The 72,089-nt window shown below is 39.2% G+C and overlaps 2 protein-coding genes across 3 annotated transcripts; both read right to left on the bottom strand.

Annotated features, from left to right (window-relative positions):
* Positions 1-27,792: 27,792 nt before the first annotated feature.
* LOC110606651 (WD repeat-containing protein 36) lies at positions 27,793-42,681 on the bottom strand. 2 transcript variants are annotated; one of them, XM_021745560.2, is made up of 16 exons: positions 42,222-42,681; positions 41,938-42,141; positions 41,606-41,849; positions 40,839-41,014; positions 39,344-39,426; positions 38,955-39,027; positions 37,828-37,893; positions 37,424-37,466; positions 35,708-35,847; positions 35,166-35,378; positions 30,405-30,489; positions 29,936-30,230; positions 29,208-29,469; positions 28,829-29,051; positions 28,500-28,714; positions 27,793-28,188 (listed from the first exon to the last, which is right to left on the bottom strand). In XM_021745560.2, exons 1-16 carry the CDS (start codon positions 42,474-42,476, stop codon positions 28,039-28,041), a joined length of 2,727 nt encoding a protein of 908 aa, XP_021601252.1. In that variant the 5' UTR covers positions 42,477-42,681; the 3' UTR covers positions 27,793-28,038. The 2 variants fall into 2 exon arrangements, with proteins under 2 accessions (XP_021601252.1, XP_043809244.1); XM_043953309.1 differs by lacking the exons at positions 38,955-39,027; positions 39,344-39,426.
* Positions 42,682-46,720: 4,039 nt separating this feature from the next.
* On the bottom strand, positions 46,721-49,972 carry LOC110606249. The gene is made up of 8 exons (XM_043953102.1): positions 49,560-49,972; positions 49,288-49,435; positions 48,492-49,202; positions 48,094-48,243; positions 47,906-48,006; positions 47,121-47,735; positions 47,012-47,036; positions 46,721-46,963 (listed from the first exon to the last, which is right to left on the bottom strand). The coding sequence occupies exons 1-8, from the start codon at positions 49,970-49,972 to the stop codon at positions 46,721-46,723; spliced, it is 2,406 nt and encodes an 801-aa protein (XP_043809037.1).
* Between the last annotated feature and the right edge of the window lie 22,117 nt (positions 49,973-72,089).

Genomic DNA, 72,089 nt, shown 5'->3' with positions numbered 1-72,089 from the left:
CTGCCAAACCCAGAAAACTCTTGATCTCTGTCACTGTAGTGGGTGTAGGCCAGTTGGCTACTGCCTCTACCTTTTTGGGATCTACTGCTATACCGTCCTCTGATACAACATGTCCCAAAAAGGAAATGCTTCTTAGCCAGAACTCACACTTGGAGAACTTGGCATACAAGCCATGCTCTCTCAAGGTTTGCAGCACTATCCGCAGATGCTGGGCATGGTCCTCTGCATTCCTGGAGTACACCAAGATATCATCAATAAAGACGATCACAAAACGATCCAAGTACTCCCTGAAAACCCTGTTCATGAGATCCATGAATGCTGCAGGGGCGTTAGTCAACCCGAACGGCATCACAAGGAACTCATAATGCCCGTATCTGGTTCTGAAAGCAGTCTTGGATACATCTCCTTCCCTGATTTTCAACTGGTGGTATCCGGATCTCAAATCTATTTTAGAAAAACAACCTGCTCCTGCCAGCTGGTCGAAGAGATCATCGATCCTGGGTAACGGATACTTGTTTTTGATCGTGACTTTGTTCAACTGTCTGTAGTCGACACAAAGTCTAAGAGGTCCATCCTTCTTTCTGACAAATAATACTGGAGCACCCCAGGGTGAGGTACTCGGGCGGATGAAACCCTTAGCTACCAAATCCTGTAACTGCTCTTTCAACTCTCACAACTCTGCTGGTGCCATCCTGTAGGGAGGAATAGAGATCGGTCTGGCATTGGGCATCAACTCAATCTCGAACTCTATTTCCCTATCCGGTGGTAATCCTGGAAGCTCTTCAGGAAACAAATCTGGGAAGTCTCTAACAACTGGTACTGAGGATGGTTCCCTAACCTGACTGTCTAGCTCTCTCACATAAGCTAGGAACCCCTGACACCCCTTCCTTAACATTCTACGAGCCTGGAGGGCGGATATCAAACCCCTAGGTGTCCCTCTCCTGTCTCCTCTGAAGACACACTCTGACCCATCCTGGTCTCTGACATTGACTACCTTGTCTCTACAGTTCAGGGTAGCATCATACGTAGATAACCAGTCCATCCCTAGAATGACATCAAAATCTGTCAACTCTAGAACCACCAGGTCAGCTGGAAGGTATCTACCCTCTATGCACACTGGACTGAACCGACAGACTGACTCTGCCAAAGATGGATCACATTTGGGTCCACTGACCCATAGAGGACACTCTAACTCAGACACTATCAGACCCAACCTCTCTGCAGCTCTAGAAGAAATGAAAGAGTGAGAAGCACCGGGGTCCATTAAAGCATACACCTCTGAACACCCAATGATGAGATTACCTGACACCACCGTGTTCGACGTGTCTGCCTCCTGCTGAGTCAGGGTGAAAATCCGTGCTGGGGCTGACGGACCTGCACCTCGGGAACCCATCCCTGATGAAGAGGCTGCCCCTCTTCCTCTTCCTCTGCCACTGCTTGGTGGAATGACTGAAGCTACGGGCTGCACGACACTGCCCGCACTCATCTGCTGGGATGGTGCAACCAAAGTCGCCTGAGGACATTCCCGTGCATAATGTCCCTCCTGCCCACATCTATAGCAGGCTGTGGATCCCAACTGACAAGCTCCTCTATGCTGTTTGCCACACCTCTTGCACACTGGAAAATCTGCGCCAGAACTGGAGCCACTACTCATTCCCAGACCCAACTTAAGCCTGTTCCAGAACTTGCCTCTCTTTCCTCTGAATTTCTCCCATCTCTTCTTACTTGCACTTACTGTACCCTGTGAGGAGGAACCTGGTTTAACACCAGAAGACTGTGCCTTGACTATACCTTGACTTATAGCACTGGCCTCCATCTTTCTAGCAGCATCCACAATAGAGTGGAAACTTTCCTTCTCCGCATGAAGAATCAAAGAGAAATACCTGGGATGAAGCCTTGTGGCATATCTCTTTGCCTTCTTCTGATCTGTATCATATGCCTGACCGACATATGGCAACAATTCCAGGAACTTATCTGTATATGCATCAACGCTCATCTCCTCCGTCTGTCGCAACTGCTCAAACTCCACAACCTTTAGTTCCCTGGAACTGTCAGGAAAAGCCCATCCAGCAAATTCGTTGGCGAACTCTTCCCATGTCATACTCTCAAGTCTCGGGTCCACATAGTTCTTGAACCATTCTCTAGCTTTCTTACACTTTAACGTGAACCCTGCCATCTCAATGGCTCTACCATCATCTGCTCCCAACTCCCTTGTTATCATTCTGACTGCACTGAGATACTCAAAGGGATCATCTCCTGTAGTGAATTTAGGAGCATCCAACTTTAAGTACTCGGTCATCTTCACCTTACTTCCCCCTGAAGAACTGGGTTGCTGTGCTTCCACAACAGGGGCTACTGGTTCAGGAGGTGGTGGTGGAGGAACTGGTTCCCTCACTTCAGGCTGTACTGGACTTGGATGAACAGGTGGGGGTGGATACATGTGATATGGTGGATAAAAGGAAGGATAGGGCATATATGGCATGTAGGGTGGATATGGGGCAAAACTGGAGTAATCCGACGTGCCTCCCATCGGATACTCTGGGCCCTGTGGAAAGGGTGGATAGCCAAACCCCGAGGCCTGAACGCCTCCCTGGGACTCCCCCATACCTTCTTCTGACCTTCCTACACCCATGCTTACATCTCTACTCTGATCTTCTTCCATCACACCTCTTTCTTCTACTGACCTTCCCCCTCTGCTTACTCCTCTCCTGCTCTCGTCAGAAGATCTTCTAGGATCTCGTGACGTTCCTTCCCTGCTTGACCTGTGAGATCTTGCCCTTGGCAAGGCAGGTGGACGAGCAGCTGTACCCTCACTTACAGGTGGGACTCCAGTCAATCTCGCGGATCGACGAGTTCCTCGCATCTTCACTCTCTGGCAAACAACAAATCACATAACACATCAGCAACACATCAAAAACATGCACATGCATAACTCAGGGCATTGCACATCAGCATAACATCCTATCCTCGTGGACATGTTTTTCCTATGGTGCTTGACCTGATAAACCTCTCTATGAGCCCAACTCTCTCTCTATAGGTCCGACCATGTGAACCTAGGGCTCTGATACCAATCTGTAACAGCCCGGAAACCGAACTGCCACCGGCACTAGGATCCAGATCGACTTAAGGTCGCCGGGACCCGTAGTAAGCCTGCTATCCTGTCTGTATCCCTGTGAAATCCCATACATGATCATACATTGTTTGTAAAACACATAAAACTTTTCTTCATTCCAAGGCTTAACCTGTGCATGCACTCTCTCTGTTCTCTACTAATCCCTACTAGAGCTCCTCATGGCTCTAGGCGGATCAAACTCAGAATGTTAAGCCTGGTTTTGCTCATAAACATACAACAAAAAGAAACATACATAAACTGATCATGTGACTCCACAGAGGGATGACAATTCTTATAAGTCAAGCACTAGTCTATACACTGTACATATACATTATCTCTATACATGTTCATGTCCACACTAGCTATTACAATACTCTGTACTCTTCCTGTACCCTGCTGAGTTCTCTCTGACCTTTGAACCTGCACAACTGGAGTTAGGGGAGAGGGATGAGCTACGATAGCCCAGTGAGTAGAATAATAATAAAATAACAGGTGATAAAACATGCTCTCATGGAATGCATCACATAATCACATCACCTCGGCCGGACGGATCAAAACTCCCTCTATCTCATCTGGGATACCGGAGTACCATGTGCCTGGTCCCCGTAGGGCTGTTCCAGGTCTTTGTGCCTGGTCCTCGTAAGGCTGTTCCAGGTCTTTCCTCTGAGGGCTAATGAATCCTCACGAAGTCCGTGCCGTCTCACATAAGCAATGTACAAGGAGCCATGCCAAGTACAAGGATACATGCAATGCGTCATATTCGTGTACTCTAATGCACTCACCCTATTGCATAGTCATGATGCATGAAGCATGATAAAATATTCAGTTGTCATATTAAAACAAGTTAAGTTCCACTCACCTGTAGTTATCTCTGCACTGACTCTGCAGGTTCTCACTGCTGACCTCCCTGATTCCTCTGGTCCGTTCCTACACAGGTGAACTCAAATGAGGGACTAAACTCACTCAAGAACATCTCTACGAAACTCCCCAAAACCCCTCTAAACAATCCTAAAACCATCACATAAACCATGCAAAAGAAAGCTGGACAGGGCACTTTCGGCGGCAGATTCGGCGGCCGAAACCCCACTCCAGAGACGAAACTCATGCATGTTCAGCGGCACCTTCGGCGGCCGAAGGTCTCGTCCAGAGACGAAACTCACACACTTTCGGCGGCCGAACTCCCTCTTTCGGCGGCCGAAAGTCTCTTTCTAAACCGAAAGCCTAGCTTTCGGGGGCAACCTTTGGCAGCCGAACTGCCTCCACAAGGGGTTCGGCGGCTGAACCTTCCTTCGGCGGCCGAACCTGGTTTTGCCCGAAGGACAGAACCCTGCTCTGTTTCATGCAACCTTTGCCCAAAAACCTACAAACATGCATATCAACTACTCCCAACTAGCATATACACATATATATGCACAAAGGGGTCTAAAACTACCCTAAAACCCCAAACAAACATAGCACATAACACTTAAACATGCTGGAACACCACAAATCACCAAAAACCTCACCTAAACCTAAACATGCATACTACCCATACAAACTTCATAAAACCTTCAAAATCATCAAAGAAGCTCAGGATCTTCACTTACCTCTTACACAACTTGAGGATGAAGGATCCTAACGTAGAGATATGAAGAAAAGCTCTTCCAAAACTCCAAGCTTCAAAACTTGGTTCTTTTGCTCAAAACCTTCATAAGTCACCAAAACTCTTAAAACTCTTGAAAGATTTGATGAAAATCATGGAAAACATGAAAGTCAACGTGGGAGAGGCTGAAACTCACCTCTGGCTGCAAGTGGAGGAGAAATAACCTCCTTCCACCGACCCTTGGCCCTTTTATAGGTGGCTGGCCAGACCACCTTCGGCAGCCGAACGTGAAGCCGCAACCATGCAATGTTCGGCGGCCGAAAGTGACCTTCGGCGGCCGAACCTTTGCATTTCTCCCTTGTTGCTTTTCTTTCAAAACTCAATGCTTATCACACTTCAAAACATGAAAACAAGTGAAAATACCTTGGAAAACATATGTATTACCCTTCTCGAGGGTTCCGACACCCGAGATTCCACCGGACTACAGGAATGCCGATGCCGGACTCGAGCCGGGTATTACAATAACATTGTATGTGTTGGAGTAAGGGTCATACTTCTTTTGTTGTTGATACCCCTCAAAACCTCCTATGGCATTGACATGTTGTTGATCCTCTTAGAGTGTGGGATACATATCCATTGTATGACCATAAGTTGCACAAATCCCACGTGTTCTTGCTTGTTGCTTATTTTCTACAATAAAACTTTGCACCATAGATGTTAACGCATAAATTTTGGATTCAAGAGAAGATACAGTTACCTCACTAACCCTTCTTGGTTGCTCATTTCAGTCTCCATATTGTTTGGAAGCTGCGACCATAATAGAAATCAACTCTCTAATGGCTTGAGGTTTCCTATCCTCAATAGATCCTCCATATGCTACATCAATGAGCCTCCTTTCTGAGGGTAGAAGACCTCTATAGAAGTACTGGATAAGCGATTGGTCGGAGATACAAAGTGGTGCTTGATTACCAACGAGGGCTGCTAGTTCACGCAAGATCCTTTCTTGTGCCATGGGAGCTCTTTCTTGGATAATTTCAGCCTCTAATTCAAAAGTGCTTGCTGCTACATTTTCTACCTCTTTAGGTGCTGCTGCAACTGCTTCTATAGCAGCTAGTTCAGCTATTGTTCTAAGGCCTGTTTTTGAAGCTTTTTCTACAGTAATTTTTGGTTCTTAGGATGTTTCATCAAAGGTTGTAGAAGTGGATACTGATGAGGTTTGTTTCTTTAATTTGGCTTGTTTTCACAAGCTTTTGGCAATTCTTTCAATTTTTAAATCATAAAGCAGGTATTTGTAATACCCGGCTAGACTCCGATATCAGAATTCCTACCGTCCGGTGGAATCTCGGATGTCGGAAGCCCCTAGTAGGGTAGAAACATGTTTTCATAAAATGTTTTAATGTTTTTCATGGTTTTAAGTGAAAAGCAAATGAGTTTTTGCATGAAAACAACCTTGGAGGAAAACCCAAGTTCGGCCGCCGAACATGCAGGCATTTCGGGTGTGCCTTAGGCCCCCGAAGGCATAAGTGAGGGAAGTCCAGGTTCGGCCGCCGAATCTCAAGTTCGGCCGCCGAACATGGCATGCATGCGGAGGCACGTTCGGCCCCCGAACGTGGCCTAGCCAGCCACTATAAAAGGTCCCTTAGCCGAAAACGGGCAAGCTTTTCTCCCCATTGTCGGCCAAGGTGAGTTCTTCGCCGTCCCTCACCAATCTTGAGTCCTTTCCTTCAGATCTTTCAAGATTTTCACGAGTTTTTGCTTTGTTTTGAAGATTTTCAAGTTTTGAGCAAGTTTTGAGCTTGGAGACCCAAGGAAGTTGTAAATCTCCCATCTCCAAGTTTAGGTCGTCTCTCTCTCGATCTTCAAGAGGTAAGAGCCGATCTCAAGCTCAATGCATGTTTTAAGTAAGTTTTATGAAGATCTATGGGGTAGAATGCATGTTTAGCTTATGGTTAGGTTTATGAGTTTATGTTGTGTTTTTGAACAATGTGGCTTGCAAATGCATGTTTGATGTGTTGTAGATGGGGTTTTAGATAGTTTGAAGCCCCTAGGAGCTTGTATGCTTGTGTATGTGTGTTTTAGAATAGGTTTATGCATGTTTGAATGGAATGGGAGGCGTATATGCATAGAAGAGCTGAGTTTCTGCCACTAAGGGAGAAACCAGGTTCGGCAGCCGAAGGAACTTTCGGCCGCCGAACATGCTTGTGGAAGCAGCCTTCGGCTGCCGAAGCTTGCCCCAGAAAGGAGACTTTCGTCTTTGTCTGGGAGTTTCGGCCGCCGAAAGTGCCGCCGAACATGCATGAGTTTCGCCTCTGTCTGGGAGTTTCAGCCGCCGAAGGTGCCGCCGAACCTGCCTGACTTTCGGCTCTGGAGGGACTTTCGGCCATCGAACCTGCCGCCGAAAGTGCCCTGTCCAGCCTTCCTTTGCATGTTCTTGCATGGATGTTTTGAGGTGTTTTAGAGGGTTTTTGGGGGATGTTTTCAGAGTCATGTTATAGTATGTTGGTCCCTCATTTGAGTCCACCTGTGTAGGTTCGGACCCGAGGAACCGAGGACCTCAGCAGTGAGTCAACTGCTTCAGTCAGTGTCAGAGCTAGCCAGAGGTGAGTAGAACTAAATTAAACCTTTTATCTTACGAAATCAAATGCTTAAAGCATATTCATGCATCATGTTTATATGTAATAGGCTGATTGCATTAGTTACACGAATATGTTGCATTGCATAAAATGTTGTTGATGCGGATGAAAGTTGAATGATCCATTAGCCCTCATATATTATGACATGATGTTATGATATGGAAGTCCAGGTGTGGCCTGCACTATGCCCCTGGCACTAGGTAAGAGAAAGACCGGACGTGGCCTGCACTACGCCCCGGCACCATGGATTATGTATGTTATGTTATGTATAAGGGAAAGACCAGGTGTGGCCTGCACTACGCCCCTGGCATGATTGGAATATGTAGAGGGCTAAATGGTGACAAGTTCATCCTTGATATGATTAGTTGTGATGTGATGCATTTCATGATAGCATGTGTTTTAAATGCTTTATTATTCTGCTCACTGGGCTCTAGTAGCTCACCCCTCTCCCAAATTCCCCAGGTTTGCAGGTACAGGGTAGACCAGGAGGTCAGCAAGAGTATTGCAGTCATTTGTATGTAATAGATAGAATGTGGACATGATAAAATGTAAAGTTATGAATAGTTATGTAATGTAATGATATTGAGGATTAGAGGTTGTGCTTGACCTATGTGTAATGTATCCCTTTTAATGCATGATCCTAGATCTTTTATGATGTTTATGTAAACCAACTCAACACATGTTGTATTTGCCCATTGGGGCATTGATGAGATCCCACAGAGGGGTCGATGTTTATGATTATGTCTATGTTCAGTGCATGCACAGGTTGAGTTTGGTGTTTGAATGAAAGAAAAGTTTTAATTTTTATGTATGTTGTTGATCATGTATGGGATTAAAAAGATTTACAGGTTGCATGTCAGGCTTGCTACGGGTCCCGGCTGTCTTAAGCCGACCTGGATCCTAGCGCCGATAGCAGTCCGATTTTCGGGTCGTTACAGAATGGTATCAGAGCCCTAGGTTCATATGGTCAGACCTAGAGTGTCGGGCACATAGATGTTATAGAATGTCAAGCACAATAGGAAAGGTCATGTCCACTAGGATAGGATGTGGAGTCCTGTCTTGTATGATGATGTGAAATGCCATGATTATATACATGTGCATTAATGCTATGATATGAATGATATGTATGTGATGCGGGTTCATGTGTGCCCACATGAACCATATGATGCTAACGTTTATGTGATGTGTACTATTTTTCAGAAAACAGGATGAGAGGAACTCGTCGATCTGCACGATTGACTGGAGTGCCACCTGAGGATGAGGGCACGAGCGCCCGTCCTCCTACATTGCCTAGGGCAATGTCTAGTAGGTCTAACAGAGAAAGAGCAGTAAGAGACCCTAGAAGGTCTCTGGATCTGGGTAGGAGCAGATCAGTGAGGGGAACAGTTCAGGGAGGAATGTCAGAGGACATGGGGGATGATATGGATGTAGAGCAGAGGAGGGATGGCAGTCTGGGAGTTAGCATGTCAGAAGAGGGAATGGGAGAGTCCCAAGGAGGCACTCAGGCCTCGGGATTTGTTCAGCCACCCCACTACCCACACTTCTCACAAAATCCTGGGTATTCGATGGGAGGTACGTCGGATTACCCTAGCTTCACCCCTTATCCCACACAGATGCCATACCCACCCTACTACCCACCATATTCACAATACCCAATGTATCCACCCCCACCTTACTATCCAAATCCAGCAAACCCTACCTCAGAAAATGTTGCACCTCCTCCACCATCAGCAGAACCCACAGTTCCAGCAATCCATATGCCTAAGCCTAGCTCATCTGGTGGGAGCAAGGTCAAGATGACCGACTACATGAAGCTGGGTGCTCCCCAGTTTGAAACCGGTGATGACCCGTTTGTGTACCTTGAGAGGGTCAAAACAATTACAGATGAGATAGGGGCGGATGACAGTAGAGCCATTCAGATGGCTGGGTTCACACTTAAATGCAAAAAGGCCCGTGAGTGGTTTAAGAACTATGTGAGCCCGAGGTTGGACAGCCTATCGTGGGAGGAGTTTGCAAATGAATTTGCAGGATGGGCTTTTCCTGACAGTTCAAGAGAATTGAAGATGATTGAGTTTGAACAGTTAAGGCAGACAGAGGAAATGAGTGTAGAGGAGTACACCGACAGATTCTTGGAGCTGTTGCCGTTTGCAGGGCAAACTCTTGACACAGACCAGAAGAAGTCAAGGAGGTATATCATGAAACTTCACTTCAGGTATTCCTCCTTGATTCAGTCCGCAGATAGGGAGAGCTTCCATGCCATAGTGGATATGGTTAGGAGGATGGAGGCTAGTGCTATCATCGAGGGGAAAGTCAAGGAGTCAGTGGCACAGCCTTCTAGTTCTAAGACCCCAGGCTCTTCTTCTATGAGTGCAGCAGCTTCAGATAGTAAAAAGTGGGACAGAGGCCCTAGGAAGTCGAAGAAGAACAAGTTCTGGAACAAGGTTAAGTCCAGTCTGGGTTTTGGAGGTGGCTCAAGCTCTGGTGCGGATAATGCAGTTTGTGCAAGGTGTGGTAAGCCACACAGGGGAGTATGTCGGTTTGGGACGACAGCCTGTTACAGATGTGGTCAGGAGGGGCATATGTCTCGAGAGTGTCCAAGAGCAGCCCCGATGGCACAGTCCCAGCAGACAGCTTCAGGTAGTGTAGCGCAGCCAGCAGCTCCAGCCACGACTCAGGCCAGTGGCAGAGGTAGAGGGAGAGGGGCAGACTCTTCTTCAGCGGGTTTCAGAGGTGAAGGTCCAACAGCTCCAGCACGGATCTTCACAATGACACAGCAGGAGGCAGATGCATCTAACACCGTGGTGGCAGGTAACTTAGTCATTGGTTGTTCAGATGTGTATGCCTTGATGGACCCTGGTGCATCTCATTCTTTTATTGCTCCGAGAGCCGTCCAGAGGTTAGGGTTGATGATCTCTGAGTTAGAGTGTCCTCTCTGGGTCAGTGCACCCAAGTGTGATCCATCAGTGGCAGAGTCAGTCTGCCAGTGTAGTCCTGTGTTTGTTGATGGAAGATGCTTGTCCGCCGACCTTGTGGTTCTAGACTTGACAGATTTTGACGTCATTCTAGGGATGGACTGGTTATCTACCCATGGTGCTACCTTGGACTGCAGGGACAAGGTAGTCAGGTTCAGAGGTCAGGATGGGTCAGAGGTTGTCTTCAGGGGAGACAGGAGGGGTACACCTAGAGGTCTGATATCAGCTCTTCAGGCTCGTAGGTTGCTTAGAAAGGGATGTCAGGGGTATTTGGCTCATGTGAGAGAGCTTAGCAGTCAGGTTAGAGAGCCCGCCTCGATGCCAGTGGTCAGAGAGTTCTTAGATGTGTTCCCAGATGAGCTGACAGGTTTACCACCTGCTAGGGAGATAGAGTTCGAGATAGAACTGATGCCTGGAACTCGACCGATCTCTATCCCTCCCTACAGGATGGCTCCAGCGGAGTTGAAGGAATTGAAAGAACAGTTGCAAGAGCTGGTAGAAAAGGGCTTCATCCGACCGAGTACCTCACCTTGGGGTGCTCCAGTCTTGTTTGTCAGAAAGAAGGATGGATCCCTTAGACTTTGTATCGACTACAGGCAGTTGAACAAAGTCACTACCAAGAATAAGTACCCGTTGGCTAGGATCGATGATCTATTCGACCAGCTAGTAGGAGCGGGTTGTTTCTCCAAAATAGATCTGAGATCGGGGTACCATCAGCTGAGGATCAGAGAAGAAGATGTGCCAAAGACAGCTTTCAGGACCAGATATGGGCATTTTGAGTTCCTTGTAATGCCGTTCGGGTTAACCAACGCCCCTGCAGCATTCATGGATCTTATGAACAGAGTGTTTAACCAGTACCTGGATCACTTCGTTATTGTCTTCATAGATGATATCTTAGTGTATTCCAGGAATGCAGAGGAGCATGCCCATCATCTGAGGTTGGTTCTGCAGACCTTGAGGGAGCATGGCTTGTATGCCAAGTTCTCCAAGTGTGAGTTCTGGCTGAGGAGCATTTCATTATTGGGGCATGTTGTGACAGAAAATGGGATAGAGGTGGACCCCAAGAAGGTAGAAGCTGTGGCTAACTAGCCTAGACCCACTTCAGTGACAGAGATTAGAAGTTTCTTGGGTTTGGCAGGTTACTACAGGAGGTTCGTCCAGGACTTCTCAAAAATTGCAGCTCCTCTGACCAGGTTAACCAGGAAGAATCAAAAGTTTGTGTGGACCGACCAGTGCGAAGAGAGTTTTGAAGAGCTTAAGAAGAGGTTGACTTCAGCACCAGTGTTAGCTCTGCCATCTAGTGATGAAGACTTTACAGTCTTTTGTGATGCGTCCCGTGTGGGACTGGGTTGTGTACTAATGCAGAATGAAAGGGTGATTGCTTATGCTTCTAGACAGCTGAAGAAGCACGAGTTAAATTACCCCACGTATGACCTAGAGATGGCAGCAGTAATCTTTGCACTCAAGATGTGGAGGCACTACCTCTATAGGGTAAAATGTGAGATCTTTACAGATCATAAGAGCCTGCAGTACATCCTGAGTCAAAGAGATTTGAATTTGAGACAGAGGAGATGGGTAGAGCTGTTGAGTGACTATGATTGCAAGATTCAGTATCATCTGGGTACGGCGAATGTTGTGGCAGACGCCCTAAGCCGGAAGTCACTAGGCAGTCTATCCCACATCACGGCAGAGAGGAGACCAGTGGTGAAGGAGTTTTACAAGCTCATTGATGAAGGTCTACAGTTGGAGTTGTCTAATACAGGTGCTTTAGTGGCCCAGATGAGAGTGATACCTGTGTTTCTGGAGCAAGTGGCTCAGAAACAGCATGAGGACCTAGAGTTAGTGAAGATTACCAGGACTGTTCAGTCAGGCAAGGACAGTGAGTTCAGATTTGACAGTAAGGGGATCCTCCGCTATGGGAGCAGACTATGTGTACCAGAGACATAGGGCTAAAAGGAGACATTATGAGGGAGGCTCATAATGCAAGATACAGCATTCACCCCGGAGCCACCAAGATGTATCAAGATCTGAAGAAAGTTTATTGGTGGCCAGCTATGAAGAAAGAAGTGGCACAGTTTGTATCAGCCTGCGAAGTGTGTCAGAGGGTGAAGCTGGAACATCAGAAGCCGGCTGGAATGCTTAACCCGCTACCTATTCCAGAGTGAAAATGGGAGAATATAACTATGGACTTCGTAGTGGGGTTACCGGCGACGTCCAACAGATTGGACTCCATATGGGTGATTGTGGACAGACTCACCAAATCTGCTCACTTCATCCCTGTCAGGAATGGCTATTCTGTGGACAAGTTGGCGCAGGTATATGTTGATGAGATCTTCAGGCTGCATGGGGTTCCTGTTTCAATAGTGTCGGATAGAGGGCCCCAGTTCACCACCAGATTTTGGCGGAGTCTGCAGAACGCCATGGGTACCAGGTTGGATTTTAGCACTGCTTTCCATCCACAGACGGACGGACAATCAAAAAGGACCATCCAGACCATAGAGGATATGCTTAGAATGTGTGTGCTGGACTTTGGCGGTTCTTGGAGGCAGCATCTACCTTTGGTGGAGTTTGCCTACAATAACAGCCATCATGCTAGCATCGGGATGGCTCCATATGAAGCTTTGTATGGGAGGAAGTGCAGATCACTTGTTTGCTGGGAAGAAGTTGGAGAAAAGGCCTTGGCAGGGCCTGAGCTAGTAGAGATTACCAGCAGGGTAGTAACCATAATCAGAGAAAGAATCAAGACTGCTGCAAGCAGACAGAAGAGTTATGCAGACATCCGCAGAAGACAGGTAGAGTTTCAGGAGGGGGATCTGGTATTGCTCAAAGTGTCTCCTATGAAAGGAGTGGTTTGCTTCGGGAAGAAAGGTAAACTAGCCCCACGATACATCGGACCCTTTGAAATCTTGCAGAAGATTGGGAATGTGTCGTACAAGCTAGATTTGCCTGCTTCAATGGCAAGAATCCATCCGGTTTTCCATGTTTCAATGTTGAGGAAGTTAGTGTCAGATCCGAGCAAGGTTCTTAATGAGCCTGATGTGGAGATCCAAGAGGATCTCACCTATGTTGAATAGCCAGTACGAATCCTAGACACCCAGATCAGAAAGCTAAGAAATAAGGAAATCCCGATGGTGAAAGTCCTGTGGAACCACCACAATATAGAAGAATGCACTTGGGAGACACTGGAGTCCATGCTCCAGCAATACCCTTATCTTTTCTAAGGTTAGCCTCTTATGTGTTTTATGTGTATGTTATGTTGTATGCCATGCTATGTGCTAGTTGAGGAACATTCGGGGACGAATGTTCTTAAGGGGGGGAGAATGTAATACCCGGCTAGACTCCGGTATCGGAATTCCTACCGTCCGGTGGAATCTTGGATGTCGGAAGCCCCTAGTAGGGTAGAAACATGTTTTCATAAAATGTTTTAATGTTTTTCATGGTTTTAAGTGAAAAGGAAATGAGTTTTTGCATGAAAACAACCTTGGAGGAAAACCCAGGTTCGGCCGCCGAACATGCAGGCATTTCGGGTGTGCCTTAGGCCCCCAAAGGCATAAGTGAGGGAAGTCCAGGTTCGGCTGCCGAATCTCAAGTTCGGCCGCCGTACATGGCATGCATGCGGAGGCACGTTCGGCCCCCGAACGTGGCCTGACCAGCCACTATAAAAGGGTCCCTTAGCCGAAAACGGGCGAGCTTTTCTCCCCATTGTCGGCCAAGGTGAGTTCTTCGCCGTCCCTCACCAATCTTGAGTCCTTTCCTTCAGATCTTTCAAGATTTTCACGAGTTTTTGTTTTGTTTTGAAGATTTTCAAGTTTTGAGCAAGTTTTGAGCTTGGAGACCCAAGGAAGTTGTAAATCTCCCATCTCCAAGTTTAGGTCGTCTCTCTCTCGATCTTCAAGAGGTAAGAGCCGATCTCAAGCTCAATGCATATTTTAAGTAAGTTTTATGAAGATCTATGGGTAGAATGCATGTTTAGCTTATGGTTAGGTTTATGAGTTTATGTTGTGTTTTTGAACAATGTGGCTTGCAAATGCATGTTTGATGTGTTGTAGATGGGGTTTTAGATAGTTTGAAGCCCCTAGGAGCTTGTATGCTTGTGTATATGTGTTGTAGAATAGGTTTATGCATGTTTGGATGGACTGGGAGGCGTATATGCATAGAAGAGCTGAGTTTCTGCCACTAAGGGAGAAACCAGGTTCGGCAGCCGAAGGAACTTTCGGCCGCCGAACATGCTTGTGGAAGCAGCCTTCGGCTGCCGAAGCTTGCCCCCGAAAGGAGACTTTCGTCTCTGTCTGGGAGTTTCGGCCGTCGAAAGTGCCGCCGAACATGCATGAGTTTCACCTCTGTCTGGGAGTTTCGGCCGCCGAAGGTGCCGCCGAACCTGCCTGACTTTCGGCTCTGGAGGGACTTTCGGCCGCCGAACCTGCCGCCGAAAGTGCCCTGTCCAGCCTTCCTTTGCATGTTCTTGCATGGATGTTTTGAGGTGTTTTAGAGGGTTTTTGGGGGATGTTTTCAGAGTCATGTTATAGTATGTTGGTCCCTCATTTGAGTCCACCTGTATAGGTTCGGACCCGAGGAACCGAGGACCTCAGCAGTGAGTCAGCTGCTTCAGTCAGTGTCAGAGCTAGCCAGAGGTGAGTAGAACTAAATTAAACCTTTTATCTTACGAAATCAAATGCTTAAAGCATATTCATGCATCATGTTTATATGTAATAGGCTGATTGCATTAGTTACACGAATATGTTGCATTGCATAAAATGTTGTTGATGCGGATGAATGTTGAATGATCCATTAGCCCTCATATGTTATGACATGATGTTATGATATGGAAGTCCAGGTGTGGCCTGCACTACGCCCCTGGCACTAGGTAAGAGAAAGACCGGACGTGGCCTGCACTACGCCCCCGGCACCATGGATTATGTATGTTATGTTATGTATAAGGGAAAGACCAGGTGTGGCCTGCACTACGCCCCTGGCATGATTGGAATATGTAGAGGGCTAAATGGTGACAAGTTCATCCTTGATATGATTAGTTGTGATGTGATGCATTTCATGATAGCATGTGTTTTAAATGCTTTATTATTCTGCTCACTGGGCTCTAGCAGCTCACCCCTCTCCCAAATTCCCCAGGTTTGCAGGTACAGGGTAGACCAGGAGGTCAGCAAGAGTATTGAAGTCATTTGTATGTAATAGATAGAATGTGGACATGATAAAATGTAAAGTTATGAATAGTTATGTAATGTAATGATATTGAGGATTAGAGGTTGTGCTTGACCTATGTGTAATGTATCCCTTTTAATGCATGATCCTAGATCTTTTATGATGTTTGTGTAAACCAACTCAACACATGTTGTATTTGCCCATTGGGGCATTAATGAGATCCCATAGAGGGGTTGATGTTTATGATTATGTCTATGTTCAGTGCATGCACAGGTTGAGTTTTGTGTTTGAATGAAAGAAAAGTTTTAATTTTTATGTATGTTGTTGATCATGTATGGGATTAAACAGGTTTACAGGTTGCATGTCAGGCTTGCTACGGGTCCCGGCGGTCTTAAGCCGACCTGGATCCTAGCGCCGGTAGCAGTCCGATTTTCAGGTCGTTACAGAATGGTATCAGAGCCCTAGGTTCATATGGTCGGACCTAGAGTGTCGGGCTCATAGATATTATAGAAGGTCAAGCACAATAGGAAAGGTCATGTCTACTAGGATAGGATGTGGAGTCCTGTCTTGTATGATGATGTGAAATGCCATGATTATATACATGTGCATTAATGCTATGATATGAATGATATGTATGTGATGCGGGTTCATGTGTGCCCACATGAACCATATGATGCTAACGTTTATGTGATGTGTACTGTTTTTCAGAAAACAGGATGAGAGGAACTCGTCGATCTGCACGATTGACTGGAGTGCCACCTGAGGATGAGGGCACGAGCGCCCATCCTCCTACATTGCCTAGGGCAATGTCTAGTAGGTCTAACAGAGAAAGAGCAGTAAGAGACCCTAGAAGGTCTCTGGATCTGGGTAGGAGCAGATCAGTGAGGGGAACAGTTCAGGGAGGAATGTCAGAGGACATGGGGGATGATATGGATGTAGAGCAGAGGAGGGATGGCAGTCTGGGAGTTAGCATGTCAGAAGAGGGAATGGGAGAGTCCCAAGGAGGCACTCAGGCCTCGGGATTTGTTCAGCCACCCCACTACCCACACTTCTCACAAAATCCTGGGTATTCGATGGGAGGTACGTCGGATTACCCTAGCTTCACCCCTTATCCCACACAGATGCCATACCCACCCTACTACCCACCATATTCACAATACCCAATGTATCCACCCCCACCTTACTATCCAAATCCAGCAAACCCTACCTCAGAAAATGTTGCACCTCCTCCACCATCAGCAGAACCCACAGTTCCAGCAATCCATATGCCTAAGCCTAGCTCATCTGGTGGGAGCAAGGTCAAGATGACCGACTACATGAAGCTGGGTGCTCCCCAGTTTGAAACCGGTGATGACCCGTTTGTGTACCTTGAGAGGGTCAAAATAATTACAGATGAGATAGGGGCGGATGACAGTAGAGCCATTCAGATGGCTGGGTTCACACTTAAATGCAAAAAGGCCCGTGAGTGGTTTAAGAACTATGTGAGCCCGAGGTTGGACAGCCTATCGTGGGAGGAGTTTGCAAATGACTTTGCAGGATGGGCTTTTCCTGACAGTTCAAGAGAATTGAAGATGATTGAGTTTGAACAGTTAAGGCAGACAGAGGAAATGAGTGTATAGGAGTACACCGACAGATTCTTGGAGCTGTTGCCGTTTGCAGGGAAAACTCTTGACACAGACCAGAAGAAGTCAAGGAGGTATATCATGAAACTTCACTTCAGGTATTCCTCCTTGATTCAGTCCGCAGATAGGGAGAGCTTTCATGCCATAGTGGATATGGCTAGGAGGATGGAGGCTAGTGCTATCATCGAGGGGAAAGTCAAGGAGTCAGTGGCACAGCCTTCTGGTTCTAAGACCCCAGGCTCTTCTTCTATGAGTGCAGCAGCTTCAGATAGTAAAAAGTGGGACAGAGGCCCTAGGAAGTCGAAGAAGAACAAGTTCTGGAACAAGGTTAAGTCCAGTCTGGGTTTTGGAGGTGGCTCAAGCTCTGGTGCAGATAATGCAGTTTGTGCAAGGTGTGGTAAGCCACACAGGGGAGTATGTCGGTTTGGGATGACAGCCTGTTACAGATGTGGTCAGGAGGGGCATATGTCTCGAGAGTGTCCAAGAGCAGCCCCGATGGCACAGTCCCAGCAGACAGCTTCAGGTAGTGTAGCGCAGCCAGCAGCTCCAGCCACGACTCAGGCCAGTGGCAGAGGTAGAGGGAGAGGGGCAGCCTCTTCTTCAGCGGGTTTCAAAGGTGAAGGTCCATCAGCTCCAGCATGGATCTTCACAATGACACAGCAGGAGGCAGATGCATCTAACACCGTGGTGGCAGGTAAATTAGTCATTGGTTATTCAGATGTGTATGCCTTGATGGACCCTGGTGCATCTCATTCTTTTATTGCTCCGAGAGCCGTCCAGAGGTTAGGGTTGATGATCTTTGAGTTAGAGTGTCCTCTCTGGGTCAGTGGACCCAAGTGATCCATCAGTGGCAGAGTCAGTCTGCCAGTGTAGTCCTGTGTTTGTTGAGGGAAGATGCTTGTCCGCCGACCTTGTGGTTCTAGACTTGACAGATTTTGACGTCATTCTAGGGATGGACTGGTTATCTACCCATGGTGCTACCTTGGACTGCAGGGACAAGGTAGTCAGGTTCAGAGGTCAGGATGGGTCAGAGGTTGTCTTCAGGGGAGACAGGAGGGGTACACCTAGAGGTCTGATATCAGCTCTTCAGGCTCGTAGGTTGCTTAGGAAAGGATGTCAGGGGTATTTGGCTCATGTGAGAGAGCTTAGCAGTCAGGTTAGAGAGCCCGCCTCGATGCCAGTGGTCAGAGAGTTCTTAGATGTGTTCCCAGACGAGCTGCCAGGTTTACCACCTGCTAGGGAGATAGAGTTCGAGATAAAACTGATGCCTGGAACTCGACCGATCTCTATCCCTCCCTAAAGGATGGCTCCAGCGGAGTTGAAGGAATTGAAAGAATAGTTGCAAGAGCTGGTAGAAAAGGGCTTCATCCGACCGAGTACCTCACCTTGGGGTGCTCCAATCTTGTTTGTCAGAAAAAAGGATGGATCCCTTAGACTTTGTATCGACTACAGGCAGTTGAACAAAGTCACTACCAAGAATAAGTACCCATTGGCTAGGATCGACGATCTATTCGACCAGCTAGCAGGAGTGGGTTGTTTCTCCAAAATAGATCTGAGATTGGGGTACCATCAGCTGAGGATCAGAGAAGAAGATGTGCCAAAGACAGCTTTCAGGACCAGATATGGGCATTTTGAGTTCCTTGTAATGCCGTTCGGGTTAACCAACGCCCCTGCAGCATTCATGGATCTTATGAACATAGTGTTTAACCAGTACCTGGATCACTTCATTATTGTCTTAATAGATGATATCTTAGTGTATTCCAGGAATGCAGAGGAGCATGCCCATCATCTGAGGTTGGTTCTGCAGACCTTGAGGGAGCATGGCTTGTATGCCAAGTTCTCCTAGTGTGAGTTCTAGCTGAGGAGCATTTCATTCTTGGGGCATGTTGTGACAGAAAATGGGATAGAGGTGGACCCCAAGAAGGTAGAAGCTGTGGCTAACTAGCCTAGACCCACTTCAGTGACAGAGATTAGAAGTTTCTTGGGTTTGGCAGGTTACTACAGGAGGTTCGTCCAGGACTTCTCAAAAATTGCAGCTCCTCTGACCAGGTTAACCAGGAAGAATCAAAAGTTTGTGTGGACCGACCAGTGCGAAGAGAGTTTTGAAGAGCTTAAGAAGAGGTTGACTTCAGCACCAGTGTTAGCTCTGCCATCTAGTGATGAAGACTTTACAGTCTTTTGTGATGCGTCCCGTGTGGGACTGGGTTGTGTACTAATGCAGAATGAAAGGGTGATTGCTTATGCTTCTAGACAGCTGAAGAAGCACGAGTTAAATTACCCCACGCATGACCTAGAGATGGCAGCAGTAATCTTTGCACTCAAGATGTGGAGGCACTACCTTTATGGGGTAAATTGTGAGATCTTTACAGATCATAAGAGCCTGCAGTACATCCTGAGTCAAAGAGATTTGAATTTGAGACAGAGGAGATGGGTAGAGCTGTTGAGTGACTATGATTGCAAGATTCAGTATCATCCGGGTAAGGCGAATGTTGTGGCAGACGCCCTAAGCCGGAAGTCACTAGGCAGTCTATCCCACATCACGGCAGAGAGGAGACTAGTGGTGAAGGAGTTTTACAAGCTCATTGATGAAGGTCTACAGTTGGAGTTGTCTAATACAGGTGCTTTAGTGGCCCAGATGAGAGTGATACCTGTGTTTCTGGAGCAAGTGGCTCAGAAACAGCATGAGGACCCAGAGTTAGTGAAGATTGCCAGGACTGTTCAGTTAGGCAAGGACAGTGAGTTCAGATTTGACAGTAAGGGGATCCTCCGCAATAGGAGCAGACTATGTGTACCAGATGACATAAGGCTAAAAGGAGACATTATGAGGGAGGCTCATAATGCAAGATACAGCATTCACCCCGGAGCCACCAAGATGTATCAAGATCTGAAGAAAGTTTATTGGTGGCCAGCTATGAAGAAAGAAGTGGCACAGTTTGTATTAGCCTGCGAAGTGTGTCAGAGGGTGAAGCTGGAACATCAAAAGCCGGCTGGAATGCTTAACCCGCTACCTATTCCAGAGTGAAAATGGGAGAATATAGCTATGGACTTCGTAGTGGGGTTACCGGCGACGTCCAACAGATTGGACTCCATATGGGTGATTGTGGACAGACTCACCAAATCTGCTCACTTCATCCCTGTCAGGAGTGGCTATTCTGTGGACAAGTTGGCGCAGGTATATGTTGATGAGATCGTCAGGCTGCATGGGGTTCCTGTTTCAATAGTGTCGGATAGAGGGCCCCAGTTCACCTCCAGATTTTGGCGGAGTCTATAGAACGCCATGGGTACCAGGTTGGATTTTAGCACTGCTTTCCATCCACAGACGGACGGACAATCAGAAAGGACCATCCAGACCATAGAGGATACGCTTAGAATGTGTGTGCTGGACTTTGGCGGTTCTTGGAGGCAGCATCTACCTTTGGTGGAGTTTGTCTACAATAACAGCCATCATGCTAGCATCGGGATGGCTCCATATGAAGCATTGTATGGGAGGAAGTGCAGATCACCTGTTTGCTGGGAAGAAGTTGGAGAAAAGGCCTTGGCAGGGCCTGAGCTAGTAGAGATTACCAGCAGGGTAGTACCCATAATCAGAGAAAGAATCAAGACTGCTGCAAGCAGACAGAAGAGTTATGCAGACATCCGCAGAAGACAGGTAGAGTTTCAGGAGGGGGATCTGGTATTGCTCAAAGTGTCTCCTATGAAAGGAGTGGTTCGCTTCGGGAAGAAAGGTAAACTAGCCCCACGATACATCGGACCCTTTGAAATCTTGCAGAAGATTGGGAATGTGTCGTACAAGCTAGATTTGCCTGCTTCAATGGCAAGAATCCATCCGGTTTTCTATGTTTCAATGTTAAGGAAGTTCGTGTCAGATCCGAGCAAGGTTCTTAGTGAGCCTGATGTGGAGATCCAAGAGGATCTCACCTATGTTGAACAGCCAGTACAGATCCTAGACACCCAGATCAGAAATCTAAGAAACAAGAAAATCCCGATGGTGAAAGTCCTGTGGAACCACCACAATATAGAAAAATGCACTTGGGAGACACGGGAGTCCATGCTCCAGCAATACCCTTATCTTTTCTAAGGTTAGCCTCTTATGTGTTTTATGTGTATGTTATGTTGTATGCCATGCTATGTGCTAGTTGAGGAACATTCGGGGACGAATGTTCTTAAGGGGGGGAGAATGTAATACCCGGCTAGACTCCGGTATCGGAATTCCTACCGTCCGGTGGAATCTTGGATGTCGGAAGCCCCTAGTAGGGTAGAAACATGTTTTCATAAAATGTTTTAATGTTTTTCATGGTTTTAAGTGAAAAGGAAATGAGTTTTTGCATGAAAACAACCTTGGAGGAAAACCCAGGTTCGGCCGCCGAACATGCAGGCATTTCGGGTGTGCCTTAGGGCCCCGAAGGCATAAGTGAGGGAAGTCCAGGTTCGGCCGCCGAATCTCAAGTTCGGCCGCCGAACATGGCATGCATGCGGAGGCACGTTCGGCCCCCGAACGTGGCCTGGCCAGCCACTATAAAAGGGTCCCTTAGCCGAAAACGGGCGAGCTTTTCTCCCCATTGTCGGCCAAGGTGAGTTCTTCGCCGTCCCTCACCAATCTTGAGTCCTTTCCTTCAGATCTTTCAAGATTTTCACGAGTTTTTGCTTTGTTTTGAAGATTTTTAAGTTTTGAGCAAGTTTTGAGCTTGGAGACCTAAGGAAGTTGTAAATCTGCCATCTCCAAGTTTAGGTCGTCTCTCTCTCGATCTTCAAGAGGTAAGAGCCGATCTCAAGCTCAATGCTTGTTTTAAGTAAGTTTTATGAAGATCTATGGGGTAGAATGCATGTTTAGCTTATGGTTAGGTTTATGAGTTTATGTTGTGTTTTTGAACAATGTGGCTTGCAAATGCATGTTTGATGTGTTGTAGATGGGGTTTTAGATAGTTTGAAGCCCCTAGGAGCTTGTATGCTTGTGTATGTGTGTTGTAGAATAGGTTTATGCATGTTTGGATGGAATGGGAGGCGTATATGCATAGAAGAGCTGAGTTTCTGCCACTAAGGGAGAAACCAGGTTCGGCAGCCGAAGGAACTTTCGGCCGCCGAACATGCTTGTGGAAGTAGCCTTCGGCTGCCGAAGCTTGCCCTCAAAAGGAGACTTTTGTCTCTGTCTGGGAGTTTCGGCCGCCGAAAGTGCCGCCGAACATGCATGAGTTTCGCCTCTGTCTGGGAGTTTCGGCCGCCGAACCTGCCTGACTTTCGGCTCTGGAGGGACTTTCGGCCGCCGAAAGTGCCCTGTCCAACCTTCCTTTGCATGTTCTTGCATGGATGTTTTGAGGTGTTTTAGAGGGTTTTTGGGGGATGTTTTCAGAGTCATGTTATAGTATATTGGTCCCTCATTTGAGTCCACTTGTATAGGTTCGGACCCGAGGAACCGAGGACCTCAGCAATGAGTCAGCTGCTTCAGTCAGTGTCAGAGCTAGCCAGAGGTGAGTAGAACTAAATTAAACCTTTTATCTTATGAAATCAAATGCTTAAAGCATATTCAAGCATCATGTTTATATGTAATAGGCTGATTGCATTAGTTACACGAATATGTTGCATTGCATAAAATGTTGTTGATGCGGATGAATGTTGAATGATCCATTAGCCCTCATATGTTATGACATGATGTTATGATATGGAAGTCCAGGTGTGGCCTGCACTACGCCCCTGGCACTAGGTAAGAGAAAGACCGGACATGGCCTGCACTACGCCCCCGGCACCATGGATTATGTATGTTATGTTATGTATAAGGGAAAGACCAAGTGTGGCCTGCACTACGCCCCCGGCACCATGGATTATGTATGTTATGTTATGTATAAGGGAAAGACCAAGTGTGGCCTGCACTACGCCCCTGGCATGATTGGAATATGTAGAGGGCTAAATGGTGACAAGTTCATCCTTGATATGATTAGTTGTGATGTGATGCATTTCATGATAGCATGTGTTTTAAATGCTTTATTATTCTGCTCACTGGGCTCTAGTAGCTCACCCCTCTCCCAAATTCCCCAGGTTTGCAGGTACAGGGTAGACCAGGAGGTCAGCAAGAGTATTGAAGTCATTTGTATGTAATAGATAGAATGTGGACATAATAAAATGTAAAGTTATGAATAGTTATGTAATGTAATGATATTGAGGATTAGAGGTTGTGCTTGACCTATGTGTAATGTATCCCTTTTAATGCATGATCCTAGATCTTTTATGATGTTTATGTAAACCAACTCAACACATGTTGTATTTGCCCATTGGGGCATTGATGAGATCCCACAGAGGGGTCGATGTTTATGATTATGTCTATGTTCAATGCATGCAAAGGTTGAGTTTGGTGTTTGATTGAAAGAAAAGTTTTAATTTTTATGTATGTTGTTGATCATGTATGGGATTAAACAAGTTTACAGGTTGCATGTCAGGCTTGCTACGGGTCCCGGCGGTCTTAAGCCGACCTGGATCCTAGCGCCGGTAGCGGTCCGATTTTCGGGTCGTTACAGTATTCTTCACGATCAAACCTAGTCATGAAAAGAAATAAGTTAATTTAAATCAATTCTCTGACAACAGCGTCAATTTTTTATGGGTGTTGAAGCCACTAAAAATAACCTATCCAAATCCAAAAAATATAAATTGCGTATAGGGTGAATAGGATCGAATCCATAAGAAATTGACACTAAAATCTCCAATCAATAATTAAGAAAAATAAACAAGTAAAAAAGGGGAGGTTTTGATGAACAATGAAACTAAAATAAAAATTAAAACAATTAAAGAAAGCAATAATCAATAGAAAATCAAACAAAGAGTTGAGAGAAAATTAATACAAACAAATTTCAGTTGAAAGTTAGGATCAGTTTAAGTTGTGAAAATTGATCATAGAAGCAAAAATATTTTTATTCATTCCATTAAATCAGTTATAGTTATAGGAGATGCTCCTCACAACCACTCTCTTCTTAGATATAAATTAATTAGAAAACGTTTGCTAATTAATTCTAGTTAACAAACAACTGAAAGAACATCTATTGAATTTAATTTATCAACCGCCTTAAGAATTAAAAAGACTCAATTTTAATCAACAGACTAAACCGTAGGGTAAATTTAAACTATATCATGCAATTCTTTAGTGGGTTACACTAATTATTATCTATTATTGAATAATTCAAGCAATTACAAACTAAAACATTCAATCTAACAATATATTATTTTGAAAATATGAATAACGAACTCTATTGATCAATAAAAAATATAATAATAATAAGTAAAATTACATAAATAGTAAAATAATAAAGAAAGAAATTTGGTTTGAAGAGTGGACGTACTGCTGCTGTAAAAAACAGGTGGTTAAATAGCAAAACTCTAGGAAATCCTCTTAAATTTTATTTTAATTTGAGTATTTTTAATAAAATAATACTTTTGATTTATTTTTTAGAGAGAACATATATTTTCTAATCTTTTAATAAGATTGATTTGAGTATTTTAAATGAAAGAATCCTGACTTTTTCACGTCAGATATGTTTTTACCGCCAACCGCACATAATTAACTTTTTTATTTTTTAATTTTTACTCATTTTTGCTATCATTTGTATTTTTATATGAAATTCATAAAGTTACCAAAATAAACAATATTCACAATTTATTTGACCAAACATTTAATTAAAATATATTTTAAATATATGATGCATCAGTTTAATTAGTTATTTTGAAAGTATAAAAAAGAATTATAATGATTTTAAAATTTTAAAATTTTTATTTAAAATTATATTATATTATATGGCATATACACGTGGCATGTGATGTTAATTTTTTGTTGGTTCATTAACAGCTAAATAGTAGATAGACTATAATTGTCAAAATATTTAGAATATAAAATTTAATTGATTATTTTTAAAGTTGGATAAAATTGTAAAAATTTACAAAAGATAGAGTTAAATTGATAATTTTTCTTTTTAAAAGTAACTTTAATATTCTTAATTTAGAGTTCATTAATGCCATTTATAAAAATAAAAAAATAAAAAAAAAAAATAATCGCTTACAACTATTAATCAATATAAGTTATTAACACCTTTCAATGAAGAAAATAAAATATAATTTTTCAAAAAGTATTATTATGTTATATAACTAATTATATTTTATGATAGTAATAATTAATATTTAATATTTCATTAATAACTAAAATACATGAATTGAAGGAAGGATTAGTCATGATTATAGAAGACTTGAAATTTCAAATATTGTAGGAATGCATTGAATGAGTCTGAGTCTTATCCCTAAGACTAAATAGTAGGTTTAGTCAAATCACCTTCAAAGACTAAGACAATCTCCAAATCATGAAATTGGAATATGACATGAATCTAATAATTATTTCTAGAATATGTGTCAAGGATCATGAATATTATTATTATATTAAAATTATTTTTTTAGTTTGATAGATTTACATTAAGATCTAATCTATCAAAAAATAATATATTAATTTATACTTTATTTTATATTTTATTTCACTTACCTTTTTACAAAAAGAATTCAATTCAATTTTTATAAAATTATATAAAATTATAAGAACTTGAACTGCAAATTGGATTAAATGAGAACGCTTAAAAATTAAATAATGCTGATAACAACTCCAATGCAGAAAACCATATCCGTTTATAAATAATTCAGTAAATATTATTAAACCAATAAAAATTATTTTGTGTAAACATTTTCCCTTGATGTGGTTTGATTAGTAGATCATTCCAACGTGTAATTTATTAATTTTTAATAATTCAAATGATTTGAATTTTCATCTCTCCTACTCTTTTGGTTTCCACATCTGAAAAATATAAAAATGGTAAAGGTGTTGGGTTTGAATAGGATTAGTCTTATTGAAGATTTGGGTAGGTGCTAGAACCTGATGCTAGGGCGATGGGACCTTAGACTAAATTCTCATCCTCATGAAGAGCATATGGAAAATTCTTTTCCTAGTATATTATTTTTGTCTTCTTGCGGATGTTGTTAAAGGATCATCTTCATGTAATGAGCTAGCTCATAAATCATATGTTACCTGTTTTCTATTTTGAGAAAATGTGGATTGATCATACAGCTTCTGAGGATGTTGTAAATGATTATTGGCAACATAGCTTTAGTATTCCTAACAATAAAGTAAATTTTTAATGAATAAAATATTAATTTTATATTTTAAATAATTCATACAAAAATCAAATAAATCATTTATAGATAATAAAAAATTCTTCAAAAACAATTTCACTAAAATCAAAATTAAAATCATGGAACATACCCATCAAAATGGACAATGGGGAGCTACAAATTTGCAAGCATTGGTGGTAAGAAGCTGGGTTTATTTCCACCATTATTGATATTACAGTGATATAGTAAAGGGAATCATCATGATGCAAACCTTTTTTTGAGAAAACAATGATGAGAAGATAAATAAAATTATCAAGAAATGAAAAAAAATAGCAAGTCTTTTTTGTTGCAAAACATATACAAGCTCAACTCTGATGTGAGTATTACACAGTATCTAAGACTTTTAAGGGTCAAATTATAGTTTCTGCAATCAAGAAGGTATCAATATGTTAGGATTCCTTTTTGGTAGAAGTTTATGAGATCAAGTCTGGTGCTCAATTGGCATTACAAATGGAATGCTTGAATCAGATAATGAACCAACTATTCATTTCCTACTTCTTCTCATCATGTTATGTGTGTTTGATTGTATGATGTTCCACCATCCTATTTATCTATAGCTTTATTGGATATTTATATGTTAAATAGCTTATCATTTTAATTTAAATATTTAATAAATTAATTTCAATTATTTAATAAATTAATCTCAATTAGGATAATAATGTAAGTCGAATAATATTTCATTATCATTGTAATGATCATACATATTTTAATTTATCATTTTATTTTTAAATAATTAATTAGTTGAATGCGGCACTTATGAATTCGATAATAAATTTAAATTTGCGCCTCCATTATTTGTGGGGATATTTTTTTAGTAATCATTATCGTTTTAAATGATTGTTATGTATACATCATTTTTACAAGTACATATAAGCATAATATATTTAGCAAAAAATTAGTTTCATGAAAAGTAAATTAAATGTCAAATTATTTTTAAGGAAATTATATCTACAAATATAATTTATTTTTCATAATTTGATAATAATATTAAAAAATTCTAACAAATGACTGAAAATGATTTAATTTTTTAAACCAATAAAAATATTTTTATCGATTGATTCTTTAAAATGTTATAAAAGCTAGAAAATATAAACATAATACACAAGCAAAAAATATTTTCAGCAAATAATCAGTGCTTAGTTGATTATTAATCCGACCTAACAGGAGAATTAAAACCTTCAACAACTATTCTAATTTTACAAATGATTTCTCATCAAGGTGCACTGTTTTGTAAGCAATTTCCAAAGTAAACAACTCAGGTAGTTAACTATTGAGGCCCTGTTTAATAATATTGAAATTGGCTCTAAGATTTTAAAATTTTAAATTTAAATCTCAATGACTCAATAAAGCAAACAACATCAACGTCAACAATAATAATGATATCAAAAATTATAGAACTCTCACCAAAGTAACCATTCCAACTTTTAGCATAGGGGAGCCATGATTTCAGCTTGGAAAAATCATATGCAAATCCAAAAGGCAAGCATGATGAATTCTCAGAATTTCTCAAAATCTCAAATAGAACATGTTCTTTGAAATGCTCAAATTCTATTTCTGCAAAAACAGTAAAGATAATATTCTACAATTACAAGTTGACTCTCCCCATCAAAAAATGGGGTGCCCTCCAGGGCCTCTACCATTCTATATTTCAAGGTGAACTAACAGAGCCTACATACAAAATTTTCTGAGAAAAATAATTTATAAAATAAATACCACTGCTGTGGAAAGAGCTATTTCATCTCAAATTACAAAAACAATTGATACCTCCGGAAAATTAGAACTGAGAATTGCTTAGGAAAGTGACCATGCATCTAGTGCTCTGAAATAAATTGTCCATTCTCTGCCAAACTTCACGTTGGGTTTCTAGCAGCTTTCCAGCCTTTTCGTGAAATTTTGGTTGGCAGCGTATGGTTTCCCCGTGTATCTAAACAGACAAACAAACAGGCAAAGGTGTCAGTAGATGAATAGCCTCTCAGACCAGTAAAAACCTCCAGGAGATAAGCACAAATTTCTATTTTCTTCAATTTCATGTATACAACATAAACACAACGACCAAATTCTAATATGGAAGTTGCAGGAATTTTCTTTGCATTTGCACTAAGCAACTTTTTGAATACTAAAAGGAGTTTGCTTCAGCATTGCTCTACGTTTTAACCAACAAATGAGAAAATACTCTCACGTAAGGAAGGGGAGAGGGGAAGAAAAGTTGCAGATATGATAGGGCGAAAGCCATACCTTCAAAAACAATCTAATAACAGCTTGCACAAACTCAAAATTGTTTCTGCTAGCTATCTCATGAATGAAATAATCAAGCAGCAGCTCAATTGATATAAACTCAGGTCTCTTTTCAAGCTCTTGCTGATCATCCTCATCTATTATCTGCAGCAGTCGGAGCTCCATGTCCAAAGTTGATGGAGACAAGGCTTTGATATAATCAGTAAACGTAGAAACTGCAAAATGTAGAATCGTTAGAATACCAGGATTTCCAATATAAAACAATAATAAAAGCATTTTATCTAACTCATAAATGAAAAATAGTATACAGCAAGGACTAAGATGCACACAATTTTTCATCTTGGCAGAGGACTGAAGGAGTTGTAAAAATTGGTATGTTGTCCTGTCTAGTTTTCTATCATTGTTCTGCACTTCATCAGTTTTTGTTTCTTTCTCCTCGTTCATCGGCTCACTAGGTTTAAATAATACTTCTCCAGAAAGGGATGGTAATGAAGGCAAGAAGAAAGGAGCATTCACAGGCTTCTTAGGAGGCTCAACTGGTTTGTTGCGCACCTGAAATTCATTGATTTAAGAATAATAACAAAAGCAAACACTGGATCTAAAAATTGTTTTTCACAAAAAAAACCAGAAATACAAACTATATTAAATACAAGGATATTCCACCGTAAACTGAAAGAATGAGATTGCTGGTTAAGGGAAGAGGAGCACCTTTATAATGTCCAAGTTGATCAAACCCTGCCATTGGCTTCTAGGCAACAATGAGAGAGTTACAAGTTCTGGGATTTGATGACTGAAAGTTGGCAAGACGGAAGCTTCATCATGTTGTGGGTGCTTCACAATAGGTCTATCAGAGTCCTGAACTTGAGAACCTTCCATTGAAGAGACAGATGGCAATTTGACACTCACAACTTCTTTCCCACTTGCGTATGAATCAACAACTGAGGTCCCAGAGAACATTGATTGATTAACCCTGAAAATTCCCAGTTACTATCATTGAGTTCTCTTTTTCCCCATGTTTCCTTGGTAACAAATAAAGAACATACGCAACATAATAAAATGTGATACCAAAATCTAACCAAAATAGATAAAGATTAGCAATAATTATAATAAAATGTGATAACAAAATCTAAATAATATAAATAAAGAACATCAGCAATATTTATAATAAGCATCATACCAAAAGGGCTGCATGTTATAAGGATCAGCATGACAGGTTAACAGCCACAAATGAAAGAAACATATCAAGGATTGAATGATTAAATTAGTCACTTTGATGTTAGATCATCATTTGAAAGTAAAAAATAAAGATTAATTTCATAACCTCTCCTAAGATATTCCATGCAGCCCTATAGAAAAGCTTTAACAGAATAGCTCCCAATTATGGCAAGCAGCCCTAAGTTGATAAAACCAAAGATGAGAAAAAATTATGGACTTACCACAAATACACACCATTTTGATCAACATGAGTTGTTGCTAATATATCTAAATTTGGTGACAGAGACAATGCTGTAATAGGCACATCAACGCATATTGCATCTATTTGCCTGGCTAAGATCACATCCCAAATTCTAAGACTCCCATCCATACTGGAGGATAAAAGCCATTTCCCATCCTCACTAAAAGATAAATCTGTGACACGATCAGTATGACCTTCAAATTTGCGAACCATTCTCAATGCCTCGACATCAAACAAACGAATAACCAAATCATCTGCCACAGTAGCCAAAAGACCTGGGAAATTAAAGAAAGAAAATAATTAGACTATTGGGATGAGAGAGAGAGAGAGAGAGAGAGAGAGAGAGCATTTGCATTGAGAAGACAAATTGAAATATTTCACTACAAGAGGCCAAAAAAAACTTTTTTTTTTCTTTTTTTTTTTAAAAAAAAAAAAAAAAAGAGTACTACCATTGAGACGATGATAAACAGTTTTAACCAGAGAACAGCCAACTCTCCATCTCGATTTTAGTTCCCGTCCTTTGAAATCCCAAACCTGCATATAAAGTTTAATGTGAAATGGAACTTTCCACCAAAATTAGCTGCGCTAAATATATATATACATACATACATATATACACACATATACATATATATATGTACATATAATATCAATCAACAGTGGCAGATCCACATTAGAGCCAAGGGGGCAATTGGGCACCTGAAATTTTGGGAAAAAAAAAAAAGGTACAAGTCTTCTAAGAAAAACAAAAATGTAAATTTTATTAAGCCCCCTAAATGTTTAATAGAATTTACATTTAAGTCTCATAATTTATATTTTAAAAATATAACAACTTCTAATCCAGTATGCAAGTGTAAATTTCAACAAGTATTAGTAATGTTTAATAGAATTTACACTAAAGTCTCATAATTTTTATTTTAAAAATATAACAACTTCTAATCCAATATGCAAGTGTAAATTTCGACAAGTATTAGTAAGTTCACAACTCCCCAATAAAAGAAAGGGATAATTACTAATTAATCCCTATAGTATGGAGAAATTAACTAGTTGGTCCCTCATTTTTGAAAAATAAATTAAAACGTCCTTAACGTTTTAAAAAGCCTACTAGTTAGTCTCTCCATTAGTTTTAACCATTAAGTATTGCAAAAAAGTCTAAAATGCTCCTGATATGAATGAACTAATTAGTAATTTTTTTTAAAATCTGGAGGAACAACTAATAAATTTTTCAAAATCATAAATAGTAAAATACTTAGCAGCAAATTACAAATTAACAGCAAAACTAACAGAGGGACTAACTAGTAGACTTTTTAAAATGTTAGAAATGTTTTAATGCATTTTTCAAAACTGAGAGACTAACTAGCGAGTTTCCTTGTACCATAGGGACTAAATAGTAATTTTTCCTAAAAGAAAAACCAAACCATTGCCCTTGAGGTAAATGATGTATTTTAGATTTTTTAACAACGAAATTTGAGAAAAAAAAAAATCTACCCTGAAATATTAATAGGATCTCATTTAACATCATGCATATTTTCAAAATTGGTAGTCCACGAGATATATACTAGAGTAATAGAGCTAGAATTTCAATCCAATACTAGTATTAATTTGGTACATACTCTCTCTTATTTAATCATTACAATGTTTTCCTAAGTCTGATGAATTTATTAAATGCTATAATTAAATGAGTGAATAAGATTTTACAGATTTGGATACATAGATTTATACAAAATTTTCTAATTTTATAAGTTCTTAATATTAATGTTGAGATAATTGAAAGAAATAGATAATACTCAAAATTGTGCGCCAATAACTAAATTTTGGAAAAGTTAATAGTAAATTATTATATACCTTTTGTTCCGATACAACTTTTTAAAATGAACCCCTTCAATACAAACAACACACAATGAGCAACTACAATTTCAGATTAGCCGATCATATCTAAAACATCTCAAAAAATAATAAAAATAAGTTTCCACCTGGATCATGTATGTTGGTCCATCATATAGATCATCTTACCATCACGAAAAGGAACTTTAACTGATTATGTTGAACCTTTTGTAACCAAATTTCTGCATAATATTATATTAGATGGCACCATACTCCCAAGTAAGTTCAATGATGCATGACTATTATTACATTCTGAATTTCCATAACTTCCCTGTTTATGGATTATGTTCAGATTCGAGATGCAGCAAATCATAGTAGAAAGAGGCAAGATGATGAGCAAAAACAATCTGAAGAGGGACCCAAGCATGAGCAGAACCAAAGGGAAGGGATAGATGCAAGTGGAAGGTGTATTCTAGAAGACCATAATAGTCCTCAGTGAGCTGGCAGATATTCTGGTATGACAGAATATACATGAATGGAGCGAGGGAGGGAATCTTTTGTTTATAAATAAGAAAGTCACCCAGAGAGAGGGATATGAAAAATTCCTAGCTGTTAAAGGGTAGAGTTGTCTACTAACTTCCCTGATAAATTGTATTGAGTCCTTCTTGAATGAATTCCAGATTTCCCCTAAACCTTCATCTTCTCAGTTATTAGCTGTACAAATTCTTTTCTCTATCAATTAGTCTGACCTACCAACCGAATGCCACAAACCCGAATGGATTCTAGACTTGAGTCAGCAGAGAGGAATTTGTCATTGTTGAAAGACGAATTTTCCAAGCTTAAAACAGATAATAAGACCATTCATCCCGAGCTTTCCTCTTGAAACTCTCCTGTAAACTCACCCGTGGTAAATCTACTATTGATGAGGGTGAAGTATCCACCCAACTCACCCCTTCCCATGAGTCTTCTCATCCATCTATTCTCACCTCACCCACCTCCTTATCTCCTTCTTCTACCCTTCTTGTGAAAACTCTTGAAATACCTAGATTTAATGGCAATTATCCGATCGGTTGGCTTGCTAGAGCTGAACAATATTTTGAGTTGAATGGAACTAGACCTGAATTCAAAGTTATGATGGCCCGGGTTTGTATGGAGGAGGGCATCCTCCATTGGTTGCATTGATTGCACCACCGCCAACTGAACTTAACTTGAGAAAAATTTTCTCTCGAGTTGGTTAATTGCTATAGCAACGAGATATGCTGATGAATCCCTTCAAGAGGTTGGCTACCGTGAAACAAACGGATTCGGCCGATCACTATATCCATGAGTTTGTGACTCGGGCTATTCGAATTCCTAATCTTTTGGATACTCACCCACTCGGTTTTTTTTTCTTAATGGCTTCTGTGAAGAGATACGGGTTCGTTTATGAAGCCAAAATACTGTTGATATTTCGCGCACCATGCTTTTGGCCCGGGAAGTTGAGTGCAAGTCCTTAATCACCATTCCCCACAAATATAAACTTCCTACATCGCTAATCCAATCCAATATACAATATGGGCTCGGTTCTCGACCCCCACCCTTCCTTCCAACTTCATATTTTACTTCCTTAACCCATAGCCCGACTCACATCCAACCCAAACCACCTGATAAACTATCCTTCTCTTCTACCTGTTCTTCTCCTGCCGCCGGCATCGATCACTACCCCATCAGTGCTAGCCATTGTTTTGTCTTTGAATTGCTGGTCCAGAAAATGTCCTGTCAAAACCACATCTCCCTTTCGAGTGAAATTGGGTGATGATCGTTGCCTCAGCTCTCTCAAGACTTGCTCTTCTCTTTTCCTTAATTTAGGACCCATACAAATTACCCCGGAATGCTATGTTTTTCCTCTGGGTGGCATTGATGTGATTCTTGGAGTCTCTTGGTTTGAGACATTAGATGATGTTAAGGTCAATTACAAGCAACTGACTTGATGAATTAATTGTTGCTATTCACAATGACTCAGAATTACAGAGTATAATCAATGCTCTTCAACATGATTCTTCAAGCCACCCACAATACTATGTGATTCAACAGCTTCTGTTTTATAAGGACAGGTAAGTGATACGTACTAAGTCTGATTTGGTTTCTAAGTCTCTAAATGAGTTCCATTCCACACCAGTGGATGGCCATTCCAATGTTTTTCGAACTTACAAGCGTTTTTAGCAGCCTCCTTATATTGGAAAGGAACGATAAAGTCTATCAAAGAATTTGTGGCTTCCTATTTAATGTGTCAAACAAACAAATATGAGGCACTTTTCCCTGCTGACCTCCTTCAACCACTTCCGATTCCAATTGCAACAGGGGCTGATATTTCTTTAGATTTCGTTACTGGCTTACCTAAGTCGCATGGAATTGATTGTGTTCTTGTTGCGATTGATCGTTTGACAAAGTATGCGCACTTTCTTACTCTTCGGCACCCTTGTACTGAAAAAATCAGTGGCAAAATTATTCGTCAAGTAGTTAAACTACACGGGGTGCCAAGTACCATTGTTAGTGACAGAAATCCCATATTCATTAGTAATTTTCGGCAGGAGATTTTCGATTGATGTGCACTTCTTTAGTTCTATCCCTTTCTTCTTGAGCTAGTTGCCAACTATTTAATTATTACTTTAAAAAACCCATTAGATCCAGAGGCATACTCGAACGACACCGCAGTCAAGTCAAGAGTGAGAGCAAGAAAAACCAATTAAAAATTGGCATGCATATACACACAACAATAAATTACTTGCCAAGTGGCATCATATTTTTCTTCAATCATTGCAATCTTTCAATTGATTATATTGTTTAAATTGATTTAGTTCACTGAATTTTTAAAGCTAAATCAATTATTGCAGTTTGAGTGTAACTATTACAATTATTTTGAGCAAATTAAGTTTCTCCACATATCTTAATTGATTATGTACTTTTATTTTATGAAAATTATTTGTTGTTTAACTTCATGGTATGTTTGGGATTACTATTTGTAGCATTATCTTATGAAAATCATATAACTGGACAATAATACAATCCAAAATAAAGGAAGACAACGTCTAGTATATCTGCACTGCTTATTTTGAATAAGGCGTGGTATAAATATGCATGTGGATACCCAGAGAGCAAATAAAATGGCCATTATGGTAATTGATAAAATTTTACTTCTTGGCAGATGAAAATGATGTATTGTCTATGGGAAATCATGTAAACCATTTGTAGGAGAAGAAACTTCTTAAAAGTTAAATCCAGCAGAAACATGCTACAGTAAGAGTACTCCTCCCAGTTCACCAATGTAATAGGGTAGAAGCTGAATTTTGGTTATATGAATAGGTCAGTCAAGCAGAATCATAAAAGATACTGTGATTGGCACTAACCTTTACATCTCCATGGTATCCTGCACTTATCATCAGGGTATTTGTTGAATCACAAGCAACTCCAACCACCTCTCCTTCATGGGCGCAGCTTCTTCCTTCTGACACATCTAGGTAACTGCCACGGCTGATCCCCGATTGAAGATTGAACCTCTCTATCCAACCACCTGCTGTCCCTACTACAGCAAAATTACCACATGCACTAATAGCACAGGCCTGGGCAGAAAAAAAAAAAGTTCAACAAAAGTGCACATTATTTCAAAGACAACATCTAGGATTTCAACTTTACAAATTTCATTTATGGAACTGGAACCAGTATTGGCAACACAGATGTGTAAAAAGATACTTATAAAATGCATTTTATGCCATTATTTATTTCAGTTAGGACATAAAGGATCTCTATCTTACAAAAATCACATATAAACTGAAAAACAAAACAAAAAAGTCCTCATTTGCCATAAAGTAATAGAAAAGGACTGAATAGATCCTGTTAAAATCAAGCCATAGAACTGATCAAAGTAATTAATAGATTATTTGGTGCTAACCTTAACAGGTGTTGGATTTTCTGGGCAAGGTCTCAGGATATGCTCACCAAGGACAAAATTCTGAAGCCTCCATACATACGCCTGTGCAGTATCCATATGACATGTAACCACATTGCACCAATCCCGCTCCCTAATTTCAGCTGAAAATTTGATATTTTGACAAAAAAATGTAACTACTCAAAATATTTGACAAACACAAAATGAAAATATTCAAAATATTGCACTAACCCATAACACATACGCATAATAAAAGAAAATTAAATAAGCAGTGATTGAGTAATAACCCATACAAAATATTACTGTACTCTAGTATGATGAAACTGCTGCCCCTTTTTCAATTTGACAATAACAATACGGATTCAAATTAATTAAAGAAAAAAAAAACTTCAAATGACTAATCAAAATATATGTTGCTTTAGGAGTTGAAGCGCAAAACTATACTTTTTCTTTGGTATATGGAATGAGATGGAGTAGGAAAGCAATATTATTCCATGGTCAAGACATAGCTACTCGTCGCTTAAATGAAAAATATGTTTTCTAGACATTTGAAAAATATGAATCTATGTAATAATAGCTATGCAATTCAAATTTCAGTCATCACTTTTACAGTTTTATTAAGGCAACAGGTGACTCTCAAGTGATGATATCCTATATGACCTTAGGCGAGAGGCAAGGGCCTTTTTGAAGCGATTTGCCATAGACTGAAAATTATATGTACATGCTTATATATACTTCTAACATAAAAATCAATAAACAACACCCATCTAAAAAAGCAATAAAACTATCATACTTATAACTTTTTTTTGAAAGATTTAACTTATATATATATATATATATATTAACATAACAATGAATAATAAAAAAGCAACAAACAAAAAAAAATAAAAATAAATAAATCTGAAATTCTAAATTTATAAAGTGAAAAAAAAAAATCCACAATTCCATTTTGGGAAGGGAAGAAGAGAAGAAGCAGAGGAGGAGATAAGAAAAGAAGAGAGAAATAACAAAAAAAAAAGGAATCCGCTGCTGCCCGGGTAGGGAGAGGAGAAGAGGGAAAGAGAGAGAGAGGAGAGACATACCTTTGGCTGCTGTTAGGGAGCAAAGGAAAGAGGAAGAAGAGACTTTGGTGTTTAAAATTTCAAAAAAAATAAATAAATATGTATAAAAAAAAAAAAAGGACTTATTTCAGTAAGGCGTCAACTTGGGAACCTCTCGCCTGGCACCTTACTGCTACAAGGCATTGCCATATCCCTTGCCTCACCTCACCTAGCACCCTGGAGACCTTTAACAACACTGATCTTATATATCCTTATCCTATTTGAACTAGAGTTGATTATAAGTATACAGTATGGAGTATCTTTATATTCCTATCCTATTTAATACACCAAATGCAGCTTTCACATTGTCTTTCTAGTGAGTCCAAAATAATCAAGTGAAATTGACTAATGATACTTCATTGGATGTCAAGTTGTTAACCAATACTTGTAATATCACTGGATTACAAGTTGTGAACCCATACTTGTACAAAAAATGCACTTTAAATATGAAAACAAGAGGAAATGTTTGCATAATGATCATTCTAGTATAATAAATAGTCTTTAAACCAAAACACAGAAAATAATATCCTACCATAAGATAAAAAGACATCCATATTCTAAGACAATTAACCAAAAAGAACTATGAAGCACTTCAAAAGCTCTTAGATAAAGATCATACCACAATCAAATGCAATAACAGGCTTCAATTTCAATTCTTCTTCCTGCAAATCAATCAAAAAAGAAAACTAAGCAATTAGCAGTTTTATAGAGAAATAACACAAGCAAAGAAAAATTATTGGTCATACCCAATAGTAATACAAAAAAATATGATGTTATATGAAATTTTATACAAGTTTCACAAAAGGTGTATTAATATATTTTAAGAAGGTATTATATGAATTGTAAACATGTCTAAGTAATGGTAGATGGTCATAGAATTATAGACCCAACTCCTATAATATAAGAATATGAAACATTTCATAAGTTGCAGCGAGTAAATATACATGTAACTATAATCGCACAAGTACATATTGTGTTATGATAATACTGAATCGAACATACTAGCCTTTAACTTGATCTTACCTTCACTTTCAGTTTCTTGGCACGCTTAGATACATGACGCTGGGAAAGCTCTCTACTTTGCTGATCCTGGTGGTGACATTAAAAATATAGGAATGACTGGATAATAAATATGGGAAAGAACAGAGAAGAAAACAATACAAACAAGCAAAGCACATGCAAATATATCCAGATGGAATAAATGCCCATGAGCAAACTATTCATTTTCCATCTTCACAAGGAATAGAGAGATTCATAATGGCTAAAGGATTTGAATTAGAGTATTATAGAAGAAATAGTAATAAGAAAACAATTATCTCTCTATCATTTTCATTTTCTCAGTCAACAAATAAAAAAAACTTAAGGGTTCACTTGGCACTTTTTCTTTTTGCTGTGTTTCTGTGATTTTTTTTTTTTAAAAAGTTGCTACAGGTGAAAACCATAAATATTGGTCTTTTCTTTCATGAACTCGTCGTTCACATATGCAGTGCTTACCATTAGATAACAGCAGCCAAAAACCAAATGTAGTATTGACAAACAAATGCTCCCCCAATATTTTCAAAGTAGAACAACTAACTTGATAAACAATTATGTAGGGAAAAGGAAGAAGAAAGATATGTAGAAACAGATGCATGAGAGAAAGTAAGATAGTACAGGAGAACCAAAAAGAAAATTTTGAAAACAAAATTTAGCATAGGGCTCAGAAAAACTTAAGGGACTATGAACGCAAAACAGGAAGGTAATACACGAAAACCCCACATAACATAATATAGAAAAAATGCAACAAAATGAAATTAAAAAAAAAAGTCCCATTCAGGGTCTTCATCAACTGTACTGAAATCAAGAAACTAAAGATTTCATTTCTCCCTTCTACATTCATATGCTCATAAAACTATATCTGTGTTCCTACAGCAGCAACGAATGTCAAGGACTAAAATAATAACCAATATTACTTTTCACAAATTAATCTCTGAATCTAATGGGACCAAATTGTAAAGGAAAACAGAAAAGTCAAGTTGAATATAATAAGTTCTTCCTTTCGGTATAATTGGCTCCAACTGGACTCAAGATCTCACATTACTGAGCATTTGTAAGATAACAATATCCGTGAAGCAGAAAGAAGTTCAATTGAACGTTGGCCAATATCAAACCTGGATGACGGAGAAAAGACGGAAGGCACGATCCTGACCAGCAGATAGAATGTGTCTCCCATTCGCATAGAACCTTTAGAACAACACAAGGATTTCTTGTGAAACAGCAAAGGAATTTCTATATAAATAAGGTATGGAATAATATAGATATGAAAGACGACCTTTCTTCTATTGAAGTGGGAATCACATAGAATTCACAGAAAATTTTGTTTCACATTACTGAATTAGATAAAAAACAATTTGGTGCCATGAAAAACAATATCTAAGAAAGTGCAGCCAAAAGAACAAGGCACTAATCCAGTAAAAATAACTTCCCAAATCCCAACAAAAAGGAAGTTGACAAATATGAATTCCCAAAACTAAAATCTTAAATGGATTAGCATAGCTACCTTATGCAATGAGGAGGAGCGCTGTGTCCGCTTCGAAAGCGCAACAGGCGAGGATCTCCGTCACTTGTGTCAAAAATCCACATCTTAAAAGGAAGGCAAATCATATGTTATGTACATGTTAGAATTGTAGTATAATGAAGTTTTTCTCACAAACCAAATACAAACAAATTAAGAAGGAACCTCGACTGTTCTACTATATGTTTAGCATCAAAGATGAGATCTCTCTAAATTCTTACAAGAATCATGTTGGATATTTCTACCAGAATTTTCTGCAAACAAGTTACCTAACAATAAACTCCACTCCACCTAGGTACAAGTGTAGCCTTAATCTAGACGAGATAAAGAAGGAAAACCGACTAACAAAATCAAAAAAATAAAGAAAAGAACAAGTGAGGTGCAATTATATTTTATACTTTTCAAATAAGAAAAACAGCTTTTGAGAGGACAAGAATGAAGATTCAAGAATACATAAACTCTCCTATATCAACTCTCAAAGTCTCAATCAAGCTTGAAATTATACTTCTGTCCATAGACTTGGAAATTAACCTTTCGAGGGAATTCATTACTCATAATTCATCACAGTCCTATTAGGTATAGGGAAACCAAGGTAGAATAGATATCATTGCCTCTGCATTCACTTCTTCTTCTCTCTCTCATACACATTCACAAACACACAATATGAACAAAAAAAAATCAGAACTCTAATAGTGATATGCCGTCTGTCCTGCTAACATTGTTGAATACACCTTTTTTAAAGAGACGGAGAAAAAGAGAGAGATACTTTCACATTGTAACTTAGGATCAACAAATCCAAATTGAACTTTAGTTATAAGAAATTGTATTTACACTCTTTAGGCAAAACTATCACTTCCTATAATCACTCTCTCCCCCTCCTCTCACTACGCAATTACAAAATCCCTTCTCTCCTACTCATTGTTTTATAGATAGAAAGCTGCTTTCACATCTTAAATCAAATGCCATAAAAGAAACTCCCTGGAAGAGATCTAGCAAAGAGAGGTTTAGGCCATTGGCTCAAGATAAAGAGTTACTGAAACTAAACTGATTCATTGAGGTTATTTATCTATGAAATTCCAGGATTGGACCTTGCAAAAACAGTGCTAAAAAAAATTGGTCATACCCAATTGAATAGCAGAGCAGTACAAGTAGAGAACAAATCTGGGTCAACATACTACATCTGATAGATAATTTTTTTTTTCATTATTCTTGTTTGGATTAGTGGATCTCTCAACATTCAAGTACCTTTTGAAATCCAAAGAGCTTTGAAGAACATAAGCACAAGGGAAGTTTCTTATTCTGACAGCATTTTTCAATTTTTCTAAAATCCACAAAGTTGAGTAATATAAAAGAATAATTGAATTAACAATACAAAGATGAAGATCAATACATACAGCATCAGCAATCACTTCATTCATAGACTCGGATATTCATATAAAAAAATTAATTTAAAAAAAGCAAAAAATTGATTTCTCCTTACTTTAATCGAGTTGTCTGCTGATGCACTCATCAATACAGGCTCATTAGCAAAAAAGTGCAATGAAATAATTGAATTATCATGAGCCTCTTTTATGACTGATTGGAGCCTTCTTTTCTCAAGATTCCATATGCTAATGACACCAGATGAACCTCCAGATGCTAGAAGAGGCTGTCCATCTAAACGAATAGAGTTACAAGAATTAGCATAGATCTCATGTAAGCCCCAAGAATAACAAATAGCTCAATAATTCTTTAGTAAGCATAAAAACTAAAAGGAGTAATGCCTGATGGAAGCATATACAAGTGTAGTTGATAATCAGCTCCAGAGTGACAGAACATTTCAAAAAAAAAATGGAAGACATTCATTGAAGCAGAAGAACAAGAAGATGGGGCATAGTCCTGACACAAAGTGAGGTTTAAAAAAAAATACAGAGGCCATAAATCATTTTAACAGTGGTTAGAGTTACTTTGAGATCAATTTATTTGACACAAGTGCACTGTATATTATTGAATTCAGATATAACACAGTCAAGCTCCCAGGCACTAACCCATGTTTGAAACTGATACTCCCAATCAAGTACTCCAGTTCTTTTATACAATCAGTCAGTAATGCATGGAAGTCAAGCTTATAATTTTTCTATAGCAAATGCAAATTGGTTTTGACTACCCACAAAAAAATTGGCTTTTTCAACAGTAGAAAGCTTATATATTCAACAATAACGTTCCACACTTATAAATGTAAATCGCAGGCTTTGAGAAATTAATTACCAGTACTAAAACACAAGGCAGTTACCGCGCCCCTTGTAGCATGAGAAAAGGAAACCAACTCCTCATCACAGCGAATGTTATGTACATGAATTTTCCCGTCAGCACAACCAATTGCAATGACATCAAGTGCAGGTGATGAGACACAACTTGTGATAGAGGAATTCCATCCCTTGAACTCGTAAAGCTTCTTCTTAGTGCTGATGTTCCAAAGCTGCAAAGTACCCTCTTGGCTCCCAAGAACAACCTGCTTAGATTACAAGATTTTCTCATTAATGCATTAAACAATTACAAATTGAGAAAAAAAAAAGTCAGAAAAGCTAAGAAAGAATCACCTTGTTTAGGTAAGTATCTGGGTGCATTAAGCAGGTGGGTGTAAATCTATTATCTAGCATGATGTGTCCAATTGGAGCTAGATTCTGCTCAAGTCCTTTGAAACCCCAAATGAACATATTACCATCAACGTCTACACTCAAGATGTGATCACCAAACAGCAACAACAAATTAACTTTAGCACTATGCCTACTCCAAGTTGCTACCTGCATAAGAGCACCAGTTTAAACATAAGTAATCACTTTCAAGTCAGTTCTCTATTCAATTTTTGGCCAAATTAGGCTACCTGTTGAGCGCGCTTAAAAACGGCTACGTGGTTTCCATAGGCAGCAAAGGTGAAATCGCGATAGGAAGCAAGAGCTCGAATCTTTTTGGGAAGCTGTGGACTAACAAGGACCAAATTCAGCTTGGCGCAGTTGTAAACCTGAAAAGCTTTGCCTACACTCACTGTGACAAAAGTTTCAGTGCCTAGTCGCTGAACGGAGAAGGGAACACTGCTTGTTATGTATCCAATTGCTCTGTAGGGTTCAAATATCCCCATGTCTCTGCAGAAAACTACCACAATCAATTGAATGATGCAACGGCTGTAGTATATAGTTTGCGAATCCGGAAGGAGGGAGAGATGGCGAAGGTTTGATTGCCTGGAAGTGGTGTGAAGAAGAAGGGGATTTGTTTCAGTAGAGCACGAGGAGAGGCGGGGAATGGGAGAAAGAAGCAACTACGCAGGGTTTAAGGTTAAGTCAAAATAGCGGAGAAGAAAGGCAGGGTTTTTGTTTCTTAAGGTCAGAAAACGATGCCGTTTTAGTATTTCAATTTTTTTTGGAAAAATGGGATCCCAAATGTGCACCGTTTGTTTTCGAAGTCCATGTTATGATTTCTTGCCAAATTAACCATGAAATTTTGGGTTAAAAAAGTCATGAAATTTTGGGTTAAAAAAAAATCATGAAATTTTGAGTTAAAAAAAATTATGAAATTTATAGAAATGGCTAAATAAGCCTACGGCTGTTAGAGACAAAGCTAGTAAAATGCATCGTTACTAAAAATATGTGTAAACATTATATTTCAAACAAAATATAACCCTATGTTTGGATCTTAATTATGGAAGAGAATTGAAGAGAAATTAAAGAGAGGCACTGAGCTGGATTAAAGAGTGCGGATTCTTATTGTGTCCATTAACAATGTTTCATTAGATGATTTAAGATTGTAAATTGCGTTTATGCAGTTATGAGGAAGCAAGATGTGCTTTTATTCACAGGTCTGCGAATGATGTCGCTCATGTTCTAGCAACATCGGCTCATTCTGAGTCAGGTCAAGGAGTTTGAATTCATGTCCCTCCTTCTCATATAGTTTCCTTGATCGCTTTGAATTAATAATATTTCTTTCATTTTTAAAAAAACAAGAGAGGAAATCAAGAGAAAGGAAAAGAAATTTTATTTTATTTTATGGTATTTGGACAGATAAGTAATTTAGAGAAGAAATTAAATTTTTCTCCTAAAAGAATGAATAGCATTTAAGTGCTTTTTTTAATCTATTTTGCTCTTTTTTCACTAATAGAAGGGAAATATTTAGGAGGTTTACAATTAATTGGGTAATTTTCTCTTTTTTTTTTCATTTTTTCTGCTTAATTCATATCCAAATAAGAAAATTTGAAAAAAAAGTGTTTTTTTTTTCTTTTCAATCCATTTCTATCTATCCAAATAAAGTATAAGAGAATTTGCTTATTTAATTATCAATAATGAAATGGAGTTTTTATGATTTAGGTGAAAAAAAAATTAGAAAAGGGAGCCGGAAATTAATTATATGAATAGGGTCCGACTGCTATATAAAATTATGATTTTAATTATCATCGTGGCAATTAGACTCATACCTACTATGAGTTGGAAGTGCAATGGATAATTTTTTTTATAACGTGACGTGCTTCAAAAGTGTGGCAGGTCTCGTTATCTCCTCCATCAAACGATAAGACATTTTAATTCTATCGCACTTCTAATGTACGATAGAATTGAATTTTCTTTTTTATTTTTAAAAGGAAGATTTATAATTTCATCCCATATATGGCCATTGTTTATAAATTCATCCCTGCATTTTTAGAAACTCATTAAAAGATTCCTTACTTTTGTTTTCATTAACTTTGTAGTCCTTCAATCCAATTTCAAACAATTCTTCCATTAAAAAATCAGTCAAAAGATAGACAAACTTTTTAAAAGCCAAAATTACCCCTCTCCTCCCACACACTCTCTCCCTCCGTCTGTATTTTCTCTTCCTTTTTCTCTCCCCACCTTCTTTATAATCTCAAATTTCTTTCTTTCACCAAACCTCTTTACCTTCTATTTAGTTATTTTTATATTTTAGTTAGTATTTGGGCTAATGCGAAGGTGAGTAGTTACCCTATTTAGTAATGACTTATTTTCGTTTGTATAAAAATTTGTATTCTAAAACTTTAAGCCATTTATAAGACGGTCTTCCCTCTTCCAAAAAGAATTTTGCAAGAGATAAAATAAAAAATTGAGAGGAAGTTTTAAGTACAAAATTTAAATTTAATTTTGAATTATGTATATTTTCTTAATAATTTTTATTTTGAGTGAAAGAGGCAATAAAAATTATGGATGAAATATTTTTGCTTATTTGAAGGAAAGGATGAGCATCCAGGTTTGCTAACAGTCAATTAAAGGGCACAAATTTGGTAGATGCAAGAAAAATTAGTAATTTAGAATGTATTTAGTTAAGAAAAAAATTAGAAGTTATACCCATTTATGTTATGTTTGTTAATAAAATTTTATTTACAGTTATTTTTGCAAAATTGACTTACTCTCCAAAACTTTTCTTTTTTCTTTTGATAAATTGAATTAATTTAAATTAATAATATATTTATATTTGATCTTATAATATATTTTGATCTTATAAATCAATTTGATTAATATTTTGATCTTATAAATACCATTCGTACAAGAAATTATTATAAGCAATATTTATATTGTAAAATTCCAAAAGCAAATATACAAAAAATATTTACTATTGCAACATGAAGATTATATTAATCTTGTAACATATTTAAGGAAATTTATAGTTATTTTATGAATAAATTATTTAATTTAAGTAATTTAAATTAAAAATTTACATAAAATTAAATTAATCTACCAACATAATTTTTGAATAATATATATGATAGTAACATAAAAATATAACAACATTAAAAAAATATGACTATCACCGATGGCCATGTAAATTTCCTTTATTCTATATTGTCGTGGTCTTCTCACTTTAGGGCATCTTGTGTTGTAATGACACCCGTCAAATGATGACTCCTATGGAGCCTCCTCAAAATCTCCAATATCTTCTTGCGTCATAGATAGATTTAAATCAGGAGTTTGAGGTTGAGACCTTGAACTCTTTCCGATATTTGGATCCTGAAATGCAAATCTAAAATCCCCGAATATGGAATTAGAAAAATAACTCAGAAAAATTAGAGTTAAATAAATTCAAACAACTTGATAGGTCATCAAGTGACTGCAGAAGGAATGCAAAAAAATACTCTTATAGAGTCCATGTCTGCATTAGAGAAAAGAAGTCGAACAATATGCTAATCATGTCTTTTCCTCCCGTCTGATCGTATAGATATAGCATTGGAGTACATGACTGAAAAGGCATAGAAAGCTCTATTGCCCAACTTGTATATTGATTATGAAAATCATTTCCATAAGTGGGCACATTAGAAGTTTGGTCCACTTCTGTGTAAGAGTCGTAATGATGAAAGGCCATTAAATCTCTGTCTCCCTTGTAGGCCTGCTACTTTGGTGGCAATGTCTTGAAGGATGCTGAGAGGTAGGGGATGCACCATCTACATCATGTGAAATTAGATGGGTAAGTGGTGTTGGTTGTGGAGGTATTTAAGAAATATGATCAAACATTTTTCGGTTCATGAATATCAAATTAACTATACTTTCAATATTATCCATGACTGTGTTACAACTCTCCCATTCATAAGCTCAAGTCTATCATCCTCTAAAATATATTTATGAATATCTAAAATAGATTACTAGATTTTAAAGGTGATATTGGACAAAAAACTCCAAACGTTTACTGTAATTAATATTTATATTCAACACTTTTGGATAGTAAAACTAAACCTTTTCAGTTTGTCACAACTATAGTCAAGAGAACTAAATTGAATTTGAAAAGTTAATGACAAATTATAATATAATCCTTAAAATTTTATATTATTAATAAAAACATATAATCTTTTAATTTAAATTTTATATTGAAATTAAATATATTTTATATTATTATAGTAATATTAAATATATTATAAATATTTATTACAAATAAATCTATATTATATAAAATATCACATATAAATAATACTCTCTCTATCCCTTAATTTTTATCCATTTTGCTTTTTCACACCTATTAAGAAATACAATTTATTTTATTAACTTTTCAATTATATCTATCTTAAATTTTTTTTTTTTGAAAAAGAGAGAAATATCATTAACTCAAAGCGATCAAAGAAACTATATGAGGAGGGACATGAACCCAAACTCCTTGACCTGACTCAGAATGAGCCGATATTGCTAGAACATGAGCGACATCATTCGCAGACCTGTGAATAAAACCACATCTTGCTTCTTCATAACTGGATAGAAGCAATTTACAATCTTGAACCAAAAGACCAAAAGGTGATAAATCATCTAACGAAGCATTTTTAATGGACACAACAAGAACATGAGCATCCGATTTGAAAAGAACTCGATCCCATCCACACTCTTTAAACCAGCTCAACGCCTCTCAAAAAGTCATTGCCTCAGCACACTTAACCTCCATCTGACTGCAAAAACAGCCTGCTTTAGCCGCCATAAATCTACCATTAGCATCTCGGACTACACAGCCAAAGCCTAGTGAACTTCGTTGTGAGTTTAAAGAGGCATCAATATTAACCTTAATCCAACCCTGCGGTGGAGGAGACCAGACAGTCAAAGCCGACACAGCATTGGTGCAGCTGGTAGAATCAGAGCAGGCCCCCCTCCATTGCTGCAAAAAATTCAGTGCCATGAAGAACACACCACTCGCAGTTCGAACCTGAGCTTTCCAAACAACATTATTTCTGTTATGCCACAAAGCCCAACATATCATTAGAATAATGGAAGCATTCTCCGCAGAAGTAGGAAGGAAGGCTAAAGAGAATCACTCCCTAAGAGAGGCAGCGGAGAATGCAGGCCAACCAAAAGGCGAACTCAACCAGCAACTGCGGGCAAAAGGACATTGAACAAGAATATGCAAGACAGTCTCAGGAGCCTCATGACACAACGGACACATCGAATCAACCGGAACTCTCCTAGACTGAAGCAAAGAGAGGCAAGGAACAACATTAACTAAAGCACGCCAGCAGAAATTAAGCACTTTAGGAGGCACCTTCGTCTTCCAAAAATGACTCCATATCTCACTACCTTCCCTATGTCGAAACCCAGCAACCAGAAATCTGTAAGCACTCTTGACAAAATAGTGACCCTTGGACGCAAACTTCCAGCACCATGCATCTGGGTGCGAAGAAAGACTTAGAGGGATGTTCAAAATACAACTCCTATCTCTGTCATTGAACAACTGAGCTATTAAACTCTCATTCCATCTATGGCCGATCATAAGATCTGCAACAACAGAAAGAGTACAATTCGGAGGAGGGGGTGTAGAAACCAATGAGTCGAGCGCCTCTTTCAACCAAGGGTGAGACCAAATAGAAACTGACCTGCTATTCCCAATTCTCCAATAAGCACCAGCTTTAACCAGACTTCGAGTCACCCATGTACTACGCCACAAAAAGCTAGGATTGTGAAAAAAGCTTCAAAAAAAGACGTTGTCGGAAAATAACGAGCCTTAAGAACACGGGCCACTAAAGAATGAGGCCTGGTAATAATGTTCCAACCCTGCTTACCAAGCATGGCTAAGTTAAACTCATGGAGCGATTTAAACCCTAACCCGCTGTCCAGTCTGTGCTTCGCCATTCTATGCCAACCCAGCCAGTGAATACCACGATTTTGATCAGCACCCTTACTCCACCAATACCGGGTCATCATACGCTGCAAATCAGCACATAAAGTCCGAGGCAGTAAAAACAAACTCATAACATAGTTTGGCAAAGCTTGGAGGACTGTTTTCAAGAGGACCTCTTTACCTGCTTGGGATAGCGCACGATGCTTCCATGAATTCAGCCGCTTCCACAAACGGTCCTTAACAAAACTGAACACTTCCCTCTTGTTACTACCAATATGAGAAGGGAGTCCCAAATAATTACCCAAATCCGGCTTCTCCTCAACCTAAAGTACTGAACAAATAGAATCCCGAAAAGCCACAGGAGTATATTTGCTGTAAGAAATAGATGATTTTTGAAAGTTAACCAATTGTCCAGATGTGTTCTCATAGATGCGAAGAATATGCTTGAGCTCCAACGCCTCTTGAACATTTGCTCTGAAGAAAATCAAGCTATCGTCCGCGAAAAAAAGGTGGGAGATCTGCGGGCCACCCCGTGATATCCTGAACCCATGAAGACTGCCACGGTTTATACTTCTTGCAAAAGGCGGGATAGCCCCTCAGCACAAAGAATGAATAAATCAGGCGACAAGGGATCTCCTTGCCTCAGTTCCCTCGTTGGTAAGATAAGGCCGATTTCCCTGCCATTATGCAGAATCCAATAACGAACAGTGGAGCTACAAGAAAACACCAAAGCAACCCATCGCTGCGCAAACCCCATACGAATGAGCATGTCACGAATGAAATCCCACTCCAGTCTATCATAGGCTTTGCTGATGTCCATTTTAAGGGCCCCAGATAACTTTTTCTTTCGATGAAACATATTAAATCTATGCATAGCCTCAAAAGCTAAGATTATATTGTCTTGAATGTTGTGCCCAGAAATAAAAGCGCTCTGGCTTTTCGAGACAATAGACGGCAAGATGGACTTAAGCCGGTTAACTATCATCTTAGTCATGATCTTATAAACCACGTTACAGAGGGCAATAGGATGCAAATCACTCATTTGCTCAGGGACACCCTTCTTAGGTATCAAAACTAAAGCAGTCTCATTCAATTTCGAGGGGAGAGACCCTGAATGCAAGCAATCAATACAAAAACGAGACACATCCCCACTAATAATATCCCAATAATGCTGGAAAAAACCAGGATTGAAACCATCTAACCCAGGAGATTTATCAATTTTCATAGAAAAAGCTGCAGATTTTACCTCGTCACAACTGTAAGGAGCTAAAAGAGATGCATTCTGATAATGTGACACCAATAACGGAAAGGAGCTAAAAGAGAGCATTCTGATCATGTGACACCAATAACGGAACACACTGCAATACTGGTTCAGAATTACAATCATGAGAAGTAAAGAGAGACGTAAAATATCCAGACATCACCTCTTCCAGACCCGAATTCTTATCATGCCACACGTTCGAGTCATCCAGCAGTTTAACAGTTGTATTTTTCCGTTTTCGAGCAGAAGCAGCACTGTAGAAAAATCGAATATTAGCATCACCCTCTTTAAGCCAAAATTGCTTGGCACGTTGCTTCCAGAAGATCTCATGGAGATTTAAAAGATGAAAGAAACGGGATTGGGCTCGTAAAAACTCACCCATATGCACCGCGTAGACGGGCCATAATAGCAAGACTCTCGTCCATCTCAGCTTTATGCAGAAGTCTAAGATTCGTGCCCCACGATTTCAAAGCAGTACGACAGGCCACAAGCTTACCCTCAACGTCCATATCTGGAGAGAGTTGCCAAATATCCGAAATTAGGGTTCGACAACCTGCCTCACGGAGCCACGTATTCTCAAACCGAAAACGATGAGCATGATGCTGATCCACAAAGCATTTGACAGCAAGAAGAATAGGCAAATGGTCCGAAGTAGAGAAACCCAATACTTCAGCAGTAAAATTAGAAAACCTGGTACGCCACTGAACATTAGTAAAAACACGGTCCAACCTAGATTCCACCCAGCCATCACTATTTCTTCCATGCTCCCATGTAAAAGGATATCCCGTCATGGAGAATTCAATAAGACTAGAATCACAAAGTGCATCCCAAAAGCCATTGATCAAACGTGAAGGTTGAGGACGACCACCTCGCTTTTCAAAAGGCGATAGAATATCATTGAAATAATATTTAGAGATTTTGGGATAAGAGTTATAATAGAGAGATTTATAATATTAAGAGAGATTTTGAAAGATTTCTTACAACTAAGATAAAATTAAATAGAGTTATAATAGTCGATTTATATGTTACTATAGTCTCAAAAAGGAAAGTGAACAATAATTTTGGGATAATAAAAAAAAGAAAGATGGACAAAAATTATGGGATAGATAGAGTATATACTAAAATATTTCATGGAATGTCTATACTCAATATTATAAATTATATATGTGTATTTTTTATATTTGAAAAACTTTACTTTCTATTAATAATTAATAATATTCTAAATAAAATGAAATATTATATGTTTTAAATTATAAAGTTTTATTTATTTCTATATTTTAAGTTTTTATTAATAATCTATGATATTATATAAAAGTGAGAATAAGGTGTAAATAATGGGATGAACAAAAATTGACATTGTTATAATAAAAAAATATATATTTAAGGACTATTTTATTAGTCAAATAGAATTTTAGGAATTATATTGTAATTTACTACTAACTTTTCTAAATTTGATCGAGTCCTCTTATCTATAATTGTGGTAAATTGAAAAGGTTTGGTTTTATCATTCAAGACTTAAAATGTTGGATATAAATGTGAATTATCGTAAACATTTGATTTTTTTTTTTGTCTAATAGCCTAATTTTAAAAATTAAACATTTCAATTTTCGATTTTATCGATTTCATTCGATTTTGAATTGAATTGACCGATTGCACACCCTTATAACCAAACAGTTGTAGCACTCTATTAAGTTATACCACTCAACTACATAAAACACAAATAAGTAGCATAGCCAAATACTAGATATCTCTGCCTTATATACAATAATTTAGTAAAACTTCTACGTAAAATGCATAGTTAAAATAAATTCAATAATCTAAAATTAAAATTTTGATGTTAAAGATAAAAAATAATTAAGAAGAATAAAATTAAGTAATTCTGACTTTTATACGGTCAAGTTGATACCGAAATTACACAAGCACATGTGTAGTAACTTCAATAATTGTTTTTGTATTCTACCTATATGATAAATTACTTTGAGTTAATAACAATATTTGTGTAAAATAAATATAAAAAATAAGTAGAAAAAACTAATTGACTGTTAATCGGTGTATGTTCCGGTGGAACAATATAGGCGATACTGGATGCTATTGTTTTGATTTTATTCCAAGTCCATATTTATAATATATGCAGTGCTCTATCCATCTATTGTACTCATAGTGATTGATGATGCTTTGCATAGCTCCTTGTACAGCCAAGCAAAACAGACTGCACCCTACTGTATTCACCTATCCTATTCAAATTTGCTAGTAGTGATAAAAATATCATATTAACTCTAGTAACAGATCTATTAGCAAATATTGCATCACCAATGAGGCACAATATGAAGGCCCTTACATGTATCTGAAGAACAATATTATCGATGTAATTAGGAATGTGGTTAAACTTACCTCTCAACCATGTAAGTGAATCTGAATTGTCTTTCATTACATCTCAATCATGCACAATCTCAAACAAATCTTGACATAACAATTACCAAGGTTGGCCTACAGTTCCAATAACAGTTGTGCCATCAATTGACAATCTTGAAATCAAGCCAATATCCTATAGCCTAACTATACAATCTTTATGAGGCAACATAAAAGTATGTGTTTCTGCCATCCATCTCTCAACTAATGTTCTAATTAGATAGTGATTTGACTGGAAGAAGTCTAGCCGATCTATCCCATAAAATCCACTAGCACGGAGATATGGAATGAGTTGATCATAGATAATGGGGAGATCATCTACCCGTGATTACACATGCATCATGTGAGTCATTTCAAACCACCTCAAACCTGTGAGACTATTGCAACCATAGTACTAAAGGATCATGTGGTTATAGAAGGATGAAATTTCTACTGTCATCTAGGGCTTTTATTTTTACATGTAATATATTTGGTTATTTAAATTTAAAATTTATTGTAAAGTGATATGCTAACAATAACCTAAATCACTTTGAAGTCATATATTATTTCTTATTTATGCTAAAGGTAAAAAAAACACAACAATATTAGAAATCACTATGAAGTCACATGCCATTTCTTTTTTTTCTTTATGCTAAAGGAGAAAAAGATACAATGATATCAGAAATCACTGTGAAATTATGTCATTTTTTTCACTAAAAGTGAAAAAAGACACAATGATATCAGAAAACACTATAAAGTCACATATCAAAAATAAAAAATTTATGTTAAAGGTGAAAAAGACACAATGATATTAAAGATTTACCGTAAAGCCACTTGCTATTTCTTATTTATGCTAAAGGTGAAAAAGGCACCTTTTAACTTATCAAAATTGATTTCAAAATTTAAAAATAACATGATTTTGGGAGTTTACAATTTTATATTTAAATGATTACCTTTTAACTTATCAAAATTGATTGTTATTTGTTTATTTTCACATCATTTTTAGATTTTTAAGTTTTTAAATGTAATAATGGCTATTAATTACCCAATTATAATTATTATGCACATTCATTCTAAATTATTATAAATCTAATCTAATTCCTATATATTATTTATAAAATATTTTTATTATTTTATTTATATCTTTTCAAAGTAATATGACGTTTATATATATATATATATATATATATATATATATATATATGTATATATATGTATATATGTATGTGTATATATATAAGTATATATATACATACATATATGTATATATATATGTATATATATATGTATATATATATGTATGTATATATATGTATAATTTTAATTATTTTCATGTGAAAAAATATTACATTAAAAATAAAGTAATTTAAATATTAGATTTATTAATATATTAGAAAGTATTTTTTCATAACTTTTTATGTTTTTTCACACACATGCATATTAGATGCATTTTAAATAAATTATAAAATCTTACATTTTATGATTTTATGATACGATTTTAGAGTCCCTGCACTGATACTAGGTTAGAAAAGCGAATTTGACAACCTTGATTCTAGAGTGAAGGCACTCCCCTTGAACAACTCTTGATTCAATGGCTTTGAATTTCAATTAGCTCACTCATTTACGACGCTTAAATATGCTTAATGAGACATGAAATTACACCTCCTTTGTTCTCTTGTTGCTCTACCTCTTCCATTAGTGTTCTTCTATCCCTCCATGCTTGATGAAGTCAACAAATTTATCAAGGTCAATATGGTCATCCCTATCCTTATCAAACTCTTACCTCATGTAGTGGACTTACTCTCATATTTTTGTATTGAGCTCACCTAAGTTGTCACATGGAATTAAAAACAAAATTTCTTCCATAATTATCACTCATTTATTTAAATTTTTATATGACGCAATTTTAAACATCTTTTCAAGTGTAACTCATTTTTCTTAAGATTCATGCATGTATAGTAAAAAATCCATAATAATTATCAACTTGTGTTTCTCAATGCATAATTTATGTCAACACATCTTTCCATATGTCTCTCTCTTATTCTTTCCCTTCTAGTTTCTTTTATTAAATCATGATTTAAATACTCATTTCTTCTCCAAATTATCCCATCTCTTCATAGGCATGGAGCTTTGATAATTTGAAGACTTTGCACCTCTTTTAAATGCTAAAAGGGTCTAATAGGAACTCTCCACAATATTGGAGAGCGAACTTGATCTGGATTTTACTTTTATTATAGTTCAAGTGTGGTCATTCTTTAAAAAAATAAAATACAATATCTTCATAATTTCTACATGAAAGCAATGTGTTCACCAATGAGATATCTTATTGCTTCTCTTCAATCTCTTCCTCCAGTTTTCGCTTCTATCCCTTTCTCTTAGAGAAACTCTGATTATGGCTTCTTTATGATTCCATCAACATTGGAATGTACAAAGATTGAGATAGACCTACGAAAAGAGAGGCTAAATGAAAATGGTTGAGTGACTATTTTTATTAGGGAGAATTACTATTTGTCACTATGGTATAGAAAATCTCACTGATTAGTCCATTGGTTTTGAAAAACACATTCAAACGTCTTTGAGTTATTAGAAAATCTACTAATTAGTCTCTCTGTTAATTTTAGCATTAAGAGCTGAGAAAAGTCTAAAATGCTATCAGTAGGAGGACTAATTTGTAATACCCGGCTAGACTCCGGTATCGAAAATTCCTACCGTCCGGTGGAATCTCGGATGTCGGAAGCCTCTAGTAGGGTAGAATCATGTTTTTATAAAATGATTAAGGTATTTCATGGTTTTAAGTAAAATGGAAATGAGTTTTTGCATAAAAACAACTTTGAAGGAAAACTCAGGTTCGGCCGCCGAACCTCAAGTTCGGTCGCCGAACATGCATGCCTTCGGGAGCGCCTTTAGGCCCCCGAAAGCATAAGTGAGGAAAGTCCAGGTTCGGCCGCCGAACCTCAAGTTCGGCCGCCGAACATGGCATGCATGCGGAGGCACGTTCGGCCCCCGAACGTGGCCTGGCCAGCCACTATAAAAGGGTCCCTTAGCCGAAAATGGGCGAGCTTTCTCCCCATTTTCGGCCAAGGTGAGCTCTCCGCCGCCCCTCACCGATCTTGAGTTCTTTCCTTCCCATCTTACTCGATTTTCATGAGTTTTTACTTGGTTTTGAAGATTTTCAAGCTTTGAGCAAAGTTTTGGAGCTTTGAGGTTCAAGAACTCAAAACCTCCCACCTCCGAGTTTAGGACGTCTCTCCCTCGATCTACAAGAGGTAAGAGCCGATCTTAAGCTCATTTTATGTTTAAAGTAAGTTTTATGCTAGATCTATGGGGTTAAATGCATGTTTAGCTCATAGTTAGGTTTATGGGTTTTATATGTGTTTTTGAGCAATGTGAGTTGCTTGTGTGTTGTAGTTGGGGTTTTTGTTGGTTTGATGCCCCTAGGAACTTGTATGTTTGCTTGTGAATGCTTGGGAATGTTGTAGAATAGGTTTATGCATGATTGGTTAGTTTTGGAGGCATAAATGCATAAGGGAGCCAAGTTTTTGCCCTTTGGCAGAAACCAGGTTCGGCAGCTGAAGGAGCTTTCGGCCGCCGAACATGGCTGGGGAGGCAGGCCTTTCGGCTGCCGAAGTTGCCCCCGAAAGGAGACTTTCGTCTCTGTCTGGGACTTTCGGCCGCCGAAGGTGCCGCCGAACCTGCCTGACTTTCGGCTCTGGAGGGACTTTCGGCCGCCGAACCTGCCGCCGAAAGTGCCCTGTCCAGCCCTTTCTTGCATGTTCTTCTATGATTATTCCATGATGTTTTAGGGGGTTTTTGGGGGATAGTTTAGAGTTATGTTCATGTTTGTTTGGTCCCTCATTTGAGTCCACCTGTGTAGGTTCGGACCCGAGGAACCGAGAACCCCAGCAGTGAGTCTATTGCCCCAGTGTCTGGTCAGAGCTATCCAGAGGTGAGTGGAATAACTTATTATGTTTTAAAGCAAAGAATGAACTTTTAGCATGTTTCACGCATCATGAATGCCATGTGATGAATTAGGTTGCTTGCATTAGAATTCACGAATATGTTGCATTGCATATTTTTATGTTGATGTGGATGAATGTTGGATGATCCATAGCCCTCGATCTATGATATGACGATGTGATATGTACGGTACGGAAAGTAAGACCAGTGGGACCCATTCTACGTTCGCTGGCACTATGTAAGAGAAAGACCAGGACCCATTCTACGTTCTGGCACAGTTGGACACTGTTATGTTATGATATGTAAGGGAAAGACCAGGACCCATTCTACGTTCTGGCACAGTTGGACCATGTAGAGGGCTATTGGTGACAAGTTCATCCTTGATGTGATTTAGCTGTGATGTGATGCATTCCATGATCCATATGATTTAAATGTTTTTATTATTCTGCTCACTGGGCTCTAGTAGCTCACCCCTCTCCCATTTCCCCAGGATTTGCAGGTACAGGGTAGACCAGGAGGTTTACAAGAGTAAGGAAGTCGGGTTTATGTAATAGATAGTGTGGACATGATAAATGTATAAATGTTATGTAAAAGTACAATTTCAGTCATGTAATGATATTGAGGATTAGATATTGTGCTTGACATTATGTATGAGGTATCCCTTTTATTACATAATCAAAAATGTTTTATAATGTTTATGAAAGCCAACTCATCTCATGTTGTATCGCCCGTTGGGGCATTGATGAGATCCCACAGAGGGATCATGATTATGATCATGACTATGTACATGTATGTTCAGGTTGAGTTGGATGTTTGAAGGAAAAGTTTTAAATTTTTATGTATGTTGTTGATCATGTATGGGATTAAACAGGTTTTCAGGATGAATGTCAGGCTTGCTACGGGTCTTGGCGGCCTTAAGCCGACCCGGATCCTAGCGCCGGTAGCGGTCCGATTTTCGGGTCGTTACATAATTAGTTTATTTTTATAAACTTAAGAGACCAACTAATGAATTTTATTTATACTATAAGGATTAAATAGTAGAAGGCTTAGTAACTAAAGTTAACAAAGGACTAATTAGTAAATTTTTTTAATACTTCATGAATATTTTAATAAGTTTTTTAGACCAATGAACTAACTAACGAGTTTCGCTAAACCTGAGGGACTAAATAGTTATTTTTTCTTTTTATTACTTATACTAATTAAAATAGTAGTTAATAATTATTTATTACTTTTTAAGGGTAGTGCATTTCATACATCTTGTCTTTAACATCTTTAACAAGGGCTAAGATAAAGGTATTGAGTAAAATAATAAGTGATTACAAAGTAGAGTAGCTTCATGATTATGTTGAAGAATTAAAGAGATCAAACACTGCCACAAACTTATTTATAAGGATCGACCCTTAAAGTGAGGTAGGAGAATTGTTTTATAGTAGATTTTATGTGTTTTTTAATTTTAGTAAGAAAGGCTTAATTTAAGGTTTTAGGAAGATTATTGGGTTGAATGGATCCTTTCTAAAAGGACCAGCAGGGGATAATGTCTTATTGATGGAAATACCAAATGTTCCCTAAACTTGGCCTATAGTTGATTTGAAGTCCAACATTACATCAAAGTGATTTATAAGGTATTAAAGCAAGATTTGGACTTTGGCATTAGAGATAAACTAATAATTGTTATTGATATTTAAAAGGTTGTTTTGATTTATCATTTACTTTTTTATCATTGCTTTAAGGATTGTGCAATTGACATTGTTTTGATTTATCATTTACTTTAATGTAGGGACTTATTCCTACCATTCAAGAGGAACTCTCTGATGATGCTGAGCATAGGAGGTGTGCTAGGCATACATACCACACATAGGCTAAGAAGCAAAGAGGAGAGGAAAGAGTAAATAAATTTTATGTTATTGCTTAGTCTTCTTTTAATTTAAAGTTAAAAGATACTCTAAAAGAGTCATCCAAATTAGGAAATGTATATGGGAATATTTGTTGTGGTACCTTATAGAGGAATGGGTAAGAGTATATCACAATTCACACTCTAAGTGTGATGTAGTTGAAAATAATGGGCAAGACCTTTAACTCATAAATATACTTGGTGTTAGGAATAAATCCATTATCACATTGTTGGAGGAAATTAAAATAAAGATCATGAACATGTTCAAGAGAATAAGAGATTTTATAGAAACACCGGTAAATAACATCAGTTCAATTGCAATGGGCTGTTTATAGAAAAATATTGTAATTGCAAGCAAGTGTATAATTGAATGGAATGGGGAACTAGAGTTTGAAGTTACACAAAGTGAATATGGAAATATTGTTGACTTGAGTATGTAGAATTACACTTGCAAATCATAAGATATCAAAGGAATTTAATCTCCTTATGCAATATATTGTCTATTCCATAAGAAGTTAAATCCTAAAGATTATATATCAAAATACTACATGAAATAATATTATCTCAAGTGGTATGAGACTTTGATATAGCTAGTAAATGAGACAAGAATATAGGAGGAAACTGATAATCCATCAACTGGGCCCTCCTATAATTACCAAATGACCCCATATATGAACTGTTCTTTCTAAAGTACTCATTTTCTTATTCTTTGAAATGATGGTGTAAACCTCTTTATAATTCATTTTTCAAACCAAAAAACACTCAAATCCTAGAGCCCTGTGACTCCAATATCTGCTAAATTTTTATAAAAAAATAAAAAATAAAAATTTGGGACAATAATCTCTTTTAAGTATATGTAAGAGTGATATAAGGATAAAAATTAATTTACAAAAATAATGATAGAGTTGGTGTGACCTTAAGATATTATTGATCTAATCTCATTTAGTTATTACATAGATTATATAAATTATAAAAATTACAATCAATAAATGTTATCATATTTTATATTTAAAAAAATTATATAATAATAAATTATTTACTATTTTTAATCAATCAAAATAAAGGTAATTTATAATAAATGTAGCTATGAGTATTTTAAGTAATTTATTATTTTCTCTCACTTTTATATATAGTATAAATTATATGTAAAATAATAAATAATAAAAAATATATGAATTTATTAATAATAATAATTCAATTAAATCAATATTAAAATTATTATTTTATTTCTAAATATAATATATCATAAAATTTTAATTCTTAATATAAAATACTAATTTTTATATTTTTATATATGAATGTTTTTGTTTAATTCATTTTCTTTAAAATATAATTTAACTTAAGGTAAAATTTTAATAAATAGAATTTAAATGTTAAAAAATACTTTCTATAAATAAAATTTAATCAAGGATTTCTTCAACCAATTTCAATTTTAAAAAATTAATAATGTAATTAAATAATTAAATTAAAAAAATTTACATAACAACAAATTATAATTATAACTTATGATAAAATTTCAATACAAATAATTTAAATATTAAGAGAATTTTTCTATGACAAAATTTAATCAATTATAATTTAAATGGTAAGTGATTTCTTCCATCCATTTGAATTTAAATATAATACTAATATAATTAAATAATTAAATTAAAATTTTTAAAAATAATAAAATTATAATTAATAAAGCGTAGATATAGTATAGATAATGGTTTAATATGAATAATTATACTTATAAAATCTATAAGAAAATTTACTAAATGAATAAAATGACGTAGAATACAAGGTAATTTAGTAATTAAATAAGAGAAAAAAATATAAACTTATAATTTTATTTTTTTCTATCATAGTCGTTTATATAATCAAATGTATTGAAGTTAAGTGATAATGGATAATAATAAATTGAGCAAGTGATAATTCAAAATTTTTTATGAATATTGAAATATGCAACATTAATTTTCTTTACTACATTATTGGCTATAATGTAAATATTTTCTCTGTCAAATAAATCTTTAAACATATCAATCTCATTATTAGACCTAGTAACTTTAACTTTTCTTCTTTATAAAAATTAGCTATATAAATTATAAAAATGAAGTTAAATATAAAATATATGAAATAAAATTTATTATATACTTACCTTGAAATCAATTAATATTAGTTTTATTAATTGGTCATGTCCATTTTTAAAGCATTCAATTCAACCAACTCTAAGAATCGGTAGTTTGATACGCTATTCTTTTTGTGGTAGAGCAATTTCTGAAAATTATTTAAGTCTCGTTCATTTTTAAGTATGTGTTCGTAGTTCTTGATCGCTAGTTGATCCTAGATTCCGCATCAATTGGTATTAGAACGCGGTGATGGATAAATTCTTATTTATCTATGCCTATTTATTTTGTAAGTTTTGTTTTGATTTTTGTTTTTGTGTAATTTTATTTTTTAACTCATTCTTTCATTTCATAGTTTTAGTTTGCAAAAAAAAAAAAAAAGAAAATCAGTTATATTTCTATTAAAAAAATGGAGAAATGTCAAAATTCAATTCTTTATTCAAAAAATTTCAGGTTAAATTCAATGATTTTGTGAAAATCATTGAGAAAGCCATTCAGAAAGAGAATGAATTAATCACCAATAATGATGTAGATCGATTTAAAAATAACAAAGAAGGTGATTCTGGATCAACGTATTGTCATATGAAAGAAAGTCAAGAAGATATAATAGGAAGTGCTTTGGTAGATCAATTCCAAGAAATCTAAGTTGCCACTATAATTGTTAAAAAGCACAACCAATATAAAGATGATTTTCAAGACATTGAAATTGAACAAAATTTTGATATTAGCTCTAATTCTAATTCAGATGATTATTCTATTGAAGAAATCCAAGAAGTTGAGATTCCAATTGCCTTTGACATTCTTGCACAAGACAACCAATGTGAAGATGGGTATGTGTACATCAATCCTTTTCTCACTATTATGCTTGTTGATTCAAGGAAAAATCTTCTTGAGGAGAGAGGAGTTGATGAGTACATAAAGGGGCCAATAATTTTCAATAATTTGAAGTGTATTGGAGCTATCATAATAATAAGGGCAAATTACTACCATATCCCTGAGGTTTAATCTAATTAATTAAAATGCTCATGTAGTTTTAGAAATACATTAAAATGTCTTTATATTTTTATTCTGTTAGCTAAAAAGGACATATGTGAGTTTCAACCTATTTTTCAATTACTTTATTAGTCAAAACAAGAAAAAAATATTTTTATACCAAATATACCCTCTTCATATTAAGTAAAACGCACCTTTCACCACTCACCCTCCATTCTTATGTTCATCCCCATATTTCATAGCACCCTTCCTTAAAGATGGGAAAAAAAATGGAGGAAAAACTCACTATGAATTGTCCAACAATTGATGAACTTCGACTCTCTTTCCAATTGCATCTTTACCCAACTTTTTTAATATCCAACTAGCTTTCATCATCTCACTGTCTTGATGTGATTGTGTGACATGGAGCAACTAGTTTTGGACTTTACGGCAGATTTGGACCCGGTCTAACTTTTATTGCCGACGTCCGATGTAACAGCCCGGCCCCGTACGACCGGCCCTGTTACCGCTCACAGCCCGTGACCTTCCTCTGGGCCCAGCCACTGTGAGCAGCTCTTAACATCCCTTCACCCTCACGGGTTCCAGGCAGGATTTGTCCCTCGGGGGAGCCATTACGGCCCGCCCTAGCCCGAGTGGATTTGGCCCAATTCCTTCCTCTGGGAATTAGGTCGCCTCCCCCACTGCTCGAACCCTTGACCTCCCACTTTAAGGGAATAGTCTGGTGAGAGTGAGTACCAATTGTTCCATTAGAGCAAGCTCTAGCCAGGGGTACAGAGTACAGAGTACAGAGTACAGAGATAGTGCATGCACGGGTTAAGCCTTGGTTCAGAAAAGAGTTTTTATTTTCACAGAAAATGTGTAATACCCGACTAGACTCCGGTATCGGAATTCCTACTGTCCGGTGGAATCTCGGATGTCGGAGACCTCTAGAAGGGTAGAGGCATGTTTTATAAAATGTTTTCATGTATTTTAATGTTTTAAAGTATGAAACTAAATGAGTTTTTGCATGAAAATAGCATTGGAGGAAAACCCAGGTTCGGCCGCCGAAAGTCAAGTTCGGCCGCCGAACATGCATGCGTTTTGGAGGCACGTTAGGCCCCCGAAAGCATGAGTTAGGGAAGTTCAGGTTCGGCCGCCGAAAGTCAAGTTCGGCCGCCGAAAGTCAAGTTCGGCCGCCGAACATTTGCATGGATGCGGAGGCACATTCGGCCCCCGAACGTGGCCTGGCCAGCCACTATATAAGGGGCACTTAGCCGAAATGGGCGAGCTTTCTCCCATTTTCGGCCACAGCAAGCTTCCGACTTCCCCTTTGCAAACCCAGTGTTCTTCCTCCAAATCCCCACCATTTTTCTTGAGTTTTAAGCTTGCATTGAAGGTTTTGAACTTTTGAAACAAGTTTTGGAGCTTTGGGAACTCAGGAGCTCATCTTCTTGGATCTCCAAGTTTAGGTCGTCTCCCTCTCGATCTTCAAGAGGTAAGAGCCGATCTTAAGCTCCTTATGTGTTTTCAATAAGTTTTATGCTAGATCGATGGGTAGAAATGCATGTTAGGTTATATGTGGAGTTATGGGTTAATCTTGATGTCTTGGACAATGTATGTTGTTTTTGTGTGTTTGAAGTGTTGTAGTTGGGGTATTTGATGTTTTGAGGCCCCTAGGAACTTGTATGCATGTTTTAACTGAGGTATATGCATGATTGGTGAGTTTGGAGGCGAAAATGCATTTGGGAGCCAAGTTTCTGCCCTTCGGCAGAAACCAGGTTCGGCAGCCGAAGGCACTTTCGGCCGCCGAACATGGCTGGTGAGGCAGGCCTTTCGGCTGCCGAAGTTGCCCCCGAAGGGAGACTTTCGTCTCTGTCTGGGACTTTCGGCCGCCGAAAGTGCCGCCGAACATGCATGAGTTTCGTCTCTGTCTGGGAGTTTCGGCCGCCGAAGGTGCCGCCGAACCTGCCTGACTTTCGGCTCTGGAGGGACTTTCGGCCGCCGAACCTGCCGCCGAAAGTGCCCTGTCCAGCCATTTCTTGCATGTTGTTATGTGATTGTTTCATGATGTTTTAGGGGGTTTTTGGGGAGTATATTAGAGTTATGTTTATGTATGTTTGGTCCCTCATTGGAGTCCACCTGTGTAGGTTCGGACCCGAGGAACCGAGGACCCCAGCAGTGAGCCAGCTGCTACAGAGTTTGTCAGAGCTAGCCAGAGGTGAGTGGAATAAACCTTAAGTTTTAAATAAATGAAATATGAATTTTGAGCATGATCCATGCATCATGAATGCCATGAGATATAATAGGTTGCTTGCATTAGTATTCACGAATATGTTGCATTGCATTTATGATATTTATGTTGATGTGGATTGGTTATTGGATGATCCTTTAGTCCTCATATGATATGATTGATGTTATGGCATATTATGGTATGGAAGTCCAGGTTGTACCCATTCTACGTCCCTGGCACGATGTAAGAGAAAGTCCAGGTTGTACCCATTCTACGTCCCTGGCACAGTTGGTCCATATGATATGTTATGATAAGGGAAAGACCGGTTGACCCATTCTACGTCCCGGCACAGTTGGACCTATGTAGAGGACTATAGGTGACAATACCATCCGAGATGTGATTTGTTGTGATGTGTTGCATTCCATGAAAGCATGAAATTTTAATATATTGTTTTCACTATTCTGCTCACTGGGCTTTGTAGCTCACCCCTCTCCCCTAACCCCAGATGTGCAGGTACAGGGTAGATCAGAAGGTTAGCCAGAGATTTGAAGTATGTCTTATGTATGTAATAGTTAGTTTGTGGACATGACAATTGATGAAATGTAAAAATATTCAGAATGTTATGTAATGAGGTTATTGAGGATAGAGTTGTGCTTGACCATAATGTATTGTTAATCCCTTTTGTCTATACATGATCTTATGTTATGATGTTTATGTAAACTAACTCAACACAGGCTGTTTGCCTTTAAGGCTTGATGAGATCCCACAGAGGGACTATATTATGTATATGTTCAGGGTATGCACAGGTTGAGTTAGTTGATGACAGTATGTATGAGGAAAAGTTTTAATTTTTATGTATGATTGTTGATCATGTATGGGATTGAACAGGTTTACAGGTTACATGTCAGGCTTGCTACGGGTCCCGGCGGCCTTAAGTCGACCCGGATCCTAGCGCCGGTAGCGGTCCGATTTTCGGGTCGTTACAGAGTGGTATCAGAGCCCTAGGTTCATAAGGTCGGACCTAGAGTGTCGGGCTCATAGATGTTATAGAAGGTCAAGCACATTAGGAAGGTCATGTCCACTAGGATAGGATGTTGAGTCCTGTCTTGCATGATGATGTGAAATGCCATGACTTTATGCATGTGCATTAATGATATGATATACTATGTGATGTATGTGATGAGGGTTCATGTGTGCCCACATGAACCATATGATGCTAATGTTTGTATGTTGTGTACTGTTTTCAGAAAACAGGATGAGAGGAACTCGTCGATCTGCACGGTTGACTGGAGTGCCACCTGAGGATGAGGGCACGAGCGCCCGTCCTCCTACATTGCCCAGGGCAATGTCTTGTAGAGCCAACAGAGAAAGAGTGTCAAGGGACCCTAGAAGGTCTTTTGATGCCAGCAGAAGGGGGACTGATAGAGGAGGAAGTTCTTTAGATGTGAGGGAGGTTATGGAAGAGGATCAGAGGAGGGATGGGAACCTGGATGTGAGCATGCAGGAAGAAGGGACAGGGGAGTCACAGGGAGGCGTTCAGGCCTCGGGGTATGGTTTTCCACCCCATTATCCACCCTTCCCACAGGGTTCAGGGTATCCGATGGGAGGTACATCGGATTACTCCAGCTTTCACCCCTACCCTACCTACATGCCTTATCCACCTTTCTACCCACCCTACACACAGTACCCAGCTTATCCACCCTCACCCTTCTATCCAAACCCGGCAAACCCCACCTCGGGGAATGCTGCACCTCCACCTCCACCACCTACAGAACCAGCAGCCCCAGTTACTCAACCTCCTAGACCTAGCTCAGTTGATGGGAGCAAGGTAAAGATGACAGACTACCTCAAGTTAGATGCTCCCAAATACAAGTCAGGGGATGACCCCTTTGAGTATCTGAGAGTGGTGAAGACGATAACCGATGAGCTAGGGGCAAGTGACAGTAGGGCCATTCAGATGGCAGGGTTCACTTTAAAGTGCAAGAAGGCACGGGAATGGTTCAAGTGTTATGTGGACCCGAGACTAGACGGTATGACATGGGAAGAATTTGCGAATGAGTTCGCTGGATGGGCTTTTCCAGACAGTTCTAGAGAACTGAAAATGATTGAATTTGAGCAACTGAGGCAGTCAGAGCACATGAGTGTAGAGGAGTTCACAGATAAATTCTTGGAGCTATTGCCTTTTTCAGGGCAAGCTCTAGATTCAGATACGAAGAAAGCCAAGAAATATGTTATGAAGCTGCATTCCAGGTACTCCTCGTTGGTTCAGTCAGCTGAGAGAGAAAGTTTCCACACTGTGGTGGATATGGCTCGAAGGATGGAGGCAAGTGCTATAGTTGAGGGGTCAGTGAAGCAGTCAGTGACCCAGTCTTCAGGGGTTAAGACCCCAGGCAGAGGAGGACCAGGGTTCTCTTCTCAGAGTTCAGGCAAGAAGAGGTGGGATAACACCACCAGGAAGTCAAAGAAGAATAAGTTTTGGAACAAGTTGAAATCCAGTTTGGGATTCGGCGGTGGCTCGAGCTCAGGCTCAAATGGTACAGAATGTCAGAGATGTGGAAGACCGCACAGGGGAGTGTGTCGAGCTGGGACTAACACATGTTTCAAATGTGGACAGGAGGGACACATGGCTCGGGATTGTCCTAGAGCACCTTTTATGGGCCAGCCCCAGCAGACAGCTTCTGGTAGTGTGGCACAGCCAGCAGTTCCAGCCACAACTCAGGGCAGTGGCAGAGGTAGAGGGAGAGGGGCAACCTCTTCTTCTGGTTCCCGAGGTGAAGGTCCATCAGCTCCAGCCAGGATCTTCACCATGACACAGCAGGAGGCTAACACATCCAACACCGTGGTGTCAGGTAATCTCGTCATTGGGTGTTCTGATGTGTATGCATTAATGGACCCGGGTGCATCTCATTCATTTATTGCTCCGAGAGCCGTTGAGAGGTTGGGTCTGATAGTCTCTGGGTTAGAGTGTCCCCTATGGGTCAGTGGACCCAAGTGTGACCCGTCAGTGGCAGTGTCAGTCTGCCAGTACAGTCCAGTTTTTGTTGAGGGAAGATGCCTCTCCGCCGACCTTGTGGTTCTAGATTTGACAGACTTTGACGTCATTCTAGGGATGGATTGGCTATCTACCCATGGTGCTACCTTGGACTGCAGGGACAAGGTAGTCAAGTTCAGAGATCAGGACGGGTCAGAGGTTGTCTTCAGAGGAGACAAGAGGGGTACACCTAGAGGTCTGATATCAGCTCTTCAGGCTCGTAGGTTGCTTAGGAAGGGATGTCAGGGGTACTTAGCTCATGTGAGAGAGCTAGACAGTCAGGTCAGGGAGCCAGCCTCGGTGCCAGTTGTCAGAGAGTTTCAGGATGTCTTTCCTGATGAACTTCCAGGTTTACCACCTGTTAGGGAGATAGAGTTCGAGATAGAGTTGGTACCTGGAGCTAGACCGATCTCTATCCCTCCCTACAGGATGGCCCCAGCAGAGTTAAAGGAGTTAAAAGAGCAATTGCAAGAGCTGGTAGAAAAGGGTTTCATCCGACAGAGTACCTCACCTTGGGGTGCTCCGGTCTTGTTTGTGAGGAAGAAGGATGGATCCCTTAGGCTTTGTATCGACTACAGGCAGTTGAACAAAGTCACTACCAAGAATAGGTACCCATTGCCAAGGATCGATGATCTATTCGACCAGCTAGCCGGAGCAGGTTGTTTCTCCAAAATAGATCTAAGATCGGGGTACCATCAGCTAAGGATAAGGGATGAGGATGTGCCGAAGACAGCCTTCAGGACCAGATATGGGCATTTTGAGTTCCTTGTAATGCCGTTCGGGTTAACCAACGCCCCTGCAGCATTCATGGATCTCATGAACAGAGTGTTTAATCAATACCTGGATCACTTTGTTATTGTCTTTATAGATGATATCTTAGTGTATTCCAGGAATGCAGAGGAGCATGCCCATCATCTGCGGTTGGTCTTGCAGACTTTGAGGGAACATGGCTTGTATGCCAAGTTCTCTAAATGTGAGTTCTGGCTGAGGAGCATTTCGTTCTTGGGGCATGTAGTGTCAGAGAATGGTATTGAGGTAGATCCCAAGAAGACAGAAACTGTGGCTAACTGGCCTAGACCCACTTCAGTGACAGAGATTAGAAGTTTCTTGGGTTTGGCAGGTTACTACAGGAGGTTCGTTCAGGACTTCTCAAAAATAGCAGCTCCTCTAACCAGACTAACCAGGAAGAGTCAGAAGTTTCTGTGGACCGACCAGTGCGAGGAGAGTTTCGAAGAGCTTAAGAAGAAGTTGACTTCAGCACCAGTGTTAGCTCTGCCATCTAGTGGAGAGGACTTTACAGTCTTTTGTGATGCGTCCCGTGTGGGACTGGGTTGTGTACTGATGCAGAATGAGAAGGTGATTGCTTATGCTTCTAGGCAGCTGAAGAAGCATGAGTTGAATTACCCCACACACGACCTTGAGATGGCAGCAGTAATCTTTGCACTCAAGATGTGGAGGCATTACCTCTATGGAGTGAAATGTGAGATCTTTACAGATCATAAGAGCCTGCAGTACATCTTGAGTCAGAGGGATTTGAATTTGAGACAGAGGAGATGGGTGGAGCTGCTGAGTGACTATGATTGCAAGATTCAGTACCATCCGGGTAAGGCGAATGTTGTGGCAGACGCCTTAAGCCGGAAATCACTCGGTAGTTTATCCCACATATCGGCAGAGAGGAGGCCAGTGGTGAAGGAGTTCTATAAGCTTATTGAGGAAGGTCTACAGATGGAGTTATCTGGTACAGGTGCCTTGGTGGCCCAGATGAGAGTGGCACCCGTGTTTCTAGAGCAGGTGGCTCAGAAACAGCATGAGGACCCGGAGTTAGTAAAGATTGCCAGGACTGTTCAGTCAGGCAATGATAGCGAGTATAGATTCGACAGTAAGGGGATCCTCCGCTATGGGAGCAGACTATGTGTACCAGATGACATTGGGCTAAAAGGAGACATTATGAGAGAAGCTCATAATGCGAGATACAGCATTCACCCCGGAGCCACCAAGATGTATCAAGATTTGAAGAAAGTTTATTGGTGGCCAGCGATGAAGAAAGAAGTGGCACAGTTTGTGTCCGCCTGCGAAGTGTGTCAGAGGGTGAAGCTGGAACATCAGAAGCCGGCTGGAATGCTTAACCCGCTACCTATTCCAGAGTGGAAATGGGAGAATATAGCTATGGACTTCGTAGTGGGGTTACCGGCGACGTCCAACAGATTGGACTCCATATGGGTGATTGTGGACAGACTCACCAAATCTGCTCACTTCATCCCTGTCAGGAGTGGCTACTCTGTGGACAAGTTGGCGCAGGTATATGTGGATGAGATCGTCAGGTTGCATGGGGTTCCTGTTTCGATAGTGTCAGATAGAGGGCCCCAGTTCACCTCCAGATTTTGGCGGAGTCTGCAGAATGCCATGGGTACTAGGTTGGATTTCAGTACTGCCTTCCACCCCCAGACCGACGGACAGTCAGAAAGGACCATCCAGACTATCGAGGATATGCTCAGAATGTGTGTGCTGGACTTTGGCGGTTCTTGGAGGCAGCATCTACCTTTGGTGGAGTTTGCCTACAACAACAGCCATCATGCTAGCATCGGGATGGCTCCATATGAAGCTTTATATGGGAGGAAGTGCAGGTCACCTGTTTGCTGGGAGGAAGTTGGAGAAAAGGCCTTGGCAGGGCCTGAGCTAGTAGAGATTACCAGCAGGGTGGTACCCATAATTAGAGAAAGGATCAAGACTGCTGCAAGCAGACAGAAGAGCTATGCAGACGTCCGCAGAAGACAGTTAGAGTTTCAGGAGGGGGATCTGGTATTGCTCAAGGTGTCTCCAATGAAGGGAGTGGTTCGCTTCGGGAAGAAAGGTAAACTAGCCCCACGATACATCGGACCCTTTGAAATCTTGCAAAAGATTGGGAATGTGTCGTACAAGCTGGATTTACCTGCTTCAATGGCGAGAATCCATCCGGTTTTCCATGTTTCAATGTTGAGGAAGTTTGTGTCAGATCCGAGCAAGGTTCTTAGTGAGCCTGATGTGGAGGTCCAAGAGGATCTCACCTATGTTGAACAGCCAGTGCGGATCATAGACACCCAGATCAGAAAGTTAAGAAACAAGGAAATCCCGATGGTGAAAGTCCTATGGAACCACCACAACTTGGAAGAATGCACTTGGGAGACACGGGAGTCCATGCTCCAGCAATACCCTCATCTCTTTTAAGGTTAGATCCCTATGTGTTTATGTGCTTATATACATGTTGTGTTGTTTGCTATGCATGTGCTAGTTGAGGAACATTCGGGGACGAATGTTCTTAAGGGGGGGAGAATGTAATACCCGGCTAGACTCCGGTATCGGAATTCCTACCGTCCGGTGGAATCTCGGATGTCGGAGACCTCTAGAAGGGTAGAGGCATGTTTTATAAAATGTTTTCATGTATTTTAATGTTTTAAAGTATGAAACTAAATGAGTTTTTGCATGAAAATAGCATTGGAGGAAAACCCAGGTTCGGCCGCCGAAAGTCAAGTTCGGCCGCCGAACATGCATGCGTTTTGGAGGCACGTTAGGCCCCCGAAAGCATGAGTTAGGGAAGTTCAGGTTCGGCCGCCGAAAGTCAAGTTCGGCCGCCGAACATTTGCATGGATGCGGAGGCACATTCGGCCCCCGAACGTGGCCTGGCCAGCCACTATATAAGGGGCACTTAGCCGAAATGGGCGAGCTTTCTCCCATTTTCGGCCACAGCAAGCTTCCGACTTCCCCTTTGCAAACCCAGTGTTCTTCCTCCAAATCCCCACCATTTTTCTTGAGTTTTAAGCTTGCATTGAAGGTTTTGAACTTTTGAAACAAGTTTTGGAGCTTTGGGAACTCAGGAGCTCATCTTCTTGGATCTCCAAGTTTAGGTCGTCTCCCTCTCGATCTTCAAGAGGTAAGAGCCGATCTTAAGCTCCTTATGTGTTTTCAATAAGTTTTATGCTAGATCGATGGGTAGAAATGCATGTTAGGTTATATGTGGAGTTATGGGTTAATCTTGATGTCTTGGACAATGTATGTTGTTTTTGTGTGTTTGAAGTGTTGTAGTTGGGGTATTTGATGTTTTGAGGCCCCTAGGAACTTGTATGCATGTTTTAACTGAGGTATATGCATGATTGGTGAGTTTGGAGGCGAAAATGCATTTGGGAGCCAAGTTTCTGCCCTTCGGCAGAAACCAGGTTCGGCAGCCGAAGGCACTTTCGGCCGCCGAACATGGCTGGTGAGGCAGGCCTTTCGGCTGCCGAAGTTGCCCTCGAAGGGAGACTTTCGTCTCTGTCTGGGACTTTCGGCCGCCGAAAGTGCCGCCGAACATGCATGAGTTTCGTCTCTGTCTGGGAGTTTCGGCCGCCGAAGGTGCCGCCGAACCTGCCTGACTTTCGGCTCTGGAGGGACTTTCGGCCGCCGAACCTGCCGCCGAAAGTGCCCTGTCCAGCCATTTCTTGCATGTTGTTATGTGATTGTTTCATGATGTTTTAGGGGGTTTTTGGGGAGTATATTAGAGTTATGTTTATGTATGTTTGGTCCCTCATTGGAGTCCACCTGTGTAGGTTCGGACCCGAGGAACCGAGGACCCCAGCAGTGAGCCAGCTGCTACAGAGTTTGTCAGAGCTAGCCAGAGGTGAGTGGAATAAACCTTAAGTTTTAAATAAATGAAATATGAATTTTGAGCATGATCCATGCATCATGAATGCCATGAGATATAATAGGTTGCTTGCATTAGTATTCACGAATATGTTGCATTGCATTTATGATATTTATGTTGATGTGGATTGGTTATTGGATGATCCTTTAGTCCTCATATGATATGATTGATGTTATGGCATATTATGGTATGGAAGTCCAGGTTGTACCCATTCTACGTCCCTGGCACGATGTAAGAGAAAGTCCAGGTTGTACCCATTCTACGTCCCTGGCACAGTTGGTCCATATGATATGTTATGATAAGGGAAAGACCAGTTGACCCATTCTACGTCCCGGCACAGTTGGACCTATGTAGAGGACTATAGGTGACAATACCATCCGAGATGTGATTTGTTGTGATGTGTTGCATTCCATGAAAGCATGAAATTTTAATATATTGTTTTCACTATTCTGCTCACTGGGCTTTGTAGCTCACCCCTCTCCCCTAACCCCAGATGTGCAGGTACAGGGTAGATCAGAAGGTTAGCCAGAGATTTGAAGTATGTCTTATGTATGTAATAGTTAGTTTGTGGACATGACAATTGATGAAATGTAAAAATATTCAGAATGTTATGTAATGAGGTTATTGAGGATAGAGTTGTGCTTGACCATAATGTATTGTTAATCCCTTTTGTCTATACATGATCTTATGTTATGATGTTTATGTAAACTAACTCAACACAGGCTGTTTGCCTTTAAGGCTTGATGAGATCCCACAGAGGGACTATATTATGTATATGTTCAGGGTATGCACAGGTTGAGTTAGTTGATGACAGTATGTATGAGGAAAAGTTTTAATTTTTATGTATGATTGTTGATCATGTATGGGATTGAACAGGTTTACAGGTTACATGTCAGGCTTGCTACGGGTCCCGGCGGCCTTAAGTCGACCCGGATCCTAGCGCCGGTAGCTGTCCGATTTTCGGGTCGTTACAAAATGTATGATCATGTATGAGTTTTCCAGGTACACAGAGAGTATAGCAGGCTTGCTACGGGTTCTGGCGGCCTTAAGCCGACCTGAGTCCTAGTGCCGGTGACGGTCCATTTTGGGGTCGTTACATCCGAGGCCTGTCACAAAGTTTGATATGAAAATTTTATCGTTTAAGGGGTCAATTTTGCATTTTAATTATTTTTTTAGATATTTAAAAAGTTAGGATTTAAAAAGTACTCAATAATATGCAAAGGACCATGCATTTGAATTGACCATCTCGTATCAATAATCCTAAAAATACTATTGTACTTTTCTTTATTACTATTAAAATATTTGATAATGCTTCCTTAGCCTTATACATTGCTTCATAAATGTAATACCCAGCTAGACTCCCGCGTCGGAATTCTAATCTTCTGATGGAATCTCCATTGGAATCCAGAATCTCGAAGCTGGAATCTCCTCAGGAATGGTAAAATAAGGTTTTTATAAAATGAATTTTGAAAATTTTAAGATTTTGAGTTAAAAAGAAAGAAAATAGTTTTGAAAGGAAAACCCAGGTTCGGCCGCCGAACCTTCAAGTTCGGCCGTCGAAGGTGGTGTCGCCACGGGACCTTTCTTTTTGGCTCTCGAAGGTGGTTTATCTAGCCATCTATAAGAGGCCTTCAGCCCGAAAATGTGAGGGTTTCCTCTCCATTTTCGGGCAGAGGTGAG

The sequence above is a fragment of the Manihot esculenta genome, chromosome 18 (genome assembly GCF_001659605.2).
Source record: "Manihot esculenta cultivar AM560-2 chromosome 18, M.esculenta_v8, whole genome shotgun sequence".
Lineage (NCBI taxonomy): Eukaryota > Viridiplantae > Streptophyta > Magnoliopsida > Malpighiales > Euphorbiaceae > Manihot > Manihot esculenta.
This window is presented reverse-complemented; position numbering and strand designations above follow the sequence as displayed.

Coding starts and splice junctions, on each gene's coding strand:
- LOC110606651 (XM_021745560.2), bottom strand. CDS start 42,476: ATGGGGATATTTGAACCCTACAGAGCAATTGGATACATAACAAGCAGT. Junction 39,028..39,343: donor GCTCCTCCTCATTGCATAAG/GTAGCTATGCTA, acceptor GTTGTTCTAAAG/GTTCTATGCGAATGGGAGAC. Junction 30,490..35,165: donor GATACCATGGAGATGTAAAG/GTTAGTGCCAAT, acceptor CTTTATATGCAG/GTTTGGGATTTCAAAGGACG.
- LOC110606249 (XM_043953102.1), bottom strand. CDS start 49,972: ATGACGGGATATCCTTTTACATGGGAGCATGGAAGAAATAGTGATGGC. Junction 48,244..48,491: donor TATCCCGCCTTTTGCAAGAA/GTATAAACCGTG, acceptor TCAGTACTTTAG/GTTGAGGAGAAGCCGGATTT. Junction 46,964..47,011: donor ATGTTGTTTGGAAAGCTCAG/GTTCGAACTGCG, acceptor AATTTTTTGCAG/CAATGGAGGGGGGCCTGCTC.